This window comes from Pelobates fuscus, chromosome 2 (assembly GCF_036172605.1).
Source record: "Pelobates fuscus isolate aPelFus1 chromosome 2, aPelFus1.pri, whole genome shotgun sequence".
In the NCBI taxonomy this organism is placed as follows: Eukaryota; Metazoa; Chordata; class Amphibia; order Anura; family Pelobatidae; genus Pelobates; species Pelobates fuscus.
In genome coordinates, this window is record NC_086318.1 from 13,949,601 (window position 1) to 14,010,548 (window position 60,948).

The window sequence follows — 60,948 nt, forward strand, 5'->3', positions numbered from 1 at the left end:
ACACCTAGACACATCACCTTTACACTCATATTGTGAATGCCAAATTAGGGTCTGGAAAATATGGTTACCTGTTCTTGTAGTCTTAATGCATACCTCACAGCTAGGAGTGTCGGTACCTCTACCTTCCTGAATATAAAAATACATATAAATAAACATTATCACAAATACATCTTTTGTCGGCTGCATCCTCAGTCTTCGTCCGTGCGATGGCACCTCAGCTTCCAGGATGTAAGGGCTGCAGGGAATGGAGTTCTGCTCGTCTTCACAGGGGTCCCTTCGAGACTTTCCTGGCTTTTAAATTACACGTTGGTGAGCGGACAGGCTTTATTATGGCCGTCTTAACACTCACTTACCAATCTCTGAAACAATAAAATTTGTAATCCACAAGTTTCCTCGTCACTCCGACTGAGTCGTGCGCTTTAACCGGATCTTGCAGGGATTCTCTGGATCTGATATAGCTTGCCAAGAATCTACCGCTGCTGGTTTAACCCTGGAGTGATGAATCCACGGAGTCACTTCAGCCACTTTTATCGCTGTAGGGGTAGACAAAAGAACAACATAAGGACCTCTCCACTTGGGCCCTAACGGTACATTATTCCACTCTTTAATCCACACTTGGTCTCCTGGGTGGTAACTATGAACTGCGGGATAAATATTCACAGGTAATCTATCTTGTACCCATTTCTGTACCTCCTCCATAGTCTTACCCAACTCTACAACCTGCTGCCGGGTAATTCCTTCTCCCAACTGACTCAAATCCCCCCTTAAGTTACCAAGTACGGGAGGTGGACGCCCATACATGATTTCAAAAGGAGAGAGACCCATCCTTCTGGTAGGTGTACTGCGAATTCGCAACAGAGCTATAGGCAAAAGGACGTTCCACTTAAGTTGGGTTTCCTGACACATTTTTGCCAACTGGTTCTTAATAGTTCTATTCATTCTCTCTACTTTACCAGAACTCTGAGGTCTATATGCCGTATGAAGTCTCCACTTTATACCAAGCATATGAGTCAGTTGTTGTAGGCACTGATGAACAAAAGCTGGACCATTGTCCGATCCTATAGAGCAGGGTAGTCCATATCGGGGTATTATTTCTCGTAGCAGGAATCTCACAACTTCTCCTGCTTTCTCTGTACGAGTAGGACATGCTTCTACCCAGCCTGAATAGGTGCACACAACTACTAGTAGGTAGCGATGTCCACCAGATTTAGGCATTACTGTATAGTCAATTTGTAGATCGGACATAGGGAGTCCCCCCATATACTGAACTCCTGGTGGCTTTACTGGTCCTTGCCTTGCATTATTTTTAGCACACGTTACACATCTTCGTACAATGGCTTGAGTTAAGTTGGACAATCTTGGTATGTAGAAATGTTTTCTGAGAGATTCTTCTGTACTATCTCTTCCAGAATGCGTCCCGTTATGATAGTTTTGGACGATTTCTACCGCTAGTGATGCTGGAATGACTATTCTCCCATCTTCTAACTGATACCATTTGTTCTCCAAATACTTTCCAGGTTCAGTCTTTAACCACTCCTCTTCTTGAGCTGTATAAACCGGAGTCCATTGAGACAGTGGAGTTGGAATAAGAGCAGCTATATGTTCCACATATTCCTGTCTTCCTGATTCAGCGGCACGCTTAGCTGCACTATCTGCCATCCGATTTCCTTTGGTAACATCACCATCTCCTCTCAGATGCGCTCGACAATGTATAATACCGACTTCTTTCGGTTCCCATACTGCTTCCAATAGTTGTAGGATTTCAGCTGCGTACTTGATTTCTTTGCCCTCTGAATTCAATAGTCCTCTTTCTTTATACAAAGCTCCGTGGGCATGAGTGGTTAAAAACGCATACTTGGAGTCCGTGTAGATGTTCACTCTTAAACCTTCAGCCAATTGTAACGCTCGTGTCAGTGCTATCAATTCTGCCTTTTGTGCTGATGTTCCTTTTGCCAGTGGCCGAGCTTCTATCACCTTATCTATCGTTGTTACTGCATATCCTGCATAGCGAATCCCTTCTTTCACATAACTACTGCCGTCTGTATAATATTGGACATCAGGGTTCTGGATGGGAAAATCACGAAGATCTGGTCTACTTGAAAATACTTCATCCATTACTTCCAAACAATCATGTTGACTTTCAGTAGGTTGCGGCAGAAGGGTAGCTGGATTTAAGGTATTTACAGTCTCTAAATGCACTCTTGGGTTTTCACACAACATTGCTTGATACTTGGTCATACGGCTGTTACTAAACCAATGATTTCCTTTGTAATCCAACAACGTCTGTACTGCATGTGGAACTCGTACATAAAGTTCTTGACCTAGAATGAGTTTATCGGCTTCAGCTACCAGCAGTGCGGCTGCAGCTACGACTCTTAGACAAGGTGGAAGACCGCTGGCCACTGCGTCCAGTTGCTTAGACATGTAGGCAACAGGTCTTTGCCATGATCCCAAGTACTGTGCCAATACTCCCACAGCCATTCTTCTCTGCTCGTGTACATACAAGTAGAATGGTCGTGTGTGATCAGGTAGACCTAATGCTGGGGCACTCATCAAAGCCCTCTTCACATCTTCAAATGCCGTTTGCTGTTCTTGAGTCCATTGGAAGGGGTCGTGTTCTGTACCCTTGATAGCTGTATACAGAGGTTTTGCCAATATCGCATAACTGGGAATCCATATCCTACAGAAGCCTGCTGCCCCCAAGAACTCTCGCACTTGTCTTCTATTCTTGGGTGTTGGTATTTGGCACACAGCTTCTTTTCTCTCTGGCCCCATTATTCTTTGACCTTCAGAGATATGGAATCCCAGATATTTGACAGTTGGCAGACACAACTGGGCCTTCTTCCTGGACACCTTGTATCCTGCCTTCCAGAGAATGTGTAGCAGATCGTGTGTTGCTTGCTGACATATTTCTCTTGTGACTGCTGCTATCAACAAGTCGTCTACATATTGTAATAATACACACTCTCCTGGGATGGACTTGAAATCCAGTAGATCTTGACTTAGAGCTGAACCAAATAGGGTCGGTGAGTTTTTAAACCCTTGGGGCAGTCTTGTGCAAGTCATCTGGCGTTTCGAGCCCGTTACAGCATTTTCCCATTGGAAAGCGAAGATACATTGGCTTTTTGCGGCAATTCGAAGGCAAAAGAAGGCATCTTTGAGGTCTAGGACTGTAAAATAGGTAGCCCCGCCTGGAATTAAAGCAAGCAGGTTATACGGATTGGGCACAACTGGGTGTATACTAACAACCGCATCATTGACTGCTCTCAAATCCTGCACAGGACGATACTCATCTGTACCGGGCTTTTGAACAGGCAGCAATGGGGTGTTCCAGGGGGAAGTAAAGAATTTTAGGATACCATACCGTATGAACTTATCCAGATAAGATTGAATATTTTTTTTAGCCTTCTGCGGGATGTGATATTGCCGTAGGCTCACTCGATAAACCCCAAGCTTTAGTTCGATTCGAATGGGTGGAATATTGCGGGCCAGTCCTGGTGGGTTGTTCTCTGCCCAAACTCCTGGTATGTTGAATAAGGATTCATCACTCTTAGGGTTTTGGCTAGTCAACGCTGTATAAAGTCGCCACTCTTCTTCCTTTGGTACGGATAATGTCATAATACCTGAAGGTCCATTAAACTTTAAGGATGTTGTTCCGTTTGGTAGGAACGTAATCTGCGCTTGTAATTTGGATAGCATATCACGTCCCAGCAATTGGACTGGACATTCAGGCATATAAAGGAATTGATGTTTTACTACGTGGCCTCCCAATGTACAGAGTCGACTTTTAAGAACCGGTTTTGCAGCACTCCTTCCAGTTGCTCCTATTACGGTAATAGTTCTTCCAGATGGAGGAGCAACTAAGTCAGTCACCACCGAATGTTCAGCACCAGTGTCGATCATGAATGCACTCCTTTTTCCCCCTATTGATACATCGACCATAGGCTCCGCTCGACCAAGGGGGATGGAGCCCGGTCGGTATCAATAGTTCTCCATGACGTGTCAGCCAATCCTACAAAGTCCCTATCTTCTCTATCGCGGGACCTTTGCGCTGCGGGATAGTATCTATCTTCTCTTACACTTCCTCTGTTACCACTATTACTCCCTCCGGGACCTCCTCTACCTCTCGCTCTGCCTCTAAAGTTTCCATAACCTGCCCTGGGTGGGTCTCTCTCATATTGCTCTCTTTTTGGACACTCGCTTCTCCAATGCCCTTCTTCTCTACAATACGCGCACTGATTCCTACTCAGGGGTTCCCTATTCCACCTACTATCGCCTCTATCTGGGCCCCGTCTATCTACGCCTGCGATCGCTACCGCTAGCATATCCGCCTTTTTACGCATCTTGCGCTCTTCCTCTTTCTTACTTTCTGATTCCCTATTCATGTACACCTTATTTGCTACCTCCATTAGTTGGGTGATGGACATTCCTGCAAACCCTTCTAACTTCTGTAGCTTGCGCTTAATATCTCCATAAGCTTGGCTGACAAAGGCAGAGTTTACCATTCGGGAATTATCAGTGTCTTCCGGATTAAAGGGGGTATACAAGCGGTATGCCTCCAATAATCGGTCATAAAAGACACTAGGCGCTTCATCACTTTTCTGAATCACCTCAACCGTCTTCGACATATTTATGGCTTTCTTCCCTCCGGCTTTCATGCCAGCAATTATAGCGTCTCTATAGGCTTTTAGTCGAACCATATCTGCGCCATTAACATTCCAGTCGGGATCGGTATTAGGATAATGAGTTGCGGCCCATGCTGCTGGATTTGCTTGGTTTAAAGTACGGGCTTCTTCCTCCAGCGCTTTAATAGCCGCTTGGTTTATCCTAGTCCTCTCCTCGTTACTAAACAATGTCATTAATAATTGCTGGCAATCAGCCCAAGTTGGATTATGCGTCTGGACTATCGAGGTGAACAGGTCGGTCATGGCTTGTGGCTTTTCAGTATACGAGGAATTGTGGGTCTTCCAATTCAAGAGATCGGTAGTCGTGAACGGGACATATACGTAGACTGGGTCAGCATACACCATTTGACCTAAAGCATTAAGATAAGCTGACCCAGGATTCAAACGAAGAGGCATCTGGTAATGTTTAGGTTTTTGAGTTCCAGTCAGTTGTCGGGTTAGTATAGGGCTTCGTGGAGGGGCGTCGGTTAGAGGTTCCGGTCGGGGGGTAATAAGACATGGGGATAGAGAAGCTTCATCATGGGGAAGGCCGGTGAATAAAATATTCCGGGCCGGGCTAGAGGAAGCCTGACCGGAAGCTTGAAATGGCGCCAAATCGGATAGATGGACTTAATGGGGGCTGGTGTCGGAAGGGGAGGTTTATTACGGCGTGGGGTGGATTCTGAGCTAGAGGAGGAAGTAGATGGGTGAGGGGGTGTGGAACTTCCTGTACTTGTATCACCTTCCTCTATAGGGAAATAAGGGGGCGGCATAGGGATCTCGGACTCAGGGGGCGTGTCCAAAATGGGCTTAACCGTGGTCCTAGTGGACAAACAAGTCCTGGCCACCATGAGGCGACATTGCTCCTCGTGGCATATTCGGACCCATCTTGGCAAGTCGTTTACGGCCTGCCTCCAACAATCAATGTATGGAAACTGTCCGTAAAGTTCAGGCCTACCTGATACAGCCACGTGTACACGCTGTACCAGATTTGGATCTAAACTGCCACGTGGCGGCCATGCCGCAACCAAAGTAGGCCATTCCCTAGTGCACAAAGTGATCAAACGGGCAGGAGACATTTTAACCCCAAAATCACATACTGTGAATCCCTTTTTAAAATTCTTTACCATACATCCTAAGGGATCCAAAATCGTCGACTCCGACGCGCCCATACTTATCAATGGAGCGTCGTTGACAACGAATGCTATACACACGCTCTATTCAACAGTCACACCCGTTTCTTCCGGCAACAGCACCACGTGGTACAGTTACCAAGTGAAACGTACACAGTAACACAATAAAAACACTCAGGGAATTCCCGTACACACACAGCTGTTACACCAGTCACTAAGTAATCAATATTATGCCCTTTGGCAAAACTATACCGTCACCCACGCTATAATTCTCTATATATGAATTACCCGTCTATAACACACCCCAGTAACATCGTCTTTTACAAATAGCAGTTACAGTACGGTTAGCATAGGTCAAAGTACAATTTAAGGTCACAATACAATTATTAGTGGTTATGGTGTTAGACATGCAATAGACGACAATTATTAGTACTTATATACAGTATCAGTAAATATACAGGGTTATGGTACCGTGCACTATAATACAGCAACACACTATTAACACTCTCGCTAGACGGCAGAGCTCACGCTATCTAACAAGATATACACGTTACTAAACAATCTTTATCACATATACAATCCCAACTAATCTATTGGCCAGCACCTTGATGGACTACCTAAAACTATCTACATCCGTTTTGGTTAGCCACACTGCCCAAGCACCACATATAGCGAACTAGAGGGCGGAATTTACAACAGAACCCTTTTAGTCTTTCTACTCTATCAATAGTCTAGTGGGTTCCAAATTTACATGCCTTCCCACTTAGCCAAGATAAGTTGAGAGCTAGCGGACCGAATTTACACAGACGCCGCTTAGTCTCCCGGTCCCTCCGACCTAGCGACCAAATTGTACACCCTAGAACGCTAGTCTAGACAAGACACCGGTGTCCGGCTAAGGCTATTTACACAGAACCCCGCCTGACTCCAAACCAAATCAAACGGTCTTACTAAAGAGCGTTCGATTGAGCTGTGCGCCTTCGCTCCTTCCCTCCGACAGAGGGGGCAGATTCCATACACAGATTAACCCCTTATGGGCCTACCGCACAATCGGTATACCCCTAGTGGGTCCGCCGTCTAAAACAGCAGTCGTCTTACCTCCTTGTTCCTGAACCTGAGTTCACACTCATCGACGGGGACACCCCAGCACTTACTACGTAGAGGCCGATGATCTCCTGGACAACAGACCAGTGGCGCCGAGACGAAGGGAGGTCCACGCAGAAGTTCAGGGGTGCAGCCGTAGAGAACGTGGGCAAAGATAGACCGTCTCACGCCTCTGCTTCTCAGCTACCGTTGAACGATGAGCTTCCCGGCCAATGCACCAAATGATACCGGAGAAACTGACGGAAGCCAAGCACAGAGAGATGGACACAGGTTTCTTCAGGAAGGAAGAGATTCTTTATTCGGTTCACCGATCGGGACTCAGAGGGACTAATGTCACCAAAATACAACAAGTTCTGAGCCCCGGACAATAGTGCAGGCTCCTTATATAGGCATATAACTCCTCCCATATTAAGCTCCACCCGCACATTCTCTTAACCAATCAAAACAAATAAGAACTAACTTCCTGCTTGACCGCATGGCTTGTCCAGCACAATGGAGGAGGGGAATACTACATCCTGTATTCTCGCACATGCTCCGTACACTACTGATCGTATCTTGCCACGTGCAACCAACCGACTGATACGTCAGCATATGCACGTACACATGCCACGTGGTAATCTCGGCCTACTAAATTTATTTTTACCGAGATTCCACCACAGTATAAACAACAATAAACAGTGGAAACACAGCTGATCCCCCCAAATTTATAGGGATTAGCCCTATTTAAAGGGACTTGTGTGTGGGGGTGCTTTTTTGGCATTTGTTACTTTGTTATTTTGTTCTAACTGCATGTTCCCTGAGCAAGTCCCAAGTCAAAGTACAAAGTGCATAGGATTTTCCTTTACATGCTATATACAACAAAAGCTGATATTTCTCAACTTACCATCTGGACTCCTGTATCTCAGTGGTGAACATTGATTAAGGAAGCGGATTACAGCCCCCCTGCTGCCATCTGGGGAGGCACCCTATGAATGCCCGCTTTTACGACATTCTCGTGAGTGCATCTAATTACAGCGCACATAATTCTTGTCATGCAGATTTACACTATGTTTTGTGTATTCTTTTGTTTTTAGATCATCGGCTGCTTTGATACTGTCATTGCTATTTGTATTTGATTTTTACTTGTATGGTCCCTGAGGAAGTTCCAGTACTGAGAACGAAACATGTAGGACCTTTGCTGTTTATGTTTTATTATTTATGGATGATTGTGCACCTTTCAATAAAGCTGGTGACCTTTCTTTTTTACTACCTACTGAAGTCCTGTTTTAAATCCACCCTACCGGATCAACAGGAGGGAAAAAGAGAGTCCCCCAACAACACCGGGGGAGGCACCCTTGAGCGCTATTACCATTCTTGTCCTGTGAGTGCATTTCATTATGCGCATAATTGCTTACCAAACTGTATTACACTATATATCTGTTTTGTTCCTTATTTTTTTATTTTACAGCCACATCCCAAATGTTTCTGTTTTTTCTACAAAGCCCAGGAATAACAGACAGATATATTCAGATTAAAGTCCTGGAATCACAGACAGATTCAGATTAAAGTCCAGGTATAATACCCCGTCACTTGCAACTTCAAACGAGCTTGCTTCCAATTTTGCTGATGAGGCAACGCGTTTCACCCCACCTCTCGGGCTTTCTCAGTGCCTTCAATGTTGCAGATAATTATCATTTTTAAATTTTACTGTCGGTTGTCATAGAGATTTACTAAATTCTTATAACATTACAAAAAAATGTAATTATCTGCAAAAAGACCAGTTTTTTAATAGAGCATGCAAAGAAAATGATTATATTATAGCTAATGTGCTTACTCCAAGTAATTGCAAATACAGGGAGTGCAGAATTATTAGGCAAATGAGTATTTTGACCACATGTATTTTGACCACATGCATGTTGTCTTACTCCAAGCTGTATAGGCTCGAAAGCCTACTACCAATTAAGCATATTAGGTGATGTGCATTTCTGTAATGAGAAGGGGTGTGGTCTAATGACATCAACAGGTGTGCATAATTATTAGGCAACTTCCTTTCCTTTGGCAAAATGGGTCAAAAGAAGGACTTGACAGGCTCAGAAAAGTCAAAAATAGTGAGATATCTTGCAGAGGGATGCAGCACTCTTAAAATTGCAAAGCTTCTGAAGCGTGATCATCGAACAATCAAGCGTTTCATTCAAAATAGTCAACAGGGTCGCAAGAAGCGCGTGGAGAAACCAAGGCGCAAAATAACTGTCCATGAACTGAGAAAAGTCAATCGTGCAGCTGCCAAGATGCCACTTGCCACCAGTTTGGCCATATTTCAGAGCTGCAACATCACTGGAGTGCCCAAAAGCACAAGGTGTGCAACACTCAGAGACATGGCCAAGGTAAGAAAGGCTGAAAGACGACCACCACTGAACAAGACACACAAGCTGAAACGTCAAGACTGGGCCAAGAAATATCTCAAGACTGATTTTTCTAAGGTTTTATGGACTGATGAAATGAGAGTGAGTCTTGATGGGCCAGATGGATGGGCCCGTGGCTGGATTGGTAAAGGGCAGAGAGCTCCAGTCCGACTCAGACGCCAGCAAGGTGGAGGTGGAGTACTGGTTTGGGCTGGTATCATCAAAGGTGAGCTTGTGGGGCCTTTTCGGGTTGAGGATGGAGTCAAGCTCAACTCCCAGTCCTACTGCCAGTTTCTGGAAGACACCTTCTTCAAGCAGTGGTACAGGAAGAAGTCTGCATCCTTCAAGAAAAACATGATTTTCATGCAGGACAATGCTCCATCACACGCGTCCAAGTACTCCACAGCGTGGCTGGCAAGAAAGGGTATAAAAGAAGAAAATCTAATGACATGGCCTCCTTGTTCACCTGATCTGAACCCCATTGAGAACCTGTGGTCCATCATCAAATGTGAGATTTACAAGGAGGGAAAACAGTACACCTCTCTGAACAGTGTCTGGGAGGCTGTGGTTGCTTCTGCACGCAATGTTGATGGTGAACAGATCAAAACACTGACAGAATCCATGGATGGCAGGCTTTTGAGTGTCCTTGCAAAGAAAGGTGGCTATATTGGTCACTGATTTGTTTTTGTTTTGTTTTTGAATGTCAGAAATGTATATTTGTGAATGTTGAGATGTTATATTGGTTTCACTGGTAAAAAGAAATAATTGAAATGGGTATATATTTGTTTTTTGTTAAGTTGCCTAATAATTATGCACAGTAATAGTCACCTGCACACACAGATATCCCCCTAAAATAGCTATAACTAAAAACAAACTAAAAACTACTTCCAAAAATATTCAGCTTTGATATGAATGAGTTTTTTGGGTTCATTGAGAACATGGTTGTTGTTCAATAATAAAATTAATCCTCAAAAATACAACTTGCCTAATAATTCTGCACTCCCTGTAATAATGCCTGTTAAAGAATGGAGAATATAATTCAAAGATGGTAGACACACTGTTAGTATTGCCAGCAGAGCGATCTCTAGTAGTTTTTTTTTTTAATTCTTTATTTTTGAGTGCATAAAGAAGGTTAACATTCACAAATGCGTGTGCCATGCCCCAACGGCAGGCACCCGCTATATAACAGTAAACATCATTGCTGTGTGGCATGACATAGAAATACAATGCACAATTTTTTTATTTTTTTTAAAATGACTCTTTAAAAAGACATTGCACATTTAATAAAGATGCAGAACAAAGTCAAGTGTAAACGGATATAAAGCAGTAACTCAAATTGCTAGAATTGCAAAATGAATTCGCCAGCAGTTATATAATAAATACAGCTTCCAAAATTGAAACGTTTAAAGCTTTAACCCCTTAAGGACACAACTTCTGGAATAATAGGGAATCATGACGGAATAGTTCTGTCATGTGTCCTTAAGGTTAACAAGACATTCATACATATGGATTTGGACTGTGCTTTAAACGCCTCGTGGAGCAGTGTGCTTCAGCGCCCTCTTGTGGTGTATTGCTAAATGGAGCGATCAGTCAACCAAATCAGAGTATTTTCTTTCCAACGTAAATGCGTGGCTCGAAGCCACATAACGGCATAAATATTGCATTAGGGCAGGTGGGAGGATCTAATATTTAGAGAATAACAAGTATAATTAAATGCAGTTTTGCAAAGGACAGGTAATGTGGAGTGGTTAAATGTAACTGTTGTATTCATCCTTAAGAAAAGGTTAGGTCAATTGCCCCAACCACCTAGCAGCCATAAACGACAATTGGCAAAAAGACAGGATCAAAGTACACCAAGCAGTATATTGCAACACCAATTATCATAACCATTAAGAGCATTGCAGATCAACAGAGGGAGAACAGAAAGAATCCAGCCACATTAAAGGTGCTGCACAAAGATTAACTTATCTTATACAAAAAAAAAAAAATATTACAAAAATAATATATATATATTTATACCCTTTCTCCATATGTGAGAGTGTAACAGAAATACATTTGTATAAAGCTCCCACTGGCCCAAACTAATTAAAACCAGTATAGCCCAGAAGCGACAGCCCCTTATTATATGAAGCAATAGTAGATGCCTTGTGAGATGATATATATAAGGAGATGTTGGGAATGCTATGAGCTTTTAAGAAGCCATGAGATGTAGCTCTTATAACTGAGTGTGAATCTTATGGAGTGATTAGAAGGGCCACCGGGATCTAGAGGGTAGGTTAGAGTGAGCATTAGGGATTTTACGTTGAAAGCATGGGAAACATTATTGGATGAGATTGCATGACGCACCAAAGTTAATCTACTAAAAACCCTTAGTCATTTGATGTGTCGTTAATTACTTGAGTGTTCGTGTGTCGTACTCTAGTTCCCTTCCTTTTTACTATGTGAGCTACATAGGACTTACACCTCTCAGCTTTGTAAGGTACAAGATATCAAGGTACCAAGGTGGCTTTTCTTTTCTTAAATTCCGGTTTAACTAAATGAAGGAGTTATTTTATACCTGCGTCAGCTAAAAATACCAGCAATCTCATGGGACGCTGTTATGCCCCTAGCATTTCTCGTGAAAACTTTAACTTTTCCATCAACACTCGGCTTTAACGATTTAAATCCCTTTACCGCCAGAGAGGGCCATGTGACAATAGACCTCCATGGCAGAGAAGGGATCACATGTCAATGAATGAAGACAGTAATTAGCAGAATATTATGAGTGTGTGATAATCAGCTGGGCGAACTTGCATCACGAAAAAGCATGGCAGATCTAGTCACTGTCCCGTATCCTGCGGCAGATGTCAGCAGTAAAGTCGGAGCATTTGGCATTTCCTCCCAAGCCTTTGGTTCGTGCATGGGTCTGGTCCTTCTTAGAATTAAGACGTGGTCCCCGCTCTAGCGGTTAGCGCTTTGGTAGGCCCAATGCGTGCAAGTGGCTTGATGCATCCGGTAGGTCCCGTATGGTCATGATGGTGTCTCCGCGTCTGTTTTGTATCTAGCCGTGTTTGAGAAATGGGTCGAGGGAGGTAAGGTAGTCACCAACTAACTGACTTACTAGATATCCCAGTGAGAAAATATACATGTAACACTATGCCGTTTCACTGCAATGCAACAACTCTATGGATGTAGCAGAGAATCTGGAAGGTTACAAGGAGATGTTGCACAAGGCTAGACAAAAAACAAACAAACTGAAAACTATAGTGTATTTGTCAAACTGTCTTAACACTAAATGTCCCTATAGAATTAAACTATACACCTGAATTTAAGAAAATAGCATAAATAATAATAATAACAAAATATTTAACCAGGAGAGGTACTGTGGCGAACAGAACCTCACCACAGGCTTTTGGAGGGGCCTGCCAAAAGACTATGGGCCAGGTCAGTGAATGTAAAGACCCATATTTTATTCCCGCTGGTTCGACACTTTTCATAGAACCGAACATTAGCTCACTGGCGGCCGTTCGCATTGACCAAAACCGCGAATAGACTTCAGGGGGACTTAGCCGCGAATGCCCTGGAACTATTTTCGGCACATTAACTTTGCGGTTCCCGGTCGGTCCCCAGCGGCACTTAGCCGCGATTCTATGGAACTGTTTTTGGCACGGGACCATTTTTGTATGTTTTAAAGGTATTTGGCAGGGTTTTATAAAAATGTGTGTTTTTGTGTCTGGAGATAATTGAGTTAGTACAGTACTTGATTATCTCCCAGGCAGAGGGGAAGGATTGTATTATATGTATGGGAGTGTCATGTATTTTAACACTGTTGTCATTGGTCTGTGACTTTGTACTATAGTCTTCCATCAGGTCCAGGTGGGAGTACCCCTTGCATGGGCATTGTCATAAAAGGCCAAGTGTGGTCCCATTAAAGTTAATTTCACCCTCAACACGCAGCCTCGTCTCATGATTGTAGAGAATAGCTATACTGGCTATGATCACTAGCTCTTGTAAGAGCTACAAAGCTATACCTGCAAGACTCTCTGGAGTAGGAGAGGTCCACAAAAGACTGGAAGCTGGATCCTGAGCCTAGGCCCAGGGTGGGTGGAGAACAGCGAGACCCCAGCCAAGCTACGGCGGCTAAGGGGCTATGGTGCTTATGGTGTCTGGTGCTTACAGTACTCCAGGCTGCTAGGAAGCAGTGATTGGCGGAGGCACCCAGTCAGAGTACCAGGCGGTCTGTCACAGGTACATTCAGATTACTCTGGTTTTCAAGTACAACCTGGGGATGTTACCTAAGGTCAACATCCAGGGGTTGTTACTACAGCTAAACATTACAAGAAAATAAAGAAATGTCTATAGTAGCTGCTCATCCATAGATAATTCAACTGTAACATGATTGCAGAGCTACAAACACACAGAAAGTCTAAGGATTTAGCAGAGCCCTTGACATGTCAATCGGCTCTTGGGAAGAGTGTAACCTCCCCTAGTAACCTTAAGGATTCTCTGCTACATCCATAGGTATGCCACCCTTTGTGCCCCACTCTTACCCTATATAAGCTAGTTTGAGCAGGCCCTCAACCCCCTCCTTTCCTGGGTGTTGGAACATACTCCTAGGTGACCACCAGACCTCTGCCATGGACTTATAAAGTATAGTTCTATCCAGACCGAACCAGGCCACAAGTACGTGTGAAACAATGAATGATTAGACCATACAACAGAGTCAATGCAAAGAACGTGCAATATTTATTAAACAGAACGGTTTTAGGGAAAGCAATAAGGGGCAGTATGAGGGTGTTTCATTAATCACCAATCAAATATTGACAATCATTCATTAAAGGGACACTGTAGGCACCCAGACCACTTTAGACCATTGAAGTGGTCTGGGTGCTGTGTCCCTTTTGAGCCTAGAGCTGCAATGTTCCAGAGAACTGCAATGTTTACATTGCAGATCTAAGTCTGCTTCCGGACTTTTGGTCCGTTATCTGACCCTGGGCCTCCACTGAGTCGGTGCTTTCCATAGGGGAGATCTATTGCTTATTTACCGGGGAGGTGGGGTGTGAGGGAGGGGGGAGGCAAAGGGATCGGTAGTGCCAGGAATACAGCGTTGTATTCCTGGCACTATAGTATCTCTTTAACAGCATGGATAGCTCATACAGGCAACATGGTGAAAGAATGAACGAATTATAGCTCTAAGATTTATCTAGAGGGCATTACTAAATGGGGTCTTAGAATCGGAGGATGTAAGGGTAGGGTTTTCCTAGAATAGGAGAGAACAAAGATGGTCATGTGCTAAGACAACGTATGTGACATTCTGGCATGGGTAAAACTACGTATGTGACGTCCTTGCAATGTACAAGGCTGTTACTCTTATGATTCAGCCGAATAGGAATTAATCCGATCGCTGGGTGTCCAACTCATCTGGTTACAAATACGTTTCTGTTAGTCCCCCTATCATGCAGCACTGCGGAATATGTTGGAGATTCTTAAATTATAATAATTATATATCTCTTCCTCTGCACCCCGCTCGTATCCCATCAAATCATATCGTTCCCCCTCTCCCCCCATATCCCGGGGTTCCCACTCTCCCCCCTATATCACGGGGTTCCCCCCCTCCCCCCATATCCCGGGGTTCCCCCCTCCGCCCAATATCCCGGGGTTCCCTACTCCACTCCCATATCCCGGGGTTCCCCTCTCCCCCCATATTTCGGGGTTCCCTCTCTCCCCCCTATATCCAGGGGTTCCCCCCTCCCCCCCATATCCCGGGGTTCCCCCCTCCCCCCATATCCCAGGATTCCCCTGTCCCCCCCATATCCCGGGGTTCCCCTCTACCCCCCATATCTCAGGGTTCCCCCCCCATAACCCGGGTTCCCTCCTCCCCCCCCATATCCCAGGGTTCCCCCCCATATCCCGGGGTTCCCCCTCCCCCCCATATCCCGGGGTTCCGCTCCCCCCATATCCCGGGGTTCCCCTCCCCCCATATCCCGGGGTTCCCCCCCCATATCCCGGGTTCCCTCCTCCCCCCCATATCCCGGGGTTCCCCCTCTCCCCCCCCATATCCCGGGGTTCCCCTCTCCCCCCATATCCCGGGGTTCCCCTCTCCCCCCCATACCCCGGGGTTCCCCCTCCCCCATATCCTGGGGTTCCCCCCCCCATATCCCGGGTTCCCTCCCCCTCCATATCCCGGGGTTCCCCCCCTCCCCCCATATCCCGGGGTTCCCCCCCTCTCCCCCCCATATCCCGGGGTTCCCCCCTCTCCCCCCCTATCCTGGGGTTCCCCTCTCCCCCCATATCCCGGGGTTCCCCCTCTCCCCGGGATCCCCCTCCCCCCCATATCCTGGGGTTCCCCCTCCCCCCATATCCTGGGGTTCCCCTCCCCCCCATATCCTGGGGTTCCCCTCCCCCCCATATCCCGGGGTCCCCCCCCCATATCCCGGGTTCCCTCCTCCCCCCCCATATCCCGGGGTTCCCCCTCATATCCCGGGGTTCCCCCCCTCCGCCCATATCCTGGGGTTCCCCCCTCTCTCCCCCATAACCCGGGGTTCCCCCTCCCCCCCATATCCCGGGGTTCCCCTCTCCCCCCCATATCCCGGGGTTCCCCCCTCCCCCCATATCCCGGGGTTCCCCCCTCTCCCCCCCCATATCCTGGGGTTCCCCCCTCTCCCCCCATATCCCGGGGATCCCCTCTCCCCCCATATCCCGGGGTTCCCCTCCCCCTCCATATCCCGGGGTTCCCCTTCCCCCCATATCCGGGGGTTCCCCCCATATCCCGGGGATCCCTCTCTCCCCCCATATCCCGGGGTCCCCTCTCCCCCATATCCCGGGTTCCCCCCTCTCCCCCTCCTCCCCATATCCCGGGGTTCCCCTCTCCCCCCCATATCCCGGGGATCCCCTCTCTCCCCCATATCCCGGGGTCCCCTCTCCCCCCCATATCCCGGGTTCCCCCCTCTCCCCCTCCTCCCCATATCCCGGGGTTCCCCCCTCCCCCCCCCATCCCGGGGTTCCCCCCTCTCCCCGGGTCCCCTCTCCCCCATATCCCGGGTTCCCCCCTCTCCCCCTCCTCCCCATATCCCGGGGTTCCCCTCTCCCCCCCATATCCCGGGTTCCCCCTCCCCCCCATATCCAGGGGTTCCCCCTCTCCCCCCATATCCCGGGGTCCCCTCTCCCCCATATCCCGGGGTTCCCCTCTCCCCCCCATATCCCTGGGTTCCCCTCTCCCCCCCATATCCCGGGGTTCCCCCTCCCCCATATCCCGGGGTTCCCCCCTCCCCCCCCATCCCGGGGTTCCCCCCTCTCCCCCCATATCCCGGGGTCCCCTCTCCCCCATATCCCGGGTTCCCCCCTCTCCCCCTCCTCCCCATATCCCGGGTTCCCCCCTCTCCCCCTCCTCCCCATATCCCGGGGTTCCCCCCTCTCCCCCTCCTCCCCATATCCCGGGGTTCCCCCCTCTCCCCCTCCTCCCCATATCCCGGGGTTCCCCCCTCTCCCCATATCCCGGGGTTCCCCCCTCTCCCCCATATCCCGGGTTCCCCCCTCTCCCCCTCCTCCCCATATCCCGGGGTTCCCCCCTCTCCCCATATCCCGGGGTTCCCCCCTCTCCCCCATATCCCGGGTTCCCCCCTCTCCCCCTCCTCCCCATATCCCGGGGTTCCCCCCTCTCCCCATATCCCGGGGTTCCCCCCTCTCCCCATATCCCGGGGTTCCCCCCTCTCCCCCATATCCCGGGGTTCCCCTCTCCCCCCCATATATCCCGGGGTTCCCCCCTCTCCCCATATCCCGGGGTTCCCCCCTCTCCCCCATATCCCGGGTTCCCCCCTCTCCCCCTCCTCCCCATATCCCGGGGTTCCCCTCTCCCCCCATATCCCGGGGTTCCCCCCTCTCCCCCATATCCCGGGGTTCCCCCCTCTCCCCCATATCCCGGGTTCCTCCTTGTCCTGGATGACCTAAAGTGACACCCAGTGACGTCACGGCCTCCAGCTGAGTGGCCGTGTGAGCGGTGGGCGGGGCTCTGAGAACGTCACGTGACGCTGAGAATCAGCCGATCCGGGCCCCGCCCCCCGTGCAGCACGCGGCCTCCGTCTCGCTGTGTCAGTCCGGGTGTGACGTGCTGTCCGCGCGGTGCTCCCCCCCCACCTCCCGCCATGTCCTGGGACTGCGTGACCGCCGAGCAGCTGGCCGGCTTCGACAAGTACAAGGTGAGCACCGCCACTCCCAGCATGCACTGCTGGACTACAACTCCCAGCATCCACTGCCACTCCCAGCATCCACTGCTGGACTGCAACTCCCAGCATGCACTGCCACTCCCAGCATCCACTGCTGGACTACAACTCCCAGCATCCACTGCCAGCGCATGGCTTCCACAACCACAACTCCCAGGATTCCCTGGCTCTCTATTTCATTCAAAGAATCATGGGAGTTGTAGTTCACCAAAACCATCTGGAGAGCATGAGTTTGGAGAACCCTGAGCTATAGGATCACAACTCCCATCATCATCGTCAGCTGCCAGCCATCCCCATCACCCCTTGTCAGTAACAGGACCACAGCTTTGTCACCCCCCCTGCCCTCCGTCACCCCCCCCCCTGCCCTCCGTCACCCCCCCCCCCTGCCCTCCGTCACCCCCCCTGCCGGCCTCCGTCACCCCCCCCCCTGCCGGCCTCCGTCACCCCCCCCCCCCCCCCTGCCGGCCTCCGTCACCCCCCCCCCCTGCCGGCCTCCGTCACCCCCCCCCCCTGCCGGCCTCCGTCACCCCCCTTGCCTCCCGGGTACTGACTGTCCCCACCCATCACCCCCTGTGCCCCCAGGTACTGTCCCCACCCATCACCCCCTGTGCCCCCAGGTACTGTCCCCACCCATCACCCCCTGTGCCCCCAGGTACTGTCCCCACCCATCACCCCCTGTGCCCCCAGGTACTGTCCCCAACTGTCACCCCCTGCTCGCGCCTTTCCCCCACCTGTCACCCCCTGCCCTCCCAGGTACTGTCCCCACCCCCTGCCCTCCCAGGTACTGTCCCCACCCGTCACCCCCTGCCCACCCAGGTACTGTCCCCACCCGTCACCCCCTGCCCACCCAGGTACTGTCCCCACCCGTCACCCCCTGCCCTCCCAGGTACTGTCCCCACCCGTCACCCCCTGCCCGCACCTTTCCCCCTCCCGTCACCCCCTTGCCCTCCCAGGTACTGTCCCCCCTCCCGTCACCCCCTTGCCCTCCCAGGTACTGTCCCCCTCCCGTCGCCCCCTTGCCCTCCCAGGTACTGTCCCCCACCCCCTGCCCTCCCAGGTACTGTCCCCACCCGTCACCCCCTGCCCACCCAGGTACTGTCCCCACCCGTCACCCCCTGCCCACCCAGGTACTGTCCCCACCCGTCACCCCCTGCCCACCCAGGTACTGTCCCCACCCGTCACCCCCTGCCCTCCCAGGTACTGTCCGCACCTTTCCCCCTCCCGTCACCCCCTGCCCTCCCAGGTACTGTCCCCCTCCCGTCACCCCCTTGCCCTCCCAGGTACTGTCCCCCTCCCGTCGCCCCCTTGCCCTCCCAGGTACTGTCCCTCTCCCGTCGCCCCCTTGCCCTCCCAGGTACTGTCCCTCTCCCGTCGCCCCCTTGCCCTCCCAGGTACTGTCCCCCTCCCGTCGCCCCCTTGCCCTACCAGGTACTGTCCCCCTCCCGTCGCCCCCTTGCCCTCCCAGGTACTGTCCCCCTCCCGTCACCCCCTTGCCCTCCCAGGTACTGTCCCCCTCCCGTCGCCCCCTTGCCCTCCCAGGTACTGTCCCCCTCCCGTCGCCCCCTTGCCCTCCCAGGTACTGTCCCCCTCCCGTCGCCCCCTTGCCCTCCCAGGTACTGTCCCCCTCCCGTCGCCCCCTTGCCCTCCCAGGTACTGTCTCCCTCCCGTCGCCCCCTTGCCCTCCCAGGTACTGTCCCCCTCCCGTCGCCCCCTTGCCCTCCCAGGTACTGTCCCCCTCCCGTCACCCCCTTGCCCTCCCAGGTACTGTCCCCCTCCCGTCACCCCCTTGCCCGCCCAGGTACTGTCCCTCAACCCCTGCCCGCCCAGGTACTGTCCCCACTCATCACCCCATGCCCGCCCAGGTACTGTCACCCCCTGCCCGTGCCTATCCCCTACCTGTCACCCCCTGCCCGCACTTATTAGACATATACAAGTATATCTGTGAGCCCACCCATTTTACAGCTCTGTGGAATTTTTGGTGCCATATAAATAACATATTTTACAGCATTGTACAGTAGGCAAAACAGACCAGTAATTCAACAAAAAAAAGTTTGACAAACAGGAATATTAGGTGTAGAACGCCCTGCCCAAATAAGTTAACAATCTAAAAAGGACGAGGGAGAAACACACAGAGAGGGGTGCAGCATGTCTGCCCTGATTCTGCCTACATTACTGAAATCCCCAGAGCTTTACCCCGAGTGCCAGTTTACCCATCTAATTATGGGTTAGATGTACAGTTACCAGGATTGCCAGAACTTGCCTGTCCCATTATAGGTTAGATCATGGGCTAGTGGAGGTGATACCTAGATCATACAATATACACTTTGCCCATCCATGTAGCTTGGCCGAGCTCTCAGTGGATGCTCCTTCCTTATGCTGTGTGTTACCATTATCCTTATCACTGATGTTCTGTCCTGTGTCTGCAGAATGCTGACACTTTAGCAATCAGGTAGGCTGGGGCTCACAGTGCATGATTTCCAATAGCTATTGATGAGTGTGATAAAATGTAGCCCTGGTGATCATGCTATGGACCCTCCAGTCTTGCAGTTATGGGTAACCTCTATGGCCTGGCTAGTAGCATGCTGCTTGAAATTTGAAGCCCTGGAAGGGGGGGTCTTCCTCTGTCAATTTCATACAATCCTTCTGTGCTTGAGGATTAGTGATAAACTGTAATCCGGGGTTGTGGTAAAATCCCTGCTGTGCTGTTTTTTTTTTTTTTGTTTGTTTTGTTTATATATATATATATATAAACGCCTAGTACTAAAGAAACACTCCCAAGTGGCAAAGAGGATGCTCTCCAATAATTACTTTGAACGCTCGCTTACGTGGAAGTAAGAGGTTCTCATACAGAAGCATAGGATTCATTCTGTTGGCAGATCTCAGCCATTGCCACACATGCACCATAGGGCCAATAATTCCCTATGAGAAGCACTCTCCTCCATTTGAGCAAGTGACAAGCGTTGGATTGGCCGGAGAGATCATAAATAACATCTTTATTATAGGGAAATGAGGAGAGTCCTGCCATCTAAATAAACTGTGCAATTCTAGCATTAGAAGTAAACCTATGTTTAATTCTATTGTTCCTTTTAAGGTATATTCAAATAATTCAATCAACAATTAGGTTTCATGTGACTCTTGCATGACCTTCTCCCAAGGTATTGTAGGACAGTGGGAAGTAACATGTGTTGGAGCGGTAATAAATAGAAAGCTGTATCCTGCCTGACACATGATCAGTGTTATACAATGGGAAGTAGTATTACACTGGCCTCCCATGCCAATAACACAGCCTGGATTATTTACTACACTGAGAATTCAAAATTCATTTCAAACTTAAAGTGGCACTTTCAGCTCCTTGGGTCTTTGCATGTTTTGCAAACAGACCCCATTTTGATGGTGTCATCCCCACTGGGGGGTGCACTGTAAGGGAGACACATACCGGATGCTGCCCCCACGGGCGCTGCCATCTTATATCTTCAGATCCTGGCATGTCATCTGCCTGGAGCCCACGTCAGTGCTCTAGTCTAGCACATGAGCGAGAGAACAACACTGACGTAATGGAGGATCCCACGAGACTGCGTGAGCCTCCATAGATATTATTGGGCAGACTAGATGGGCCGAATGGTTCTTATCTGCCGTCACATTCTATGTCTGCCATCAGCTGGTGAATTTTCAAAACGTGATGGCGGTGGCTCCAACAAACGTCGGAAAAATACGCAAGATAAAGTAGTCCCTATTTTGTCTTCTATCTTTTGACTGTGTTGGGATTTCAGCGGAATTTAGTCAATGTTGATATTTCATACAGGTATATATATCTTTATGAAATGCTTAATTTTGGCGTTGAGGGAGCAGAGACGCTTTAAGGTCATTAGCTGACCTGGAAATTGAATGTGCGTAATTTTAGTTTTCCAACTTGTCTGAAACTCAATCCATACAAAGGATAGTTCTATTATGTGTTAGCTGTGCATCCATTGATTCAAATAAATAATGTTTGGTAATGAATGGGTTAATGACATTGTAGACCTATAGCACACTTTGCTTACATGATGTCAATTGTTTATTTTATTTTTATGATTTAGGCATCATTTGTTTTCAAGTGATTTAAGAAAATTGACATTTTAAATGCTGCATTCCTGTTTTTTTGTCCCTTCTATTACACATCGTTGGGTAAAATAAAATTGATATTCAAAGTGAAATAATCTTGCGGTCTCTCTTATCTCGTGCTGGATTCCAGGGTACTCGGGCAGGAAACAGTCTGTAATTGAAGACTTTGCCAGCATGACCTGTGACAACAAGGATACGGTTTATCCATTCACAGGACACACTATATTTGTAGTGTAATCTAACCCTGACTGCCTTATCGCCTCTGTCTGCTGATATCTGTCCTGTACATTCACTGCCTCTCAGTAATTGTTTTATATCCTCTTACTATTGATAAGGAGTGGCAGCAATATACACTGTAATATACACCTTATCAACAATTAAATACCATTATGTCACACTTCTGGCTATGTTGACAGTGCAAGACTCTCTATACATTTTATTTTCCAAATTGTTAGGAAATGCATAGATTGCAGATTATTCAAAGCTTCACTTGACAGCATGGGGCACAGATAATGAGATTCATATACATGTGCCTTTAATACAGAGATGTCATACACACCTGCCTCTGGCAGGGAGCTGTATACACCGTATCTGCCTCTGGCAGGGAGCTGTATGCACCGTATCTGCCTCTGGCAGGGAGCTGTATACACTGTATCTGCCTCTGGCAGGGAGCTGTATACACTGTATCTGCCTCTGGCAGGGAGCTGTATTCACTGTATCTGCCTCTGGCAGGGAGCTGTATACACTGTATCCGCCTCTGGCAGGGAGCTGTATACACTGTATCCGCCTCTGGCAGGGAGCTGTATGCACCGTATCTGCCTCTGGCAGGGAGCTGTATACACCGTATCCGCCTCTGGCAGGGAGCTGTATACACCGTATCTGCCTCTGGCAGGGAGCTGTATACACTGTATCTGCCTCTGGCAGGGAGCTGTATACACTGTATCTGCCTCTGGCAGGGAGCTGTATACACTGTATCTGCCTCTGGCAGGGAGCTGTATACACTGTATCTGCCTCTGGCAGGGAGCTGTATACACTGTATCTGCCTCTGGCAGGGAGCTGTATACACTGTATCCGCCTCTGGCAGGGAGCTGTATACACCGTATCCGCCTCTGGCAGGGAGCTGTATACACTGTATCTGCCTCTGGCAGGGAGCTGTATACACTGTATCTGCCTCTGGCAGGGAGCTGTATACACTGTATCTGCCTCTGGCAGGGAGCTGTATACACTGTATCCGCCTCTGGCAGGGAGCTGTATACACTGTATCTGCCTCTGGCAGGGAGCTGTATACACTGTATCTGCCTCTGGCAGGGAGCTGTATACACTGTATCTGCCTCTGGCAGGGAGCTGTATACACTGTATCTGCCTCTGGCAGGGAGCTGTATACACCGTATCCGCCTCTGGCAGGGAGCTGTATACACTGTATCTGCCTCTGGCAGGGAGCTGTATGCACTGTATCTGCCTCTGGCAGGGAGCTGTATACACTGTATCTGCCTCTGGCAGGGAGCTGTATACACTGTATCTGCCTCTGGCAGGGAGCTGTATACACTGTATCTGCCTCTGGCAGGGAGCTGTATACACCGTATCCGCCTCTGGCAGGGAGCTGTATACACCGTATCCGCCTCTGGCAGGGAGCTGTATACACCGTATCTGCCTCTGGCAGGGAGCTGTATACACTGTATCTGCCTCTGGCAGGGAGCTGTATACACTGTATCTGCCTCTGGCAGGGAGCTGTATACACTGTATCTGCCTCTGGCAGGGAGCTGTATGCACCGTATCCGCCTCTGGCAGGGAGCTGTATACACCGTATCCGCCTCTGGCAGGGAGCTGTATACACTGTATCTGCCTCTGGCAGGGAGCTGTATACACTGTATCTGCCTCTGGCAGGGAGCTGTATACACTGTATCCGCCTCTGGCAGGGAGCTGTATACACCGTATCTGCCTCTGGCAGGGAGCTGTATACACCGTATCTGCCTCTGGCAGGGAGCTGTATACACCGTATCTGCCTCTGGCAGGGAGCTGTATACACTGTATCCGCTTCTGGCAGGGAGCTGTATACACTGTATCTGCCTCTGGCAGGGAGCTGTATACACTGTATCTGCCTCTGGCAGGGAGCTGTATGCACTGTATCTGCCTCTGGCAGGGAGCTGTATGCACTGTATCTGCCTCTGGCAGGGAGCTGTATACACTGTATCTGCCTCTGGCAGGGAGCTGTATGCACTGTATCTGCCTCTGGCAGGGAGCTGTATACACTGTATCTGCCTCTGGCAGGGAGCTGTATACACCGTATCCGCCTCTGGCAGGGAGCTGTATGCACTGTATCCGCCTCTGGCAGGGAGCTGTATGCACTGTATCCGCCTCTGGCAGGGAGCTGTATACACTGTATCTGCCTCTGGCAGGGAGCTGTATACACCGTATCTGCCTCTGGCAGGGAGCTGTATACACTGTATCCGCCTCTGGCAGGGAGCTGTATACACTGTATCCGCCTCTGGCAGGGAGCTGTATACACTGTATCCGCCTCTGGCAGGGAGCTGTATACACTGTATCTGCCTCTGGCAGGGAGCTGTATACACTGTATCTGCCTCTGGCAGGGAGCTGTATACACTGTATCTGCCTCTGGCAGGGAGCTGTATACACTGTATCTGCCTCTGGCAGGGAGCTGTATACACCGTATCTGCCTCTGGCAGGGAGCTGTATACACCGTATCTGCCTCTGGCAGGGAGCTGTATACACTGTATCCGCCTCTGGCAGGGAGCTGTATACACTGTATCTGCCTCTGGCAGGGAGCTGTATACACTGTATCTGCCTCTGGCAGGGAGCTGTATACACTGTATCGGCCTCTGGCAGGGAGCTGTATACACTGTATCCGCCTCTGGCAGGGAGCTGTATACACTGTATCCGCCTCTGGCAGGGAGCTGTATACACTGTATCTGCCTCTGGCAGGGAGCTGTATACACTGTATCTGCCTCTGGCAGGGAGCTGTATACACTGTATCTGCCTCTGGCAGGGAGCTGTATGCACTGTATCTGCCTCTGGCAGGGAGCTGTATGCACTGTATCTGCCTCTGGCAGGGAGCTGTATACACTGTATCTGCCTCTGGCAGGGAGCTGTATACACCGTATCCGCCTCTGGCAGGGAGCTGTATACACCGTATCCGCCTCTGGCAGGGAGCTGTATACACTGTATCTGCCTCTGGCAGGGAGCTGTATACACTGTATCTGCCTCTGGCAGGGAGCTGTATACACTGTATCCGCCTCTGGCAGGGAGCTGTATACACTGTATCCGCCTCTGGCAGGGAGCTGTATGCACTGTATCTGCCTCTGGCAGGGAGCTGTATACACTGTATCCGCCTCTGGCAGGGAGCTGTATACACTGTATCTGCCTCTGGCAGGGAGCTGTATACACCGTATCTGCCTCTGGCAGGGAGCTGTATACACTGTATCTGCCTCTGGCAGGGAGCTGTATACACTGTATCTGCCTCTGGCAGGGAGCTGTATACACCGTATCCGCCTCTGGCAGGGAGCTGTATACACCGTATCCGCCTCTGGCAGGGAGCTGTATACACCGTATCCGCCTCTGGCAGGGAGCTGTATACACTGTATCCGCCTCTGGCAGGGAGCTGTATACACCGTATCCGCCTCTGGCAGGGAGCTGTATACACCGTATCCGCCTCTGGCAGGGAGCTGTTATACACTGTATCCGCCTCTGGCAGGGAGCTGTATACACTGTATCTGCCTCTGGCAGGGAGCTGTATGCACTGTATCCGCCTCTGGCAGGGAGCTGTATACACTGTATCTGCCTCTGGCAGGGAGCTGTATACACTGTATCTGCCTCTGGCAGGGAGCTGTATACACTGTATCTGCCTCTGGCAGGGAGCTGTATACACCGTATCCGCCTCTGGCAGGGAGCTGTATACACCGTATCTGCCTCTGGCAGGGAGCTGTATACACTGTATCCGCCTCTGGCAGGGAGCTGTATACACTGTATCTGCCTCTGGCAGGGAGCTGTATACACTGTATCTGCCTCTGGCAGGGAGCTGTATACACCGTATCTGCCTCTGGCAGGGAGCTGTATACACTGTATCTGCCTCTGGCAGGGAGCTGTATACACTGTATCTGCCTCTGGCAGGGAGCTGTATACACCGTATCTGCCTCTGGCAGGGAGCTGTATGCACCGTATCCGCCTCTGGCAGGGAGCTGTATACACCGTATCCGCCTCTGGCAGGGAGCTGTATGCACTGTATCTGCCTCTGGCAGGGAGCTGTATGCACTGTATCTGCCTCTGGCAGGGAGCTGTATACACCGTATCTGCCTCTGGCAGGGAGCTGTATACACCGTATCTGCCTCTGGCAGGGAGCTGTATACACCGTATCTGCCTCTGGCAGGGAGCTGTATACACCGTATCTGCCTCTGGCAGGGAGCTGTATACACCGTATCTGCCTCTGGCAGGGAGCTGTATACACCGTATCCGCCTCTGGCAGGGAGCTGTATACACCGTATCCGCCTCTGGCAGGGAGCTGTATACACCGTATCCGCCTCTGGCAGGGAGCTGTATACACTGTATCCGCCTCTGGCAGGGAGCTGTATACACCGTATCCGCCTCTGGCAGGGAGCTGTATACACCGTATCCGCCTCTGGCAGGGAGCTGTTATACACTGTATCCGCCTCTGGCAGGGAGCTGTATACACTGTATCTGCCTCTGGCAGGGAGCTGTATGCACTGTATCCGCCTCTGGCAGGGAGCTGTATACACTGTATCTGCCTCTGGCAGGGAGCTGTATACACTGTATCTGCCTCTGGCAGGGAGCTGTATACACTGTATCTGCCTCTGGCAGGGAGCTGTATACACCGTATCCGCCTCTGGCAGGGAGCTGTATACACCGTATCTGCCTCTGGCAGGGAGCTGTATACACTGTATCCGCCTCTGGCAGGGAGCTGTATACACTGTATCTGCCTCTGGCAGGGAGCTGTATACACTGTATCTGCCTCTGGCAGGGAGCTGTATACACCGTATCTGCCTCTGGCAGGGAGCTGTATACACTGTATCTGCCTCTGGCAGGGAGCTGTATACACTGTATCTGCCTCTGGCAGGGAGCTGTATACACCGTATCTGCCTCTGGCAGGGAGCTGTATGCACCGTATCCGCCTCTGGCAGGGAGCTGTATACACCGTATCCGCCTCTGGCAGGGAGCTGTATGCACTGTATCTGCCTCTGGCAGGGAGCTGTATGCACTGTATCTGCCTCTGGCAGGGAGCTGTATACACCGTATCTGCCTCTGGCAGGGAGCTGTATACACCGTATCTGCCTCTGGCAGGGAGCTGTATACACCGTATCTGCCTCTGGCAGGGAGCTGTATACACCGTATCTGCCTCTGGCAGGGAGCTGTATACACCGTATCTGCCTCTGGCAGGGAGCTGTATACACCGTATCTGCCTCTGGCAGGGAGCTGTATACACCGTATCCGCCTCTGGCAGGGAGCTGTATACACCGTATCCGCCTCTGGCAGGGAGCTGTATACACCGTATCCGCCTCTGGCAGGGAGCTGTATACACCGTATCCGCCTCTGGCAGGGAGCTGTATACACTGTATCTGCCCATGGTATACGTATAATACATACTCCATCTGCTCTTAGCACACAGCTATACCATCTATGTCACAAAACAGCATTGTCATTTTTAAAAGTTACACAAAATAGTACCAGCTGGCACTCTGTGACTTCTGTAAAGGAACTAAAATGAATATATTATATATATATTTTTAACTCTCTTCAGGACCTCTAAACATGAATAGATATATCACAAAACAAGTTCAATATATGGATATACTTAGATTTAGCAGCGAGCATGTCTACCAACTGCACCTGCTCAAAGGGGCCCCAACTTCAAACAACGTTATCTGATCAGAAATATAACCATGTTCGTATACACAATAAACAGACGATCTCAAAGTGTTAAATGTTTGAAAATCATGATCATCTGAAATATAAAATATTTAACATCTCTCTCTTACACGGTCACTAGTTACAACCCGCCAATTTGCATCAGCTAAATAAAAGTGCTTGGATGTAAAGTATAAAGTAACAGATATAGGCGCTCACTATAATCAGTCAATAAGAATAAGGATTCCCAGATCTTGCAAAGTGTGAAAAAAAAATGTAGATCATTCCTGTTTTTTTCACTTTGCTGTAAAATGCCTTTTACATAGAGGTAGACAATACAAGGTGCTAACGTGCAAAATGAATTTATAAAATCAAACAAAATGAAGTTACATTCAAACTGCTCTAAAATGACAATTCTATACCTGCGCTATTCCTCATCATAAAACTCCTCAAACCCGTACTATATCACAGCTTTGTCATGAGAGATCAATGTTAATCGGACATGATTTATTTATTAATGACATCCTAATTAGAAGGAGGGGCACGAGATTGGAAACGCAATCCTATGTTGAACAAACCAATGTGTTTATACATACTGTACGTACAACACAAACACGTCCTGGATGGGACTGAAACGTCGACACTGTGTATCGCTCATTCTATAATAAACAGCAACACTATCTTTAGTTCTATGAGTGCTCTGTTTTTTGCAACAGTATGTGGATTCTTGGCACTCTTCCTTAAAAGTAAAAAAAAATCGTCACTGCCTGGATGCTGACCGCATTGCATACATAAATCACAAACACAGGGTGCTCTTTACTGGTGCTAAATATAACGTAAACATATGGGACCTGAATTGGTCGAAATCGCGATCCATATATTCAAATAGCATTTCGCACCATTAAATCCTGTGTGTGCACTATATGTTAGTGACCAATATAAATGATTGATTTATTATAATTATTATTATTATTATTTTATCTAAATGGATCAATGTTAAGTTGAGTGCAGAAAAGTGAAGTATAAGATTTAAAGGAACCTTAGAGTTGTATTCTGGGTGAAGTGACCGTACTGGTACTGCCTGTTCTGTGAGTTTGTTTCTCCCCCCGATCAGCATCTTTAGTAATGTGTGTTTCTATTACACAATCCATCTACTGGTAAAGTACAGCTTTCCCTAATCGTTATCTAAACAATTACAGCAATTTGCAAATCGGGTAAGTGGGGATTAGGTTTTGTGGACAAACAGTGGGGAAAGTAAGGAGAGATAGATAGATAGATAGATAGATATAGGTTTAGCTCCTGACTGCCTCATATCTCCAAGAGACTACATCTTTGAGGTCATGGCGTTCAACATAAAATAAAGAGCATTAAACTGCAAATTGCACATTTTACATCCAATGGGGCCGTGCTGGAAAACTGACCAAAGTGCAGATTTTTCCAAATCACTAAATTTGATGTAAAATGTGGCATTCTCCTTACATCACAAAGAGAATTGTGGAAAGTTTAAAACACAATTGGATAATTTAGGTTAAAATAAGTCATGGTTTGTTTTTAGTTTAAATCCACATATTGAGCCAAGTGCTATAACCCTATGATGTCTATGGGAGCCGTACAGTGTCTGGTAAATGCTTAGACGGTCTGTGGGTCTCACACAGACCTGGTCCAGGAATGGTAACGCTTTATACTATGTTAATGTTTGCGTTGCGCACACCCACGTATCACGCTCTGTTTCTACGTCTGTCAGTCTGCATTTCCATGATCCTAGGCCTGACTGACAAAGCCAAGATGAGCCATCACCGCATGGAGCCAGTTGTTTGAAAACTGATTTTTGTTCTGTTAACTAAAGAGTGAATTTTGAACACTTTGGGAGGAAATATTTGATGTAGAAGAACATGCTTACATTTCCGCTGTTTTCACATAATGTGCAGTATCCTTGTCATTTCCCCCGTACTGGGTTATTAAATTGTTTTAGGCTAAGCTGCGACACCGTTGATGTCCAAGCTGATATTTATAGATACCCTTCGGGTGTTTGATCATTGCTGTCTTGATTTATTAAAACTGCTCTGTCTGTGGCTTTTGCCACAATTCACCATTCTGTGGCACAGTATGGATTTGGATTTCCTGTTTGGTCCCCGGCATAACTAAATAATACACACATACCCAATGCTTGCATCTTCATTTAATTATGCTTCTTTTTTCATTGGGGGGATATAATTCAAAAAAACTTTCAAAAACCTGCAGATCTCTTTTGTGCTGCCTGTGCAAGCCCTCCCCTTCTAACCCCACCCAGACTGGCTGTGGCTGTCCAATCACAGACTTCCCAATGCAGCTCAATGAGAAGTCTCTGCAAGGCAGGTACTCTGGCAGTTGCTGCCTCTTGAGTTTAGTTCAACTGAGCTGAAAAAAACCAGGAAGCAACAGGACTGACAACCAGGGGGGTGTAACCAGGTTAATTATTAAAGTGTCAATTTCTATTGAAATCTTCACTTTTTGTAAAATGAAAGAGCCGATATTCTTCACACATAAAGCTTTTCAGCAAGCTAAACTACTTGAGATGTCTGGAGAGTTCATTTAAATGAAGAGTATGATGTAGTGTCTTCTTTATGAAGCATTTAATTTAATAAGAATCATAATTTTTGTTTTCCATTTCTTCTCACTGCAAATAATCTGTTAATGTTCTGTCAGGTCCTACGTGTCACTTTTATATTGATTGCACAATAATGCTTGTGAACCTGTTATCAGGTTAATTTTCTAAACCGCTGTACTCTGCGTCATAGCAACTTGCAGTATATATAATGTGTTATGGAGGCGGCTCGCAGTATATAGAATGTTGTGTTATGGAGGCGGCTTGCAGTATATAGAATGTTGTGTTATGGAGGCGGCTCGCAGTATATAGAATGTTGTGTTATGGAGGGGGCTCGCAGTATATAGAATGTTGTGTTATGGAGGCGGCTCGCAGTATATTGAATGTTGTGTTATGGAGGTGGCTCGCAGTATATAGAATGTTGTGTTATGGAGGCGGCTCGCAGTATATAGAATGTTGTGTTATGGAGGCGGCTCGCAGTATATAGAATGTTGTGTTATGGAGGCGGCTCGCAGTATATTGAATGTTGTGTTATGGAGGCGGCTCGCAGTATATAGAATGTTGTGTTATGGAGGCGGCTCGCAGTATATAGAATGTGTTATGGAGGCGGCTAGCAGTATATAGAATGTGTTATGGAGGCGGCTCGCAGTATATAGAATGTTGTGTTATGGAGGCGGCTCGCAGTATATAGAATGTTGTGTTATGGAGGCGGCTCGCAGTATATAGAATGTTGTGTTATGGAGGCGGCTCGCAGTATATAGAATGTTGTGTTATGGAGGGGGCTCGCAGTATATAGAATGTTGTGTTATGGAGGCGGCTCGCAGTATATAGAATGTTGTGTTATGGAGGCGGCTCGCAGTATATAGAATGTTGTGTTATGGAGGGGGCTCGCAGTATATAGAATGTTGTGTTATGGAGGCGGCTCGCAGTATATAGAATGTTGTGTTATGGAGGCGGCTCGCAGTATATAGAATGTTGTGTTATGGAGGCGGCTCGCAGTATATAGAATGTTGTGTTATGGAGGCGGCTCGCAGTATATAGAATGTTGTGTTATGGAGGCGGCTCGCAGTATATAGAATGTTGTGTTATGGAGGCGGCTCGCAGTATATAGAATGTTGTGTTATGGAGGCGGCTCGCAGTATATAGAATGTTGTGTTATGGAGGCGGCTCGCAGTATATAGAATGTTGTGTTATGGAGGCGGCTCGCAGTATATAGAATGTTGTGTTATGGAGGCGGCTCGCAGTATATAGAATGTTGTGTTATGGAGGCGGCTCGCAGTATATAGAATGTTGTGTTATGGAGGCGGCTCGCAGTATATAGAATGTTGTGTTATGGAGGCGGCTCGCAGTATATAGAATGTGTTATGGAGGCGGCTCGCAGTATATAGAATTTGTTATGGAGGCGGCTCGCAGTATAGAATGTGTTATGGAGGCGGCTCGCAGTATATAGAATGTGTTATGGAGGCGGCTCGCAGTATATAGAATGTTGTGTTATGGAGGCGACTCGCAGTATATAGAATGTTGTGTTATGGAGGGGGCTCGCAGTATATAGAATGTTGTGTTATGGAGGCGGCTCGCAGTATATAGAATGTTGTGTTATGGAGGCGGCTCGCAGTATATAGAATGCTGTGTTATGGAGGCGGCTCGCAGTATATAGAATGTTGTGTTATGGAGGCGGCTCGCAGTATATAGAATGTTGTGTTATGGAGGCGGCTCGCAGTATATAGAATGTTGTGTTATGGAAGCGGCTCGCAGTATATAGAATGTGTTATGGAGGCGGCTTGCAGTATATAGAATGTTATGGAGGCGACTCGCAGTATATAGAATGTTGTGTTATGGAGGGGGCTCGCAGTATATAGAATGTTGTGTTATGGAGGCGGCTCGCAGTATATAGAATGTTGTGTTATGGAGGCGGCTCGCAGTATATAGAATGTTGTGTTATGGAGGCGGCTCGCAGTATATAGAATGTTGTGTTATGGAGGCGGCTCGCAGTATATAGAATGTTGTGTTATGGAGGCGGCTCGCAGTATATAGAATGTTGTGTTATGGAGGCGGCTCGCAGTATATAGAATGTTGTGTTATGGAGGCAGCTTGCAGTATATAGAATGTTGTGTTATGGAGGCAGCTTGCAGTATATAGAATGTTGTGTTATGGAGGGGGCTCGCAGTATATAGAATGTTGTGTTATGGGGTCGGCTCGCAGTATATAGAATGTTGTGTTATGGAGGGGGCTCGCAGTATATAGAATGTTGTGTTATGGAGGCGGCTTGCAGTATATAGAATGTTGTGTTATGGAGGCGGCTCACAGTATATAGAATGTTGTGTTATGGAGGCGGCTCGCAGTATATAGAATGTTGTGTTATGGAGGCGGCTCGCAGTATATAGAATGTTGTGTTATGGAGGCGGCTTGCAGTATATAGAATGTTGTGTTATGGAGGCGGCTCGCAGTATATAGAATGTTGTGTTATGGAGGCGGCTCGCAGTATATAGAATGTTGTGTTATGGAGGCGGCTCGCAGTATATAGAATGTTGTGTTATGGAGGCGGCTTGCAGTATATAGAATGTTGTGTTATGGAGGCAGCTTGCAGTATATAGAATGTTGTGTTATGGAGGGGGCTCGCAGTATATAGAATGTTGTGTTATGGGGTCGGCTCGCAGTATATAGAATGTTGTGTTATGGAGGCGGCTCGCAGTATAGAATGTGTTATGGAGGCGGCTCGCAGTATATAGAATGTGTTATGGAGGCGGCTCGCAGTATATAGAATGTTGTGTTATGGGGTCGGCTCGCAGTATATAGAATGTTGTGTTATGGAGGCGGCTCGCAGTATATAGAATGTTGTGTTATGGAGGCGGCTCGCAGTATATAGAATGTTGTGTTATGGAGGCGGCTCGCAGTATATAGAATGTTGTGTTATGGGGTCGGCTCGCAGTATATAGAATGTTGTGTTATGGAGGCGGCTCGCAGTATATAGAATGTTGTGTTATGGAGGTGGCTCGCAGTATATAGAATGTTGTGTTATGGAGGCGGCTCGCAGTATATAGAATGTTGTGTTATGGAGGCGGCTCGCAGTATATAGAATGTTGTGTTATGGAGGCGGCTCGCAGTATATAGAATGTTGTGTTATGGAGGCGGCTCGCAGTATATAGAATGTTGTGTTATGGAGGCGGCTCGCAGTATATAGAATGTTGTGTTATGGAGGCGGCTCGCAGTATATAGAATGTTGTGTTATGGAGGCGGCTCGCAGTATATTGAATGTTGTGTTATGTTGGCAGTATTTCAAAGCTCAGGTTTACCTTTTCATGGTAAAAGGCTGCTCAGATTATAGAACTTGAGCTACAGTTGTAATGCTGGAAAGCACCCAAGCTCCCGTAGTCTCAGAGTTGCAGTTGCGTTAGTCTGTGTTTTATGGGTGTGTGAGTGAGCCTAAACAATGGTTAACTATTTCAAAGCATAATGTATTTACAGAGATAATTCCAGTTACATGGATTAGCGTTCCAGCAGAGGTGAACACACCTTCGTTCCATCGTTCAGTCCAAGTTCTATCTGAAGCCTTATCCTTCTTGTCTGATGTCCCTTCCACTTGTTGAAGGGGAGAGAGGGCATGGAGGGTGGACTGGGTCAGGACACCGGGTAGGGTAACATTTACAGGTCTAAGAAGGCAAAGGCCAGGAACGCTGTCCTCTGCACTCCCCCTGTGTGTATGAAATCATGCGCATGCACAGTGCTTACACAGATCTCACTTGACTCTCGTGATTATGTGACTCTTGACACTGGAGAGTTTTGACCAGGACAGCCAGTGACAAAGCTGGACTAAAGCTCCCCCCTTTGTCAACTTTATTCAACCTGCAGGTTATACATAAGGAAAAGTAGTAATCTAAAAAAATAAACAGGACAGCCAAGTTGGGAGGACATGCCTCTTAAAGCAGCCATGTCACTTTTTTTTTTTTTTTTTTAACTACCACCCTGCTTGCAATGTGCAGGCAAATCAAATTCATGTAAGTGTGAATTGTCAGGTATTCAATGTGAGAACACAAATCTCAGTTTTGTGGCCAAACTTGGGAGTTTCTATTTGAAATCTGCCATTCCGGCCAAATTTTGAAATTAATTTGAAATTCACGGCTATAGTGTGTAAAGGACCACACCCGCCCCCTAAAGCACTTCAGATTAATTGTGTTATCCATGAAAGGTGTGTCCTGTTTTTGTCAGTGTCCCTTTAACCTGATCAGTAAATGGTGTCTGGATTCTGTTAAGACGTGAAGCAGACAGGCCGGATGTTCTTCTTTCAGTCAATCTCCTCATAGCCCGAGGTAAAGGCTGGCCGGCTCGCTCTGGTTATTCCCTGCATCACATACAGTGACTGGCTGCTATTGAAGGCAGTTGTGGTACATCTTGTGCATTAATACACACTGCATCCATTCAGAGGTTTCAAACACCGCAGGAATCTGTTGGCTTCAGTGGAATTTCATGTTACAATGCACAGTATGTCCCTCTGGGGGTGATACAATGGACTCTCACCCACGTTATTTAATATTAGTTGGTCAGATTGCTATCCGCATACCTCCACACTGAGGCCTTTCTCAGGGTTTGTTTATTTCTGATTTCACAGGGCAGGAGATGTGAGCTTCCTTATATGTGCTTATTGTAGAAAGATCACATCTGCTTGCTGTGTGCTCGGTGTGGTACGTGTCTCGCAGGGCTCCGTAACAGTGTCTTCACAGCAAGCTGCCGTGCTTTACCAGCATTCCTTGCAACTCTGTGGGGGACATTCACTAAACACCGTATTGCAAAATACAGGCTCGCACGGCCAGGCTGGCGGCGACATACAGGCTCGCACGGCCAGGCTGGCGGCGACATACAGGCCTGCACGGCCAGGCTGGGGGCGACATACAGGCTCGCACGGCCAGGCTGGGGGCGACATACAGGCTCGCACGGCCAGGCTGGGGGCGACATACAGGCCCGTACTGCCAGGCTGGCGGCGACATACAGGCCCGTACAGCCAGGCTGGCGGCGACATACGGGCTCGCACGGCCAGGCTGGGGGCGACATACAGGCTCGCACGGCCAGGCTGGGGGCGACATACAGGCTCGCACGGCCAGGCTGGGGGCGACATACAGGCTCGCACGGCCAGGCTGGCGGCGACATACGGGCTCGCACGGCCAGGCTGGCGGCGACATACAGGCTCGCACGGCCAGGCTGGGGGCGACATACAGGCTCGCACGGCCAGGCTGGGGGCGACATACAGGCTCGCACGGCCAGGCTGCCGGCGACATACAGGCTCGCACGGCCAGGCTGGGGGCGACATACAGGCTCGCACGGCGACATTTTTCTAAACTAAATAGGTTTAAATTTGTTAACCTTTCTTCATAGCTGATATGTTCCATTCCTTTTATTAATTTTGTAGCCCGCCTCTGCACTTTTTCTAGTTCCATAATATCCTTCTTTAGAACAGGTGCCCAAAATTGCGCAGCATATTCAAGATGTGGTCTTACCAGTGATTTATAAAGAGGCAAAATGATATCTTCATCCCGAGAATGAATGCCCTTTTTATACATGACAATACCTTACTGGCCTTAGCCACTGCTGATTGACATTGCACATTGTTGCATAGTTTGTTGTCTATAACCATTCCCCAGGATACAGTAGTTTCCATGTCCGTATCCTGGCTTGTCTTTGCTATGTGGGGGAAGCCATTTTAAGTCCTTTGCTCAGAAGAACTGTTTATCTGATCAAAGACTGGAATAGTAACCGTGTTAGTGCACAATCCCATGTGCCACGGATCTCACACTTCCGTGTGACACCTGGGTTGTTCTCCCAATCTATACCTTTGCTAGCACAATGTTTATAGATAGATAGATAGATTTTTATGCTCTTTAAAAGAGTGTTTGTTACCTGGCATCACACTGCCCGTGTTTTTTTTTTTGGTCATTTAAGTGGTGCCTACAATCAGACATGTCTTTGGTTTCTCCATTCAATAGTGTAAACATGCTGCGTTTTCCTTTGATCTTGTTGCGATCTGCTTGCAGTGTTGCTGTAAACAAGGTAGTGCAGTAATGATGGTGCCTGGGGAATTCTGGAGCGTAGCACTTGGCAATGGAAGAGAAAATAGCACGAATCGCCTGAGGCTGCGACAGTGGCTCTCCTTTCTGATTAGACTTTTACATTTGAAGGAAACTTTGAGATCAGAACATGATGTTCACTAAAAATTGAATTGTAGTCAACTGCAAAGCAATCTGCAAAACCTAGGAAATAAAATCCCTATTTAGAAAAAACTATCTAAGGACAAATATTCTGAATCGGCTATTTTGACCTTAATATTTCAATTTACTGTTTAGTGAACATACCCTTAAAGTGGGGGTGTTGTGTATTTCTAATTTATTTTTACTTGGAATCCAGAGCCAGTTGACTCTCCTGGGACTGCCTTCCATGCCTCCACCTAACGTCTCTGAGGGCCTCATGGGGTCAAATCAAAGGCCTCTCCTAAAGAATAATTTGATTGGACACAATGGAGCCGGCATGGGGAGGGTGTGAAATTTAGTTTAAAAAAACAAAACCCTATTGAGCATATAGGGAGACAGGAAAAATATTTCCTTGCTCAATATTCCCGTTGCCAATGTGCAGTGCACGCTGACGCTGGATGTATTTTTATGCCCAGAATTGACCTCTTACTTCCTGCGAGTCCCAGGCTGCATAGTCACATGTGCTGATTAAGGATCACTATAGGGTCAGGAACACAAACATGTATTCCTGACCCTATAGTGTTAAAACCACCATCTAGCCCCCCAGGGCCCCTCATGCCTCCCTAAAAATAGCAAAATCTTACTGTATTCAAGCCTGAAGCTGTAACTCTGCATGCTGTTTGCCTAAAAAAAAAAAAGCAGCAGTCTGCTGACATCAGGAGTAGTGGTAGCCTGATCCAATCACAGTGCTTCCCCATAGGATTGGCTGAGACTGACAAGGAGGCAGATCAGGGGCAGAGCCAGCATGATTCAAACACAGCCCTGGCCAATCAGCATCTCCTCATAGAGATGAATTGAATCAATGAATGTCTATGAGGAAAGTTCAGTGTCTGCATGCAGAGGGAGGAGATACTGAATGGTTCGATGCATTTTAGGCAGCCATGACCCAGGAAGGATCTCTAACAGCCATCTGAGGAGTGGCCAGTGAAGTTATCACTAGGCTGTAATGTAAACACTGCATTTTCTCTGAAAAGACCGTGTTTACAGCAAAAAGCCTGAAGGTAATGAATCTACTCACCAGAACAAATTCAATAAGCTGTAGTTGTTCTGGTGACTATAGTGTCCCTTTACTCTGTGTAGCGTTTCATGTACAAACACTGCATATACAGATTCCTCCCACCATGACTACTTCAAGCCATGGTCATTGTGGTTGAAGTAACCCTTTACATCTCCTTGTGAAACTCCCATGTTTTAGGGAAAGGGGTTTGGCTAACCATTTACTGATAATGGCGTTCCTTCCTAGCCTCATGTAAATCTTACCGTTTTGTCTCCAGCGTTTGTCGGTTCAATGACGGACCTCTGTACATAGACATTATTTCACTGACTGGCTGTGTTTAAGCTTTTAATCACTAAATGCGGTGTAGTAACACATTGCAAGCTGTCTCAAATACGTGGACACTCCACTTAATAGGTGAGCAATTCAATGTATCCTTTACCTTGTGCTGGAGGTTAAATGGTACACTTAGCTTTTCTTCGTAGCGGCGTATGTGCACTCCCACAATGCAGACTGCTGTGCGCATGGCCTCATTAGACTAGACTAAGCTGTGTGCATTGTTACATGTATAGAGGGATATAGACCGAGCACAAACTAAGAAAGTAATGGTAGGGAAAAAGCGATTGGAAACCCCTTCCACCAGTGGATAGTCAATATTTGGTTAAAGGGACTCTATAGTCATCAGAACAATGCAGCTTAATGGATATTATACAGCTGATTGGATTTGTTCTTGTGCGTATAGTAGTCAGTTAATTCAGGCTTTTTGCTGTAAACACTGTCTTTTCAGAGAAAATGCAGTGTTTATATGACAGCCTAGTGATACCTCAACTGGCCACTCCTCAGATGGCTGCTAGAGGTGCTTCCTGGGACAGTGCTGCACACTGTGACTGCCATTCAGTGTCTCCACCCTCTGCATGCAGACACTGAACTTTCCTCATAGAGATGCACTGATTCAATGGATCTCTATGAGGAGATACGTTCGCCCCAGCCCCGTCTTGCCTCCTTGAGTTTCTCACCCAACCAAATGCTTTCCTGTGAGAAAGCATTGGAATTGGATAGGCTGAAAGCTTCAATTCCGATTGTCAGCCAAAAAGGCGGATAGTGGGCTGGGCCTGCGCCTGCAGATCTGTGAAGATATTGTCAGTCTTAACCCTTTCTAAGGGAGGGCAAGCCACCTAAATGTTTGTGTTCCTGACCCTATAGTGTTCCTTTAAACAAAAATCTGCACACCAGTCAAGCCATAAGACTTGCTTTTCCCACAGAAATCTCACATTTGCAGTGATGTTACTACCACAAAGGATTCTAGGTGGGAATATGCAAATTAGTTCAACACAGAACCATCTTTTTGCCTCATTCCATTTTAAACATGGGTTTCTTGAAGTTTAGGTTTTGTTATACAACAGCTTTGAAACACAACTCGGGAAGAGGTGCAGAGCCAGTGAACCACTCATGGACAGCTGTTTCGTTGTGAATGCAAATTATGAGTATGAGGTTGGTTATGGCTTGGCGTTTCTTGCGGAGCTCAAACCAAGATTAGACGTGTTTTGGAGATATTTGCTAGCAGATTTGAAAGTATAGATAACTATATGAACAGCTTCTTGTCTTTGGGTGAACGGTCTTTAATCCATTCTATTCTGCCCATCTTGTTACAGATAGTTGTATACATGAGCTCAACGAAACCTGTTTCAGTTAGAAGACTGTATGTAATAAACCTGTGTGAGTGGGCCGCCGTTCGCTACTCTTTATTTCTGTTATTCGTAGTGATAAAGAGAATTATTGCAGTAATTACAACAGAAGATAAGCAAGCCTTCACTTTACATTATCTTCCTCTTCTGTTGATTTTTATTGAGTTTGATAAGATCAGCCAGTATGGCTCCACGTTCAAGGAGGACGGTTCCTAATAAATATGTCAACTTCGGGAATTCAGAATGGCTTTTTTAATTGTAAACATGAACCCCAATAAGAAAAAAGGGGTGTAGGTTAGCGCTAATAATATATTGAACAGGCAGCGACCTTATAGAGGGTAACCCTCTAACCCTCTATACATAGAATACAAGGTAGAAAACAGAGAAAGGTTGCGCCAATGATAAAAATATATAACCAGTAAAAGACTGTACAACAATAAAAATAATAAAAAGAAATATAATAAAAAAGTTCCAATGTGTGTCCGAAGATCAAATGGTTTTTAGTCTCTAAATCCGCTGTGGGGGTGGCTTCTCTAGTTGTTATGGTTCACACCGTCTTGTAATATGGAAGACACAAGAAAAGAGGACCAATCGTGCGGAGTGTATTACAGTAAAACGTAGTAGAATTAGATCTTAAGTATTACACTCACATTTAGATGAGCTATAGCCAGCTCTGGGTTTGTAGGCATACAGCGGAACAATCCCCGCTTATAGGATTTGTTGGTGCTTGTTAATGCTTGTCCTTCAGGGGTTTGGTCCAGCTTGCAGGAGAAGGAGATAAAAACAGCAGATAGTGCTCTCTGATGGTATTTTAAGTGATGAATAAAATAAGATAGAATATACTCACAAAAGGAGTGCAGGTCTCACTGCACTTTTTGGATAGCGTTAGTGGTATAATCCCCACTTCAGGATATGTAGTATAAAAATGCCAGGAAAAATAATAAAATTTATAGTTGTGTATAAAAAATGATAATGGTGCATATATCTAACCAAAAAATCATTTATTATTTAAAACACAATATAAAATAACCATAACGCGTTTCACCGCTGGGGCTTTATCAAAATGGTTTTACATGTAACCTGGCACAAGAATAGTTTAAATAGGTACACTAGTACTTTAAAAAATGGCGCCAAGATGACATCATAGTTAGGTGGCCAATCAGAATCATACACTGTACATTTAGAAACAGATTTGAAATTGAGATTAGAATTTTGAACCAAAGGGGTGTATCTTTTATAAAACATTTGTTTAGGTCATATCCGATCGTTATTTTTTAAAAACGAGGTTTGGAACTTTAGAAAATACAAGTTGTAATAATCGTACGTCACGTGACCCGCACGGCACCATGGGTAATGTAGTGCGTCGGTCACGTGATCGGCTTATACAGAATGGGGAAATGCTGATGTCCATAACAGGAGGGGCGGATGATAAAGCATCATGTGACCCGCGGCCAATAGGAGAGGGGCACGTGGGTCACGTGATCGGCAAATCGGCGAAAGGGCGCTTGGGAAATGTAGTTTAGCGCGCCCTTTCGATATTAGATTAGGAAATACATATTAAATATGTATACAAGTGGGTAAATACTGGCTAGTTCTAAATAAAGGGATAATACTAGCTGATATAACATATAAAGTATAACATATAACATTATGTGCAAATTGGGAGAGTTAAAATGAGTATATAGACATCACTTAGATAAACTTAATAAAACCAAAAAGTAATAGAGATATTTTGAGACACATTATTAGTAATAGATGGATAAAAAATAGAATAATTAAGATGGGATAAAATAAAATAAAATAGAATAAAATAATATAATGAGACACTTATCAAAGAGTAACTAGTAGTGGAAGCTCTACATTGTAGGCTTTCATTAAGGTGCTTATACATATTTGGGCATATATATTCGTGGTAGACATATAAGCAATAATGCAGTCAGGCTGGGGGTATCCCAGACTATAATGCCGTAGGTGACAGCTATGAATTGGATAGTCCCAGACTGACTGCATAAAACCATACATAATAAAATGACATTAATTAGAAAACGACATTAATTAAAAAACAATCATATTATTATAAAAAATTAAATAGATCAAAGTCAGCGTTTAAGCCCTGGGGGGTTAGAGTTTGTAAATTGAACACCCACTCCATTTCTGATCTCCCTAAGATATTTTTTATGTTGCCCCCTCTCCAGGGCAATTTACATTTTTTGATACCTATACATTTTAAAAATTTGGGATCCCGATTATGTTTCATAAAGTGCTTAGACACGGAGTGATTAGGGTATCCATTTTTTATATTCCGGCAATGCTCCGCTAATCTGGTTTTTAGACATCTGGTGGTCATACCTACATATTGGAGGCCACATGGGCACTCCAATAGATAGATGACGTTGGTGGTATTACAACCGATAAAATCTTTAATAGTATAGTTTTTGTTGGTGACATTGGATTTAAAATTAGTAACTTTACAATGTGTGGAGGGAGCAGTGCTCTTACACACAATGCATCTCTTGCATTTGTAAAATCCTGTAGCTCCATCTAAAAAGGTGTGTGGTGGATTTTTTATTACCTTAGTATAGTTTTCAGTTAAAATGGATTTAAAATTTGGTGCACCTCTAAAAACAATTTTTGGTTGTGTTGGTAAAATTTCTTTCAGGAGATCATCCTGTCTTAAAAGATGCCAATGTTTTTTGATTGTTTTTTTGATAAAACCATGTTTGTTATTATAATTAAAAATTATAGGAAGGGTGGGGGCTTCTGTATTGTTTTTATCCTTATAGGTGAGGAGGCTTTCTCTAGGTTTTTCTTTTACTGATAATATAGTGTTGTCCAGTTTTGTTGGTGAGTAGTTTTTTTCTATAAATTGTTTTTTTAAAAACAATGATTGTTCGTTAAAATCATTAATGTGGGAGCAGTTTCGGCGTATTCTTAAAAACTGGCTTTTCGGTGCACTCTCCAGCCATGGTTTGTAGTGACAACTGGTGTGGTCAATTGCCGTGTTAGTGCATACTTTTTTAAAAAATGTTTTAGTGTGTATTTTGCCTTCTTGGATAAAAATGCTTAGGTCTAAAAAATTAATTATCTCTTTGCTGTGTTCACATGTTAAAACTATCCCTTTATCGTTGGAATTAAGGTGTGATATAAAAGAGTTAAGTGAGTCCTCCGTGCCCTTCCATATAAAAAATAAATCATCAATGTATCTAAAATAGGAGACTAGGTTTTGCTCCCAGGCATGTCGTCCCCAAATGGCGCTGGATTCCCAGTCAGCCATAAAGAGGTTGGCATAACTAGGAGCAAACCTAGTCCCCATAGCCGTTCCCCTTTTCTGAAGATAAAAAGAATCATAAAACCAAAAGTAATTATTAGTTAAAATGATGTCTATACCTTCTATAATAAAATTAATCTGAGAGTCTGGAATTCTTTTTTCGTTAGTTAGTATTGTTTTGACAGCATTGCACCCAAGTTGGTGGGGGATAATAGTATACAAGGAGGTGACATCACAAGTAACGAGTGTAAAATCTGGTTCCCAACAAAAACCATTTAAAAATCTCAGTAGTGACATTGAGTCCTTCAAATAAGATCTCATGAGTTTTACCGCTGGTTGTAATAGGGTATCTATATATTGGGATAAGTTGCATAACGGGGAGTTGATCCCAGACACAATGGGTCTGCCGGGGGGGTGTTGAGCGTCTTTGTGTATTTTTGGTAAAAAATATATTACTGGGATTTTAGGATTTTTCACAAACAGGTAATCAAATTCTTTTTTATTCAGAATATTTTCATCTAATCCTTTTTGTAGAAAGGTAATTATTTTTTGTTGTATGGATGATGTGGGATCCCTAGATAATTTCTCATATGTGGTAGTATCGTTTAGTTGTTTATAAGCTTCGTTAATATACATTGAACTTGATTGAACAACTAAACCCCCACCTTTGTCTGCAGGTTTAATAACAATATCTTTGTCTTGTTGCAATTGTTTGATAGCTCTTTTTTCTAGTGCATTTAGGTTCTGTGCATCATATTTGTTGTATTTGATTTTGTTAAAATCTCTTAATACTGATTTCTCAAACATCACTAGAGGGGCTGATTTAAAATGATAGGGATAAAAAGTAGATTTTGGTTTAAGGTCCGTGTTGATGTAAGCAGATTGCTCGGTGGTGGTAGGGGAAGGGAGGGATGAGGGGGTAGGGGGATTGGTTGTTGAGTTTTGTGCATTAAAAAATCTTTTGAGTGTAGCTTTACGTACGAATTTGTTAACGTCTAAAAATGCTTCAAAAGGTTTAAAAGAATTTGTTGGGGCATATTTTAATCCTTTGCTTAAAACTGAAATCTGTGCTGCATTTAAAACTTTTTGTGACAAATTAAAAATGCCGGCATCTGATTCTTTTGGAGCGGATATTATCTTTCTAATCTCTCTTTTTTGCTGTCTTCTGCCGCTCCGTTTGCCTCTGGGCTTAGGGTTCTTTTCTTTGTCCTTATTGTATTGGCAAAGGTGTTGGGGTGTGTTCGAATCTCTAAAAAATGATCCTCATTTTCAGTTTCGGAGTCGATAGATAATAATTGGTACCTATTGGTATGTGTAATGGGGGTATCATTGTGATTTTTATAGTAGTGGTTAGGCCTTTGGGTTTTCGGTGAGTGTTTGAGAGTGTCGGGACTCCGTGCATTGTAATAAGTGGAGCGGGAATCTTGGTGTATAGACGTGTAGTGAGAGGTTCTTCGTGGTTTGAATGTGGCTGGTCGATGGTATGTCGATGTGGGTGCATGATTCGGGTTAGGATTCCTATAGTAAGGCTTCAGTTTGTGAGGGGAATGATGAGGGGGTGGGTGAGTGGGGCGATTGAAGTATTTGGTGACATATGGGGATTCGTGACGTGTATTTTGTGCTGGTTGTCTTTGGTATCTGCGTGGCTCTGTTCTCATATTAAGAGATTGGTTTTCTGATGTATATTTTCTATTTAAATGGTATGTCCTAACCTGTCGGTTGGCATAGTCCTGTTTGTCTCTTATATATTTTTTTACTTTAATGTGTTTTGTGTCTGTTTCTATCTTTTCAATTTTACTCTGAATTAAGACTGAGTTTTGTTGGTATACGCTACTTTCTGTATAGGGCATAAGTTTGTCTCTCAGGTCATTAATTTCTCTGTCTAGATTTTGAAGCTTTTGGCTTTTTTTCTTGATTAGGGTTTCCATAAGACCAAATGTGCACGTTTCTAATTTGCCATTCCACTCATTCATAAATTCTAGATCATCCTGGTCTGAGGTAGGTAATTTCATAAGTCTCAGGCCACGGGGTGTTATGTGTTCATCGATATATTTTTTGAAAGTGGCAATCTCCCATTTAAGTTTAATTTCAGTCGTTAGGGCTCTCTCTAATTTAATAAATAATTCCTGTTGAGTAAAGGTGGGAGGTCTAATATAGATAGGACTACTTGGTTGGGTGGAAAAGACATTGTCTATATCAATAGAATACTTATTTCTATAATCAAAAATAGACATATTAAAAGCAGCTAAAACCAGAGGGGTATGATAAGATACAGAAAAAGAAAAAAGGGGTGTAGGTTAGCGCTAATAATATATTGAACAGGCAGCGACCTTATAGAGGGTAACCCTCTAACCCTCTATACATAGAATACAAGGTAGAAAACAGAGAAAGGTTGCGCCAATGATAAAAATATATAACCAGTAAAAGACTGTACAACAATAAAAATAATAAAAAGAAATATAATAAAAAAGTTCCAATGTGTGTCCGAAGATCAAATGGTTTTTAGTCTCTAAATCCGCTGTGGGGGTGGCTTCTCTAGTTGTTATGGTTCACACCGTCTTGTAATATGGAAGACACAAGAAAAGAGGACCAATCGTGCGGAGTGTATTACAGTAAAACGTAGTAGAATTAGATCTTAAGTATTACACTCACATTTAGATGAGCTATAGCCAGCTCTGGGTTTGTAGGCATACAGCGGAACAATCCCCGCTTATAGGATTTGTTGGTGCTTGTTAATGCTTGTCCTTCAGGGGTTTGGTCCAGCTTGCAGGAGAAGGAGATAAAAACAGCAGATAGTGCTCTCTGATGGTATTTTAAGTGATGAATAAAATAAGATAGAATATACTCACAAAAGGAGTGCAGGTCTCACTGCACTTTTTGGATAGCGTTAGTGGTATAATCCCCACTTCAGGATATGTAGTATAAAAATGCCAGGAAAAATAATAAAATTTATAGTTGTGTATAAAAAATGATAATGGTGCATATATCTAACCAAAAAATCATTTATTATTTAAAACACAATATAAAATAACCATAACGCGTTTCACCGCTGGGGCTTTATCAAAATGGTTTTACATGTAACCTGGCACAAGAATAGTTTAAATAGGTACACTAGTACTTTAAAAAATGGCGCCAAGATGACATCATAGTTAGGTGGCCAATCAGAATCATACACTGTACATTTAGAAACAGATTTGAAATTGAGATTAGAATTTTGAACCAAAGGGGTGTATCTTTTATAAAACATTTGTTTAGGTCATATCCGATCGTTATTTTTTAAAAACGAGGTTTGGAACTTTAGAAAATACAAGTTGTAATAATCGTACGTCACGTGACCCGCACGGCACCATGGGTAATGTAGTGCGTCGGTCACGTGATCGGCTTATACAGAATGGGGAAATGCTGATGTCCATAACAGGAGGGGCGGATGATAAAGCATCATGTGACCCGCGGCCAATAGGAGAGGGGCACGTGGGTCACGTGATCGGCAAATCGGCGAAAGGGCGCTTGGGAAATGTAGTTTAGCGCGCCCTTTCGATATTAGATTAGGAAATACATATTAAATATGTATACAAGTGGGTAAATACTGGCTAGTTCTAAATAAAGGGATAATACTAGCTGATATAACATATAAAGTATAACATATAACATTATGTGCAAATTGGGAGAGTTAAAATGAGTATATAGACATCACTTAGATAAACTTAATAAAACCAAAAAGTAATAGAGATATTTTGAGACACATTATTAGTAATAGATGGATAAAAAATAGAATAATTAAGATGGGATAAAATAAAATAAAATAGAATAAAATAATATAATGAGACACTTATCAAAGAGTAACTAGTAGTGGAAGCTCTACATTGTAGGCTTTCATTAAGGTGCTTATACATATTTGGGCATATATATTCGTGGTAGACATATAAGCAATAATGCAGTCAGGCTGGGGGTATCCCAGACTATAATGCCGTAGGTGACAGCTATGAATTGGATAGTCCCAGACTGACTGCATAAAACCATACATAATAAAATGACATTAATTAGAAAACGACATTAATTAAAAAACAATCATATTATTATAAAAAATTAAATAGATCAAAGTCAGCGTTTAAGCCCTGGGGGGTTAGAGTTTGTAAATTGAACACCCACTCCATTTCTGATCTCCCTAAGATATTTTTTATGTTGCCCCCTCTCCAGGGCAATTTACATTTTTTGATACCTATACATTTTAAAAATTTGGGATCCCGATTATGTTTCATAAAGTGCTTAGACACGGAGTGATTAGGGTATCCATTTTTTATATTCCGGCAATGCTCCGCTAATCTGGTTTTTAGACATCTGGTGGTCATACCTACATATTGGAGGCCACATGGGCACTCCAATAGATAGATGACGTTGGTGGTATTACAACCGATAAAATCTTTAATAGTATAGTTTTTGTTGGTGACATTGGATTTAAAATTAGTAACTTTACAATGTGTGGAGGGAGCAGTGCTCTTACACACAATGCATCTCTTGCATTTGTAAAATCCTGTAGCTCCATCTAAAAAGGTGTGTGGTGGATTTTTTATTACCTTAGTATAGTTTTCAGTTAAAATGGATTTAAAATTTGGTGCACCTCTAAAAACAATTTTTGGTTGTGTTGGTAAAATTTCTTTCAGGAGATCATCCTGTCTTAAAAGATGCCAATGTTTTTTGATTGTTTTTTTGATAAAACCATGTTTGTTATTATAATTAAAAATTATAGGAAGGGTGGGGGCTTCTGTATTGTTTTTATCCTTATAGGTGAGGAGGCTTTCTCTAGGTTTTTCTTTTACTGATAATATAGTGTTGTCCAGTTTTGTTGGTGAGTAGTTTTTTTCTATAAATTGTTTTTTTAAAAACAATGATTGTTCGTTAAAATCATTAATGTGGGAGCAGTTTCGGCGTATTCTTAAAAACTGGCTTTTCGGTGCACTCTCCAGCCATGGTTTGTAGTGACAACTGGTGTGGTCAATTGCCGTGTTAGTGCATACTTTTTTAAAAAATGTTTTAGTGTGTATTTTGCCTTCTTGGATAAAAATGCTTAGGTCTAAAAAATTAATTATCTCTTTGCTGTGTTCACATGTTAAAACTATCCCTTTATCGTTGGAATTAAGGTGTGATATAAAAGAGTTAAGTGAGTCCTCCGTGCCCTTCCATATAAAAAATAAATCATCAATGTATCTAAAATAGGAGACTAGGTTTTGCTCCCAGGCATGTCGTCCCCAAATGGCGCTGGATTCCCAGTCAGCCATAAAGAGGTTGGCATAACTAGGAGCAAACCTAGTCCCCATAGCCGTTCCCCTTTTCTGAAGATAAAAAGAATCATAAAACCAAAAGTAATTATTAGTTAAAATGATGTCTATACCTTCTATAATAAAATTAATCTGAGAGTCTGGAATTCTTTTTTCGTTAGTTAGTATTGTTTTGACAGCATTGCACCCAAGTTGGTGGGGGATAATAGTATACAAGGAGGTGACATCACAAGTAACGAGTGTAAAATCTGGTTCCCAACAAAAACCATTTAAAAATCTCAGTAGTGACATTGAGTCCTTCAAATAAGATCTCATGAGTTTTACCGCTGGTTGTAATAGGGTATCTATATATTGGGATAAGTTGCATAACGGGGAGTTGATCCCAGACACAATGGGTCTGCCGGGGGGGTGTTGAGCGTCTTTGTGTATTTTTGGTAAAAAATATATTACTGGGATTTTAGGATTTTTCACAAACAGGTAATCAAATTCTTTTTTATTCAGAATATTTTCATCTAATCCTTTTTAGGATAAGGCAGAACTGTCACTGTCCAAAGATTTTTAGATATATACATATATATATATTTTTTAAAATATTTTTTTTAATTTTAAAATAAAATGAAATTTAGAAATTAACTACTCTTGTCCTGTAACTGTGCTCCTCCATTTTAGCTCCCTGTCAATCATTGTTATATGGTCTGCAGAGAAAAGAGAAATTAAACATGGGAGATTTCTAAATGGGTTCCGAAGAGTGTTTTAAAAAGTGTCTGCTTTTCTGTACCTAAATTCCACCATTTGTCAAAAATCGCAAATCCAAAAAAGTCTACCAAATACAGAGTGGCAGAAAAAAAGAAAAATGAACAACACTTTTCTGGACAAAAAAAAAGTGATGTAATGGCTGTTAAAGGAACACTATAGGGTCAGGAGCACACACCGACCCTATAGTGTTAAAAGCACCATCTAGCCCCCTCACCCCCCAAATATAGCATAATATTTCCTTTTTTTGCAGTCTGCTGCTCCTGGTTCTGCCCCCGACCTGCCTGCTTGGCTGACATCAGATGTGTACCCCGGACAGACAAAATCATGTTGTTTTTTTCTTCATTGGAGTTGTATCTAAAACAGCTTGCAAAATCTGCAGCCTTTACAATCCCTCCCCTTCTAACCCACCCAGTCTTTTTGTTGTCTGGCCAATCAATGACATCCCAATGCAGCTCAATGAGAATTTTGGAAGGCATGTGCTCTGGGTGGGGTTAGAAGGGGCAGCGGGCTTGCAGTGTGAGCAGACGAGATCTGCAGGCTCTGCAAACTGTTTTTATACATACCCCAATTAAAAATACATAAATAATTGCATGCTTTCATGGGGTATATCTACTAAACAGTGTCTTTTATTTTCTGTACTGTGCCTTTAAACAGATTGAGTTATTAAAGCAGGTTCCTGTGTTTGAGTTGCTGCTGCATGGGGTCCATTAGTGGAAGTGTTTGCCAGGTCCCATATACGAGGAATGTGAGTAGATGGGTCACTAGCATCCATTCAATTTTAATAAACTTACATAGAAAGGAGACCTGATCTGGCAGCTCGCGCTGTACAATCCCATTACGGTTTAAACCAAGGCCTGTCTGTTACCCGCTGTTTCTTCATTTCCCCCAATTTATTTTTGGTTTTAAAGGCCACATAGAGCATTTATCTGCTTATTCCATTTACTTTTTTTGCAGTTTTGGTTCTTATAAAGAGCAGACAGCTATTGCAGCTAAGGAAATGTATCTCAATGTTCATTTCTGTTGCCTTGGTTATATGAATATATCATATTATCATCTTCTGCTCTTTTTGGCATTAATCATGGTGTGTGTTCTGGCACAATGCAGTGATGGAACACGTAATGTACTAAAAGGAAGGCTAATTAGGAAATCGCTGTGCTGGTTCGTGAACTATTCGCTGGATTTGATTGGCTCATTCAAAGTTAATGTTCTCTACAGTTTCTGATTGGACAATTTAATGCCATGTCCCATCAAGCTCACGGTTTCGGGGACATGCCTGGGATATCACTGTTTGTTAATGGAAAACATATTTGTAATTTTGGAGTATTCCTTAACTCTCAAAACATGATACCATTGTGGTGGTTATGGTGCCCAGAGTGCCGTGACAATATCCACGTTAAATTTGTCAAACGGTTTGACAACTTAACTGGGTTCTGCAGTAGAATCTAGAAGCAGGGCATGTGTTCACGGGGGCTCGGCAAGAATCAGGAAGCCATCAATCTGCTAAAATGGTTTAAATACCTACCATGCGATGGCTCCAAGACACTCCTGATGGTGGGCTGTAGTGGTTATTTTCTTTTAAAATAACAAACCAGAACTATCCCTACTGTTCAGGGATTACCAATCTGTGCAGAGAGGTTCCCAGCATTGTTATACCATGGATCTCACAAACCATTTGTTAGATGACAATACAGACCTTTCCACGTAGGGCTATATACTAAGCAGTCAGCCGAGACTCTCTCATATCATCTTTCTATAAGGCTGAAAAACTTCATGGGAAAGGAAGCTGGTCATCCACAAATTGTGCGTTCAACTACAGTAAAAAGAATACTTTATGCACCAATTTAGCTTGAAGGATTACTACACCCACCTGTGGTTTGAAGTGTTCATGGTGGTAGGGGTATGTATGTGCAGTGCATGTACTGAACCTGCGAAGATATTTCACATTTTGTTCTATGCGCTAGTAGCACCTGACCTTGGAACTCTATTCTGACAGCCAATGTCACGGCCACATTTGTTTTGTGTTTTTCATTTAAAGAAAAAAATATTTTCATCCTCAAAAGCCACTGTGGCAAGCTTGCTGGGTTTGTACTCTCTTGGACTGATGGGAAAGTGGACGTTTTTGTATAATAAAAAATAAAATAAAAAAAACAATTCCAAATTTTCATTAGTCCGGTACACAGTATTACTAAATAGCCAGATATCCACATCACATATTTGTGCACAAGGAAAATAGCATCTACTTAAATCCCATGGATTCCGCAATAACTGAACATCGATTGCGGACCACCCCTCGTATACTGTCCTGTCTGGTACCTGCTGTGGGGACATGCACTAATAATGAACTTTCTGGTAATTAATTAATCAGAGGTGAACATTTGCAATAGCTGCGGACTGGCTATTGTGTAAGATGGTCTGGGGTTAATATTCCCCCGAGAGCTGGCCGTGTGTGACACCTGGAGTTTGACCCTTTGTTTGCAAAGCTCCTGCCACGTCACTGATTCACACTCTGCCACTGGATCTCACTGCGTATGAGGAATGCCTGAGAAATAATTACAAAGACTCAGCCAGACATATCTGGAAATATTAAATATAAGAAATATTGTTCAATTAATAGATCACCAGCCAAACCTGTATTCACCATTAATGGTGTATTGTGGGGGTGCCAACTGTTAGTGTTCTCCTGGATGAGTGCCACTGGATACAAGACACAACATCTCCAGTTCTCCTGTAATCCCAGATCCTCCTCCCTTACTGCTGAAATCTGTCACAACCTTTCCGTTTTTTTAAAATGTATTTATTTTAAGCCAATGTGACTGTCAGACTAATATTAAATTGCATGTTCTAATCGAGGGTATCCTATGACTGCCCAAACATTGACTGATCTCCTCTTCCTGCTTGAGTAAGCTCCCCAATGGAAGGGGGTAGTAGTTTATTGATCGTGGTTAAGACATTTGATATTGGATGACAGCGAATGGGATACATTTAAAGTCTTAATGTGATGTATGCAACCTTTTACCTATACTGGAACACGGTCATAAAATATGTCTTCTTAATTAGAATCTGAAGATATGCATCTGTATGGTGCTTTATGATGGGTGGTATTTATTTACTGTCTAGAAATGGTCTCCTGCTAAAGGGTTCTGGTTATGTAGCTGGTTTGAAGACTACCAGCAGTGTGCCTTTCTAGATCACCCTACCCTCCAGTTCCACTTGCAATAATGGAGTTTCTGGTAATTGGTTTGATGGTTCCCTTCTTATGGGTGACCAGAATCTTCTAAGAACAGACAGATGGTGCATAATGGGGGAGTTTTCAATTCATCCCTGGTTTACCAGGGCCGTGGTCACACTGCAAGCCATGAGCTTTGAATTCTTCTCTTTTATATTCTCAACAAGCTGCTCATATTAAAAATTCTTCACTCAAAATAAGAAGACATTGTTGTCCTCCGTTGTGCTGGTTAGGGTTCACCGTTAATGCCCTCTTTAATTGCTCTACCAGTTGTGCATTAAAGCAGCTCTTTCACCAAAAGTGATTTGATCTCATTTGCTTCTATATAGCTCTCTGTCTGAATCTCTTTAATCTACTGTTTGTGAAATGCTTTAGGGACTACTTTTTCTTATGTATATGCGTCAACTTGACTAAATTTGACAATCGGCAGCGCTTAAAGCAAGGTTCAGTTACAGTTACCAATCAAATTTGTTCAAAATCCATTAATAAAATGGATCTCACAAAAGGGTGAACAGCAGACATGGCAGAGGACGAAAAATGGCTGCACCCGTGTATTTATATTTGGCACAAAGAAGAAAAGATAGCACGTCTAAATAAACTAGTAAGTAGCCAGGAGGGGGAGTATAATCCTTACCATAAAATGGGCAAAGCAAAATAATTTAACTGAAAGAAATACATGAGCAGGCAGCTTGTTATACGGTGTATATATACAGGATGAGAAATAGGGACATTGTCTGCTTTAGCGGTGATATCTTTTTTCCGATTTACGAAGGACAGCGAGCTGCAAGGCCTGTTATAACAGCAGTTATGTAGTTGCTCTTTGGTTTTTAATGGTAAAAATGAACTTGAATTGTAATGTTTTTACTAATTTCCTTGCAGTACAGCGCAGTGGACACAAATCCTCTCTCCCTCTATGTGATGCACCCATTTTGGAATTCTATAGTCAGAGTGAGTATTACTTGGCTCTGTAGTGTGTGAGTCTAAACCACGGTATCGTCCAAAAACTGACCTGTCTCTTTATCTCCCAACAGTTTTTCCCAACATGGCTGGCTCCAAACCTCATCACCTTCAGTGGGTTTTTGCTTCTGGTTTTCAATTTTTTCATGATGGCATTTTTTGACCCAGATTTTTATGCCTCAGGTAAGTTTGTGTTTTGACCTTTACTTTGACCTTTAAGCCACCAGTTGCCCACTGTTTGTGCAGTTCGCTTAAAGGGTTAAAATAGCACATTCATCACACTTGATTTTTATTGGTTTATTTCGTTGTCGAGGTTTTGTCTCTTTCATTGAATCCTTGTGGTAACGCTGTCCAGCCTTTTATTTTCTGAAGTGCAATCTCCTTTGTCCTTCGCTTTAAAGGGGATCTGTCACCAGCTGAGCCTCTGCAAAACATGTGCAGTGGTCGCTATGGCTGGAGAGCAGAAGGACTGCCTGTGGTTGGTCTCTCCTGCTCTCCGTTATCAATCCGTTCCTCAGCACAGACTCTATACCGGAGAATCCATTGACAGATTGCAGAAAAACATATTTTTAAACAGGTTTTTTCTCTTAATATATACATTTGTTGAGAAGATTGCTAGCATTATGTATACAAGAAATGTTTTTATTGTTTTTAACATGACCAGTAATAGCATAGAATGGTAAATAGTCATATAATTCAGGAATGTACATGATTCCAGTGCCCCGGCACATAGTGTGTCTGGGTTTATGTGATGCTGTCCGTCTCTCTGTGTAATTGACTTCACTTTTTTTCTTTGTTGTTTCACACAGCTCCAGGCCATGAACATGTCCCCAACTGGGTGTGGATTGTTGCTGGTCTGCTTAACTTCACAGCCTATACTCTAGGTGAGTCTGTGGGAGAGGATTCGGGGACTGGATGAATGACTCTTACAATGTGTAACAATACGCAGACTTCAGGAGACTCCATGGAAGCTGGGTGTGTGCTTGGCTGTGCCGATCGCTGCACACAGCTCTGTTTATATAAACTGATAGCCAGTGCATTCTCTGTTTGGTAGACTGTGACTGGAGGAGGAACTTTACCCCATAAACCACTTCTACCTTTAAAAATATATTTACGTGTGTTCCATTGTATTTTGAACAAAAAGAGAAACAATACTAATCAGGGTAGGACATTATGGAGCAAAACAAAATCCACTGAGTAAGCATACCTGTAACATAATCATACACCGGCTCATTGACGTTGCGTCAACACCAAGAAGAGAATTGGCGTCCGGTGCATGAGCTACCTTACTACTTAGTAGCTTTGTGTTGATTGTAGGTCCTGCTTTCTCCAGTAAACCTATCTGAATCTCACACTGCAAAAAAACAACAACAAAAAATTCCATAATTTAGGATAACATTTTAAACTATAATTGTCTACATCAAAAACTATCAGCAAAATTTAGATCACAAATGAGCCAGACTCGGCAGAACAGACTAGCAATGTATAGCACTATATGGCTGTGATCTTGGAAGAACACAAAAGCTATTTGATTTTGGGATTATCAAAACATTGTAGACATTTATGTGCTTTTTGTTGGCTTTTATGTGAAATCGGTCAGTCATTTTTTTTTCTTCTCCAGCAGTCACTTTGCATGAATTTAACAAAGTCAGAGAAAAGCGGACCGTTGCGCATGGCCCTGGGCAGTATATGTGTTTTAGATATTGTGTGCATGGTATGCTCCGCATGTAACGTATTGCCTTGTTCTTTGCAGATGGAGTAGATGGAAAGCAAGCGCGCAGGACTAACTCCAGCACACCGCTTGGGGAGCTCTTTGACCACGGCCTGGACAGCTGGGCCTGCATATACTTTGTGGTGACGGTGTACTCCATTTTTGGCCGTGGAGAAGCAGGAGTTAGTGTGCTCGTACTTTACCTTCTCCTTTGGGTGGTACTGTTCTCTTTCATCCTGTCCCATTGGGAGAAGTATAACACTGGAATACTGTTCTTACCCTGGGGATACGACTTGAGCCAAGTGGTGAGTATCCTCCTTTAGTTCCAATACTGAGGTTAAGACTGGGTCGGACTGTCGTAGTATAACGTGCTCAGATAAGCGATTCAGGATTGATATTTCTGCACAGGAAATCTTTGTGTGGAGATTCATTGGATGTGTCAAGTTTAGTTCCTGTTGGATTTCATGCTTTGGTTCTGCACACTTAGAATAGTCTCCAGTGACTCCTGTCAACCGAGCTTCTTATGATCGAAGACTGAGCAGTTTATTGAAACGTATAAATCTCATAACTGGTCTCACAGTTCCTTCAGTTTGAGCATTACAGAGTAAACGATAGGTTTGTTTAGTCCGTAACCATGGCGCCCCAGAGGTATTCCCGTGGGAAATGTTCACATTTTCTGGAGGGGGGCCCAAGGTTAGCGATTACTGCTATTAACAGTCTGGGCAGAGTGATGCAAGATCGGCGTATTAACGTGTAACCCGCTTGTTGATCTTCTTTCAGACCATTTCCTGTGTTTACCTGGTGACCGCTGTGGTGGGAGTTGAAGCCTGGTACAAACCAGCAGTCTTTAAACTCTTGTACAGAGATCTCTTCACTTCAATGATTGTTGGTAAGGCGGGCGGTAACTGCTTGTGGAAGCGCACAATGCATATCCTAGGATCTCTCCTCAGAAAGTCTCATAATGTCTGTTTTCTCATGTTACAGGCTGTGCTGTCACGGTAACCCTCCCGATGAGCCTCTACAACGTCTTCATGTAAGTTCTCTTCCATCCTCTAACATTCTTCTCACGGCCTCCCTCCAGAATTCCCTTTTGATTCCGATTTTGTTAGATAAGGTGCCTGTTTTGTCCCCTCTCACTTACTGATCGTGTGTAGAGCAAGAGACTCTGCATAGCAAAGGAGTTTTACAAACTGCAATTATCGACCATTCTGAACAGCATCTCGTATGGAACAAGGCTTCTTTTTGCCTCCTCCTTCCATTATTAAAAACTTTAGATCTTTTTTTATTTTGTTTTTTTTTTTAACTACTGAATATGGGCCATTGTTATGTTATTCTGTATTATAGTAGACACACATTGTAACTTACTTGTTTGATTTATGGCTGGAGTCCTCCAACAAGCAACTGTACTTTTAACTAGTCATTGTAGAGCCCTGTGCTTGCATCCCATAATGAATTGTTTCATGCCAACTTTAAGGATATGGGGTCCCTGCAGGGCATGAAGGAATGCTGTGTCCAAATAAATTTGGCACTCCAAGAGGCCCCTTAGGATCATGTGCATCTATTGGGTGGGGTTCAGGGTAGACTTGATACCCCTTAAAAAGCAATCCTGGCATATTGTAGCAATCTAAACATGGCTAAAAGTACTTACAACTGTAATGATGTGTAATCTTGTACATTGCTTGATCAGTCCTTTTCCATTTAAAGAGCATATCGCAACAACACTCTGAAGCACACGTCTTTCTACGAGTCCATGCTCCCGCTCATCTCCCCAGTGCTGCTCTTCATCCTGTGCACCGTGTGGGTCTTGCTGTCTCCATCAGACATCCTGGAAGCCCATCCCAGGCTCTTCTACTTCATGATGGGCACCACCTTCGCGAACATCACAGTAAGTACAGTCACCATTGTGGTGGGTGGACAATATTTCCACTTATCCACTGTAAAATATTTTAAGATGGTAATGCCATTTTGTCTTCTTTAAATCACTGTCACTAAACCAACCCCCACACCATCTCCCTATCTCCTGCCTAAGCCTAATAGATTTCCCCTGCTACGGTTCCTGTAAGAGACGTTGAGCATTTTCACAGTATCTGCTCCTCCAACAAGGACTATACCATGACTTCCTTATCTAGGAATGATGGTATAAGGGGTACTCCTAGTGTGTTGCAGTATTAGTAAGTGTGCACATTTATTACTTTGTATTAAAGATGATTTCCTCCTAATGCACGCCAGTTGCAAGCTATGATTAAACAAATGGAAACCCATGCACAGCAGAGCCATCTGCCATATTTCCTTACAGTTGATAATGTTAAAGGAAATTCATGTATTTAAAAGCATCATTCGCGAAATACAAGGCTTGCATTAACGTATATCGTGTGCTTTGCCCATGCCAGCACAGCCAAGCGTGAAATGATGATTAAAAAATAAATAAAACAATTGATAATTGAAGAACAAAAAAAAGACAACTCATTACTAATTTTTAGGTACCTGTCTTTGGCATAAATTCTATATAGGTTATTAATGCAGTTTCTGTCATGTTTGGCTGCTAAGTGATCATTGATCAATACCAATATTACAGTATGAGCTTCAAAGGATGTACCATAGTGTGATCTGTGCCTTTTACCATGTGAGCCAATTGCGGCCCGTGTTACGTGTGAGCTTGTGCCGGCTACATTTGTTCACTGATTGATGTTTGTGTTACAGTGCCAGCTGATTGTTTGTCAGATGAGCAACACTCGATGCCAGCCGCTCAGCTGGTTGCTTCTACCTCTTGCCCTGGTCGTAGCCGTTGTCCTCTCAGGATTTGCCCAAGAAACGGAAACTCTCCTACTGGCTCTGCTGACAGGACTGGTTACTGTGGCACATATCCATTATGGAGTAAGAGTGGTAAGTGATCTGTCATTATGTTTTCTACTCTAGAATTAAGGGATTTTGCAGGAGCCTCTGATCAGCAGACTAATACATAAATCATAAATCAGGAATTCTTAACCTGGGAGGGGTGATGCAAAGGTGTTAGTGGAGAGGCGTGACATTCCTCATTAACATTTTAGTAATTGTTTTTTTTTTTTTTTTAGAATTTAGTTAAGGTACAGTCGTGATATCTGGATTAAAAAAATATTTTCCAGATAATCAAAGATCGTATAATCGAGTTGTTGGGCAATATGAAGACTGAGTCCGTTTAGTTTAACCCTGCGCTGGAAATGACTCCCACAACACCTGTTTACAATAATAACAAGAACAGTATGAGACGTCACACAATATCTCGGCGACTGTTCTTGGTAGATTGCAATGCACAGTCCGAATGACTGCAACAATGGCATCAATTAGTCTGGTTATCTGTGAAATAGCCTACAAGATATGTATGAGAAAATACAGACACACTGGCTAATCAGTTTGGTTATGTTTTTTTTAAGAGGCCGTATAGTCACCAGAGCTTAATGTAGTGGTCCTGGTGTCTTTAGCCTGTCCCTGCAGGTTCAGCAGTGTTTACATTGCTGCCTAGTAACACCTCTGGTGGCAGTCACTCAGAAAGCTGTGGTGTATTACCAAACTACCGTATATACGAGAGTATAAGCAGAGTTTTTCAGCACATTTTTTGTGCTGAAAAACCCCAACTTGGCTTATACTCGAGTCATAGTCTGTATTATGGCAATTTGCATTGCCATAAGTGAGAAACATGTGAGAACATGTGGTGTGGCTTGGCTTTCAATTACTGACTATCTCATTTTGTTTTCATTCTTTTTTCCAGGTAAACCAGTTGAGTAAACATTTCAACATTTTGCCTTTCTCACTTAAAAAACCCAATATGGATTGACTAGAGGAGGAAGAGAAAGTCGGCTTGCAATCTGCAGAGGTTTTGTAAAACAGCTTCTGCCAGCTTCGTCCATCACCACAAACAAAAAGCATTCGCCCTCTGGGTACACTGGAACCACTTACATTATCCTCAGACCATTTGAAAAGGGCAACGAAAAAACAAAACAGATTTCCTTGTGATAACGGACAGACTGCTTGATTGTATATAGAAGACCAGTTGAATGTTCCTTGTACAAACGCCCCTCCGTCATTTTGGATTTACTATGCGTTTGTACGTGTGTGCTTCTCTGCACGTGATGTCTTACTGGGAACATAATGGGCACCTAGACCAGTGACCTTGCACGGATCAGCTGACATATGAAATCTATACCTGTATGTATATGGTACATATTGCTAAAGGAGTCCTCGTCTGTGTTGGTAAATCAAGTGCCATGACGTGACATTTGAGCACAAGTGAAGCTGAAAATGTCTTCAACCAAACTACATGTGTTGTGTGAAGCCCACGGATGTCTGTTACACTGCATGAAGGGGGTCAAGGTGTTTCACACAAGGCTGCGCTCTATCACTCAGCTCTTCGTTTCGCCATTTCTGTTTTTATCCGTAGCGTTAAAGCAAAACGTCTGTCTAAAGTACACCAGAGAAGATGTTTTATGTGATATTACCTTATCTAATGTCCTTCAAATCTATAACCAAGCCTTTCACACTGATCTTTCTTCTTACAGCTGATTTGTATTTAAATGTCCTCTGAGGCAGCCATTGTGAGTCCTTTGTGAGTTTTCAGTCTGTTGCTGCAGGCCTTCGGCTGTAAGTAAGCCGAACACTTCCCAGATTTCCAGATATCTCTAATGTGGCTGGTCACACCTGGAATTTTTGACGTGTGGTTGAAACCATTCGATCAATGCTTCCATTGCAACATTGGCAATTATAAAATAGAAATTTGAAATCTAAAATTATGGATATACACCTTAGATTATGTCTAAATAGCCATTATATGGGATGGTTTACTATGCTCCCATAACTTTGCACCCGAGGTTTGAGAATCCCACAGATCCAACATTTGTAGCACTCAATGATCAGGGGATTTTGTGTTACTTTATGGAGAAAAATAAAAATCTGTGTACCAGAGATGGACAAAATGTAGATCCCCTGTCGTTGCCAACTTTAAATATTCAAATGATATTCTGCTATTCTTAAGACTGGTGAAGCATCATGGGCAGTTTAACAGCTGGGTTCTACAGTTTGATCACTCTGGCTATACACGCCAGCTAAACTGAGATCGGTCTCCGTCTATGTTGGAATGCCGCCATTAATATAGTGATGTAGACCGTAATCATGTAGATCAAGAGTGACTTTATGTACAGAGTCAGTGGCATCCCACAACTGCTTGGAATGGTGCAATACTGCACACATCATTTGGGGTGGGATAGCAGTGCCCGCACCCGCCATGTCCAGTTTCACGAGAAAGTGATCTTCTGATAACTATATCCTTTGATGTACAGAATTGCCAACATACTGTGTAAATTCACTCTTTACCTAAAGGTGAACTTTAACCACCACACATGGACAGTTATGGTGTTCAAGTCCACATTTGAAGTGCAGAAAATATTTTGCACTTGTTCCCTGTTGTGTTGAATTATCTCCTTGCCTTTTCTAGGTGCGTATTTTAAAGTGTGATTAGACTGTATCTACATCACGCATTAGGTTATTAAAAGAAGAAGAAATATATGCCGTTCTGCCAAATTATTTATCCAAATTTAGATTGTCCCTCCAACACCATTCTCTTGGTGGCAGGCCTGGCCCCTATGTTCCTTACCTTTCTTCTCTGTAGATCCCCTGTCTGGTGCTGTGCTTCATTTTCTGTTGGTTTTTCCCAGTGGTGGTGGGAAGGTATAGCATGCCGATTTTCTTTGATGCCGTCTGCTTTTTGTTTTGTTTTATTTTCTGCTGCCGTGCTTGTATGAAGAGTGTATCTAAACCCATATTCATTTCTGGACAGGGTACACTTGGAGGCGCCAGGTACGGCCATTGGTATTAATGTGTAAATTAATAGTATTGATATGTATCTTAATGTGGGAAACACAAATTAATTTAGCAGATGTTTATTTGGGGGTAGATTCAAAGTCCGACCATGAGAAACTTTTGCCAAGTTCCAACTTTGTTTTTATCTTATTTAATGTACCATTTATTTATGTTTGGGTGTGGTCTCTTCATCTTATAGAAGTATACATTGTTTATCTATTGTGTGTATCTTGTTTAGGTAGGTATATGCTGTTGTTTTTTTGTATAAAATGAAACTGAAATATCCACTGGTAGGATTACAAAAAAATCTGTTAGAAGTTTAACACTATTATGTTTGAGCTTTGTTTTCGTATTTGAGTTCCATATATTGTGAGACCTGTAAACGGTGGTAAATGCGGCATATTTTCAATGACTGGAGTACTTATTGGAACCCCGCCCCCTGCGCATCTCATACTTGTTAATCATTATTAAACCTGTGATACGTTTGTGGCAGGTGCTCTCATACAAGGACAAACCATTTACTATTTAAATGTTCTTTTTAATTTTTTTGTAACTTATAAATCACTGTAAACCAAGACTTGTCAAATGTGAAATTCAAAAGTCAATTTGGAAAAGTGTTTTTGTTTTATTTTTTTATTTTATTTTTATTTTTAATAACCGAAAACAATGAAACAATTATATCGTGTGTGTGTGTGCCTGTTTTTTATTGGTCGATCATGTATAAAAGGTCCAAAGAGCAATGTTGGGAAGGTATGTGAAAAGTGGAGCAATCACTGGAAACAGTCCTTCTGGTTCCTTCGTGACTGCTCCATTTCTGCATTTTAACAACCAATCCAGATTTATTTATTTATAAAATATTTTACCATGAAGGCTACTTGAGATATATCTCATTTTCAAGTATGTTCCACTTCAGCGTAGTATACCTATGGTGTCAAACGTGTACACATTCCCATAGTAACAGTGGGTGGGAAGGG

The 60,948-nt window shown here is 44.5% G+C and overlaps 2 protein-coding genes across 3 annotated transcripts; one reads left to right on the plus strand and one right to left on the minus strand.

Annotated features, from left to right (window-relative positions):
- Positions 1-14,461: 14,461 nt before the first annotated feature.
- Positions 14,462-16,125, minus strand: LOC134586095 (uncharacterized; the record flags this gene model as incomplete). The annotated part of the gene is made up of 3 exons (XM_063441604.1): positions 14,462-14,518; positions 15,371-15,521; positions 16,022-16,125. Coding segments are annotated over 3 exons (312 nt in total), but the record flags the coding sequence as incomplete, so codon positions are not given.
- Positions 16,126-17,329: 1,204 nt separating this feature from the next.
- SELENOI (selenoprotein I) lies at positions 17,330-60,659 on the plus strand. Of its 2 annotated transcripts, none has more exons than XM_063441961.1 (10): positions 17,330-17,453; positions 52,357-52,425; positions 52,509-52,617; positions 53,244-53,318; positions 54,188-54,450; positions 54,926-55,034; positions 55,130-55,178; positions 55,850-56,030; positions 56,846-57,028; positions 57,891-57,956. In XM_063441961.1, exons 1-10 carry the CDS (start codon positions 17,400-17,402, stop codon positions 57,954-57,956), a joined length of 1,158 nt encoding a protein of 385 aa, XP_063298031.1. In that variant the 5' UTR covers positions 17,330-17,399. The 2 variants fall into 2 exon arrangements, with proteins under 2 accessions (XP_063298031.1, XP_063298030.1); XM_063441960.1 differs by having other exon boundaries at positions 17,332-17,453; positions 57,891-60,659.
- The last annotated feature ends 289 nt before the right edge of the window (positions 60,660-60,948 follow it).

Coding starts and splice junctions, on each gene's coding strand:
- SELENOI (XM_063441961.1), top strand. CDS start 17,400: ATGTCCTGGGACTGCGTGACCGCCGAGCAGCTGGCCGGCTTCGACAAG. Junction 56,031..56,845: donor CCACCTTCGCGAACATCACA/GTAAGTACAGTC, acceptor TTTGTGTTACAG/TGCCAGCTGATTGTTTGTCA. Junction 57,029..57,890: donor TCCATTATGGAGTAAGAGTG/GTAAGTGATCTG, acceptor TCTTTTTTCCAG/GTAAACCAGTTGAGTAAACA.